Here is a 72,089-nt window from a genome sequence, read left to right on the forward strand (position 1 = left end):
CTTTCTTGCTCCTTTTCTTCTTCCTCTTCATAATCTATGTAGAATAATTTCTTCTCAGCACACTTATGACCTTTAGTGTATTTGCTATCACAACTGTAACAAAGCCCTTTTGCTCTTTTTTCTTCCAATTGTTGTGGTGTCAACCTTATAGGTTGTGGAAGACTAGGGGCAACAACACTTCCGTCTTTATAGTTGTGAGTGGTATGCTTCCTGGTTGCCATAATTTTGCTTTCCATTTTTCTTGCTAACCTGAATGCCTTCTCTAATGAATCCGGTTCCCAAAGGTGAACATCATGTTGGATATTATCCTTTAAAGACCCTATGAACACATCAATCCTATGCTCCTCTAGAATATCTTTTACCCTTATGTTCAATTTTTGGAACTCCTCAATGTGCTGCATTACTGAACCCTTTTGTTTGAGACTTATCAATTGGCTAAAAAAAGTGTTGCTTTTTGTATCTTCATAATGTGCTATCAATTCTTCCGTAAAAATTGCCCAAGTGATCAATTGTTTACGGGAGAAAAGCCATTGATACCATACAAACTGATTTGGTTCCAAATATACAGTTGCCATACGTACCTTTTGTGCGTTTTGCACATTATTGAGATCGAAGAATTGCTCCATCTGTAATATCCATGTAGCGGGATCCTTGCCATCAAACTTCCTCATATCGATTTTTGGAATATGGTGATTCTTCGATCCAACATTAGCGTCTATGGTATCATGATTAACATTTCTTTTGTTCTCATCATGAGTTTCCTTTACTACCTTTTCACCATTAATGACCCTTTCTTGTAGCAACTTCTTCAATTCTTCCATATCTGTCTTCAAATCTATCTTCAAATCTGCCATGTCTCTCCTCAAATCTATCTTCGAATCATCCATCTTAGCTTCCATGCCCTTTATCTTAGATTCCACGCCACTTATCTTAGCTTCTGTTAGCTTTTGTGAGCGTGACATTTGTTGCACTTGTTCTTGTAATTTTGATATATCATGTAGCATTTCTTCTTCTTCTTCTTCATGAGTCATGCTAGAGCTTTCAGGTTCCTTACTAGGTGTTTGCATTTTCTTTCCTCGGGGCATCAATTACCGATAATAATGCTTTACTATGCCCTTTGAATTCCGTTAAACCAAGCTTACACAAAAATTAAAAAAAAAAACTACACACATTTTTTCACTTTATAGAAGCCTGATATTGAATCTGATGTATCTCTGTAATTTCGGATCATCCCGTTCTGAAATTGCTACCTGTAGTAGCCTTCTGTGTCCTCTTTCCAATGCCACAAGTCTGAGCCAAATTGGATTCTCCAAGGAAGAGTTATGTGAAATCTCCCACAGTGACTTGCTTTTATACTGGTTCAGTAGAGCGAACTTGTACGACGTGCCACGAGTCACTGTTTCAACCTTTGAATCTAAAACACACACACAAGAAACTACAGTCCTTCCTATTTCTTTACCTTTTTACGAAATTTCAATCTGATCCTCAGAGAGAGAGTTATGACGATTTTTCCCAGGTCACCTGTTTTGAATGTAATTCACGAGTCTGCCAAAAGGCCAACTTCCTCAGATCATATCTCCGAAAATATCATGCGAAAAACTCTGAAATTTGGACCCACGGTTTAGCGCCAATTCTTCTCAAATGGGTTTTTTTTGTGACTTATAAAACGTCACAGAAGAAAAGTTATAGTGAAAATTCCACGATGACCTGTTTGGAGCAGCGAAACCCTAGAATCTAAAGCTCTGATACCAAATGTTATGAAACCAGCTCAAGGAAAGATAGAAAAGATAGATCAACACCTTAGAATTCAGCCTCTTCGAGGGGGCAACCTCCTTTACATTACATAAATGAAAAATTCTTGGATGATACAAATGACAAAACCTCATTTCTATATATAGGAGTCTAAGGAGTCACAATATAATCCAGCCGACCTAACAATAATAATATAAATCCACAAAAATAACAATAGAGGGATTCTATGGGGCACAGAAATAACAATATGGGGGCAATAGGGGCACAAAAATATAAATAAGGGGTATAACTACAATAGTAATGGGGTAATCACTAGTATTATAGGGACCCAACAGTCTCCAGTGAATGCTCTCAATGTATATCTAAAAACTGTAAAGTTGGTTAGTCCTTTTGTTGCTGGTGCAATAAAATTCTTGGAGATAATCAAAGAAATAGAGCATGAGATAACTATCCTGTGGCTAATTTGCGATGCAGTGTAAAATAGATGTGGAGAGGAAGCACCCATGCCTGAAAAATATAGAGAACTAAAATGCATTGAATTGATATCAACTTTAGTAGCTGGCATGGATGCAAAACTTACTGTAGAGGTCTCTTCAACACCCTCTGCAACTATAATATCCCTGACAGCTGCATCTCGACAGACCGATGGCCACCTCGTCTACATTCTTCTTGTGAATTCCCACACCTTGCAAGTTCGTGAAGGCCATGAAGGAATTTGAGTCGGAGGATACAACCAACTTCGTTATTCGAAGGGCCAACGAATTGCTTCCCAGTTAAAAAAATGTCGATTTCTATTTCATTGATTGCAAGACAGAGAATTGCTCAGGGTTGTTTAAAATCTTGAATATAAATCCCTCTGCAGTAGTGGTCGTTGCCAACAATATGCTAGATAGGATGGCCATAACTTCCTATAACAGGATGTTCAAGAAGGGCAGTGAAAAATCTTGTACTCTTCCAATAAGAAAAAACTTAAAGGTAACTAGAATCGGTACTTATAATCTATGTTCATCTCCAACACAAAAAGGCATGACTATAATTCCCGAAAGGAGATGTAGAGGCAATAAGAAGAGTAGATGAATTGTGCATGTAGACGGACAAACCAATGAATAACATGTATTCCAAGGGGGGAAACACAGAGACCAGCTAAACAGGCTATGGAAGTTGTAATTATGCCAATGATATCCATTATAGTAAAGCCATTCACTATATGGGGTTCCCCTCCCAAGCTATAAAACCATTATATGAGTAATTAGTAAAGTAAGATTTAAAATTTTCATATCTAAAGTAAAAATATCTACATTTATATATTTATTACACCAAAAGAGTAAGATTTAAAATTTTCATATCTAAAGTAAAAAGATTTACATTTATATATTTATTACACCAAAAGTGTCCCTATGATGGGTTTCGATGGGCAGATCCCCATCCAGCCAATAAAAGAGCCTCATTTTCGTCTTTCTTCATCCAACAATGTTTAACCACATGGGCTGAAAATCGCGAGGCGTTGGATCTGTCACTATTTTCGACCATGTGAGGCTTTGCTGGTAATGAATCTTCATCCCCTAAAGCCAGTTGTCCGTTGGATTCTTGAAGCTCCCCCACCTAACAATGACATTACTGCTCTGCAAAACCAGATTAATTTAAACATGTTTTTAAAGACATCGACATCGACGGTGATGTGTGGCAGAACTCATAAATACATAAGATTATTGTATGTGCATCACTTCATTGAAATGTTCGTATAAAGAAGATGGTATCATTCATAAGTTACTTTTATTGAACCTTGATTAACAGGTTGATATTTCTAAAGTGCATCACAAGAAGTTGGTAATCCGAGACCTTATGCGTATCTACCGGTACATTGCTGTAAATATTTTGCTAGGAAATATTATTTGATTGAGTTTTTGCATATCACCCCAAAAAAATATATTTAATTTTAAATATTTTTTCCAGATATTAGTCCAAAGATTTCAAAATTGAGTGGAAAAGCATGATTCAAAATAGTTAACGACTAGCCCGGCCATTAATCTTATTACTCTTATTTAGTTGTCAAAGTATCAATGGGATTTATTATATTATTTAAAGAAAGCTATATTACTTGGAATTATTTGTAAGAGTAAGTTTTCACTTTTGTCAAATATCTAAAGTCTTTGGTTCATTAACTTCTTTCTTTATGTCTTAGAACATAAATGGATTATAAATTTTAATTTTATAAATTTGATTACAAGTAAATTAATCAATTTATACAATTAAGAGTAATCACATCTCATTTAATGTGGCCACGAATTTTATTTAAAGGAGGGGAATATTTGAATGCATGCCAAAGATAATTGACAGGGATGTCAAGACTGCTAAGATCCTTGTGAACAACACTTTGAATGGAAAACTTGGTGATTTCGGTCTCTCAAAGATGATGGAGAATGATGGGGAGGTTACTTGTGTTACCTCTATGGTGAAAGGAACTCCAAGATACCTCGATCGACAGTCTATGTATATGTATGTTATACATGTAACTTGCGCTCTCTTTGTAGTGTTGTTGAAGCTGAATGGATTTAATTAATTAATGAATCTTGTGGATTTGTTTGTAAGGTGTTTTTGCACTCACCCATTGATGGAAATGAGTGATGTATATAATTTTGGAATAGTTCTAAAGAGGCGGCGTCGACCGAGGTGGAGGAATTGACTAGACAAGGTATTTTTGCACTCACCCGTTGATGGAAACGGGTGATGTATATAGTTTTAGAGTAGTTCTATGGAAGCATCGTCTACCAAGGTGGAGGAATTGACCAGACGACCAAAAGTGGTCAGAGTTCCGGCAAAAACATTTCAAGAAATATTGCAATAGTAGTGTTTGAATCATGTTTTTGATGGTGGAAATAGATTCAGCACCGTTAAAAACCTCTGCGGCACCGAAAATCTTGAAGTTTCACAGTGGTAACTTGGATTTACAAAAATCCCTGCTAGATTTTATCAAAATATTGTCGAAGTTTCCATGATTTTTAGGGGAAAAAAACAGTTTCGTTAGACTACTACGTTTTATGGACATTGTATGTGGGAGAACACCCATAAATGAAAATTTAACGGAATGAGAAGTTGAACCTCATTCATTGGGTAGGAAATGGAATAGAATGTTGTTATAATCCAATATTAACATTATAATACGATTTTCAAGTGCATTCGTCTTTAAGGGTTAGTTTTTACTCTAATTGAGATGTCTCTAGTTTTAGGCCATTACCTTATTTCTTTAAGAAAAATGAGTTCTTAACCAAACATAAATAGTTTTAAACTTTCTCTTATTTCATAGATCCCGTTTTCTTTTGTAAGCTTGGCAGTACCTATTCATTCATTCATTCCAAATCATCAAGCATGTTACAACCATAGGAAGCATTCGTCGACCTCAACTTGCCTAGCAGGAAACTAGGTTTGTTGACCACCAAACCGCATTATATGCCATCCAAAACTTAAACAATCTGAATCAGTCTACCAAAGCCTTATAATAATTTTAGTCTGGAAACAATATACATACCTTATAAATGTAAAAGGGAATGCTACCCGACATATACACCATAAAACAAAATCAGAAATGATATGAGAGAGAAACCTTCAACCATCTATTCATCTGATGACTCCACCGGAGTGGGGTATTTTTCACTTGAGCTTGGCAGTTCTGATTGAGGCAAACAAGGAATGTGGCACTCAATGCAGACAAGGTGAGCATTCTGTTATTAGAGTTAGAGTTGACCCAGTTGTAATTCCTTCTGAATCTCATTGGTACCAGGATCTGTGTTCGTCGAAATTTTTAGAGAGGACGCCATGGCTTTTTTAGCAATTCTTTTCATTAGCCATAAAAGGTGTACAGATTGTTTGTACAGAGAGAGGCGTCTGTGGGTATGACCAAGGTCGGGAATCAATCCACTCTAATCCCCCATTGGGAGCTCCATCTCCGCCTTCTGATTTAACTCTTCCTCCCAAGACGAGATCAATTGATTCACTTGGGCAGGAGTCCCCCCGTTATAAGCCTGGACTGTGCTTTACACGATCTGGGTATCTAATTTTCTACCACGTTGTCTTGAAGGCTTGCCTGAAGTCTAACCTATATCTTTTCCTTCACCGACTTGAGCTTTACAGCCATGACCTTCACGCCCAGAGGCACGAACACCTTGAGGAGACTTAACCATAGTGGAAGATAATAGACCACCCTTCGTCAACTCCGTCGGACCTACCCTCGCTCAAGACCCAACAAACTGCGCAGAGGCCAGAGGGAGAAGTGGCTTATGCAAACCTGGGGTAATATCATGACATAAAAGCATAAAGAAATCAAACTTATACTTAGGCCTAAGAGAAGGATCGAAGAGCGGGGGAAACACCTTTTTGCACTGCATCACACCAAGAATCGACAACTTGAACCAATATAAAGAGGAAAACATGAGACAACCAAGAGTGAGAGGCCCCCTTAAAGTTTTAAAATGACCCCCCTGCACTTCGTAGCCTAGAATTCACAAACCTAGCTTGGTAAAGATGCTTTTACCCTTCCCTTCCACAGGGTTATCCATTTTAACTTACACCCAAAATTTTGTAACTCACATGAAAGATTCAGAGTAATCAAAGTAATTAAAACCTAGAACCTATGAAACATTCTCATACTAGATAAGATAGTGTCATAAAATACAGAGATTGACATGACATGGTCTAGAAAACCATTATATACTGTCACAAAAACTTTCCAATTCACCAGTGTTCCTTTTCCCCTCCTTACGAAAGGCGCATAACTATGTCAGCCCCCAGCCGAGGGAATAGGATAAGGATAAGAACATAACAGACCAATTGCGCCATCTGCTTGTCGAGACCAACTGCCGAGGTTCCTCCTCGCACTCCAAACTTCTTGAACTAGAATACAGTTGTCTTAGACCTCCAAATATTACTATAGAGCCAGACTGAATACCAGAAAGATGGGTACATGTATTCCCCAATTCCCACCACTTTGATTATTAAAACTCTGCCATACCTCACGTCGGAGATCAGTTGGGGTCTGCGGCTGACTGTTGCTTTGAGGTGATAAATTGTGTGATTGCTACATGTATTAATATTTTCTTAATAGTGGATTAGGATAATATATTTTTACTAATTTTTTATCATAGTAATTTATTTTAATTAGGATAATATAATTTTACTATTAATGTCACCTTATGAGCTGTACAATTCCACATTGAAGGGAAATAACTTTCTAACCTCCAGACCTCATGAACCACTCTAGGCCTTGCAATCAAAAGGGGTTGTGTCAAGGGATATGTTTTATTATTTGGAAGGTGAGTGAGTGAAGGTGATAGTGATGTGGTTTGGGTGGTGCAAGTGTCTGACTTTCATTTAAGTGCCTACCATAGAGAGTGATCAGAGGGCCTAAATAAATTGTCAGCCAAAAGATGAAGCACATAGATAAACAATAATGAGGTACAAGCAAACACACACAAGGACTTACACAGGGGTTCTTGATTCTTGCTTCTGTGCATCATTTTGAAATGTGTTGTATGAAATATTTGTAAGTGGTGCAACCATGAATTTGTACTTATATATTTTTCTTTTCATAAGGGTGGCTATGAAAAAGACCATAAAATGCTTCTCCATTGATGGTCCATCATCATAATGGAAAACATTCCATGGGATCCATTACTATGAGCTAGTCACTACAGACATTGTCATACACACACATGATGGTGTTTCAAAAGCTCCTTTTATAAATAATTCCAAGCCTTCATCTCTAGCCAAGGGTTCAGTGTTCTTGGAGTATTTAATTGACCCCACACTTCCTATTACCTCTATTTTACTATTGGAGATTAAGGTTTTTATTGAACTATCATTGCCAAATCTAACACCCGCTTCATTTTCCAAATCGATTGGAATCAATGTAATATCATTATCTAAAATTATTTTCTCATCCTCTTTTGTGGAGGCATTTTTATTTATGTTGATGTTGAATAGTTTCTTTCTCTTTGCTACATTTCCATCTAAAGTTTTGTTGAAATAATCACCAAGTCAATGTAATACCATTAGCTACCCCTTCAGTTGGGCTTCATAATTCCCTCCAAATTTGTTTACAAGTTTTCCTTTGTTATCTTCAACATTTCGTGTTGTCTTAACCTCATAATTTTACATTTATACTATTTACTTCTTCATAATTGTATGAAATAAAGTGGGAGAAGGGAAGGGAACACCGAAGAGGAAGAGGTTAAATTTTGAGTATATGTAAATGTATTGAATGTAAAACTAACAATTCATTTTAAAACAAGTGTTGCAGGGAAGCTTAGTGCTTGCCACTCAAGTTAGAAATTACGGTCTAGCAAAAATTACATAACTTGCATTGGGCAATGCTAAATTAACATTGGTTAATATGAAAATAACATTCTTGGCACAAAATAGTCTGTGATTATCATATTCACTTGAAGGTCCTAAAACAAAGACAACATGTTAGAATATATGAGATAAAAGAACTAATCCATTCAACAACTTTATAATTGTACAATGCATGATATTATGATTCTCGCCATCTATTCAACATTTATTTCTCTGTATACAACATGAAATTACTATTTTGGAGAACATTAATGTATTCAGATAAATGAGTCAATTAGAATAAAACTTTTGGCTACTTACATTTATAGCATTATGATCATCTCCTAGTAAAAAAAACTCTAAATCCTTCTTCCACTAGCTACTATGGTTACTACATTCATAAACACATATATAATAAGCTTTGAAATCACTAAAATGCTTACTCATATGACTAAATTCTACAAACCGTTGGGTTTTGGAGAGATAAGGAACCTGAACGGTATGGAGTTGACCTCAATTATGAAAGGGGTGCCGAGAGAACCTACTATCTATTTCAGGAAGACATCAAAGTTGTGCTACTTTCAACCAAAGATATGAGCATATCGAAAATAGATTTTAAAATGCATATATTAAACACTTCACCAAAAACATTGATTTTCAATACCAAAATGTAACAACATTTAATACCAAAACCTCAATAACATTCATTTTCAATACCAAAACCTAACAAAAAAAAGAGAAAATTCCTAACAATGGAGAAGAGAAAATTGAGTTGTACATAACATTCACGCACAATTATAACATAATTCACATTCAAATATAATAAAATATTAAAAATTTGAAGGTCAAGAAAAATTTGTGATAGCATGTAGGAGTAGTATTTATTATCATTTAGAGTTTTTGATAACATGTAGGAGTAGTATTTATTATTATTTATTAAATTTCTTACTTTATAACTATTTATAACACATTTGGTCTTAGTTGTTAAATCTAATAGCTTTGATTTTAAAACATGTTGGATTAATCAATATGAAGTTCTCTCTACGCTGATTATAATATCAATCACTGTCACACTTCACATCAACTGACATCCTCAACTTTTGCAACTCAACACTGCCTTCTTGTTCACAAATACTCTAATTTGTAAACCATCAACAAAATTAAGAATTTGTTGTAGGTTCAGATAAAAGAGTAATTGTGGTAATATGTTCGTGGGTTTTCTCTAATTTTTTCGTTAAAACAGGTATAATATTAAAAAACTAATTTTATGTGAAAACATTGGAGAATAAAGTTAACCATTTAATTTCTAATGGCATACTATACTTCAAAAAATAATTTTCTTCGTAGTAAGAAGACGTAACCTAGGCATTGCCTTTCAAGGCCATAAAAGTAGAATGAAATCATGTGGGATATTTTGTAGTGGTCATTTTTATGCACAAATCCTATGCTTTACTACTATAAATTTCTTCTAGCAAACACATGAAAAGAAGCCAAAACGACTCGCTCTGACTTAACCTTTCTTTACAGTTGCAGACTTAATGATGTCCACAAATTTAGCCTTCAGTGAAACTCCTCCAACAAGAAATCCATCAAGATTAGGTTGTGCTTCTAATTCAACACAATTTCCAGCATTTACAGAGCCACAATAAATAATCCGAGTTGATGCTGATACTTTAGGACTAACATTTACCTTAAGTCAATTCCTTAATTCATAATGCACCTCCTGAGCCTCAGTTGGGGTTGCAATTTTCCCAGCTCTAAGTGTCCAAACATGCTCATATGCTAAGGATGTTGCTCTAGTCAACTGCCTTATCTGCTATTTTCTGTTTGTTCAGAAACAACATTCAATGTATCTCCAGTTTCCCACTATTCAAGAGTCTCTCCAACACAAGCTATTACCTACAAACCTTGAGAAAGTGCATAAGCCACTTTATCTGCAACAAACTCATTATCTTCTTTAAGTATAAGCCTTCTCTCTGAATGACCGAGTATAACCCATGGAATTTCCAAATTGATCAACATCTCTACACCGATCTCTCCAATGAAAGAACTTCCTTTCCTTACCCAACAATTTTGTGCAACAACTGTGAAATCAGAGCGTAGCAAGACCTTCACTATTGAAAGAAACACAAACAGAGGGCTCACAATAACCTCCACAACATCTTCAGATGGAACTTCTGCTTCATTGAGAGTACTAACAAGTTTTTTAACCTACTCCAAAGTACCATTGCATTTCTAGTTCCCTCCAATGAAAAACTTACAACCAATCGTGTCCTCGTTGTAGGTTTTAACCTCATACAAAAATTACCTACATACGAATTCTAAAAAAACATAAAATAAACAATGATAAGAGCATAAAACATAAAACAGATATACACAAAGATTTTCCCGTGGATCCCAAAACTGGGACTACCAGATTTATTTTTCATTATATTCCTTTCAATGTTACAATACATATATATACATGCGAAGAATCCATAAACCCCAATCCATTAACCCTAAATTAGAACATAATTGTAGTTTCCTTGACCGAATCTACAAAATACTATGGATAGAAAACCATCATGCCCAAAACCATGTGCAAAATCCATGCACAAAACCATAGGTAGGTTCACCCACCTAATATAGGGTCCGAAAAAAAAAGTTCCCTGGGCGCTGCCCCAGACCCCATGCAAGGGGGCTATTGCCCCCTTCCAAACCTCCCTGCTGCACCCAGTGCAACGTACAATGGGGCCTACCGCCCCCCACGTGCGGGGTAGTCATGGAAATAATATAACACACACCTAGCATTCTCCCATGTATTGTTTTCTTTCCACAGGAGACCTTAGTCATTCGTTCAGCCCTGCAACGCCCCTTGTTTCTCTACACCAACAGAATTTCTCAGTGCTCATAGACTTTGTCAATACATCTGCAATATTCTTCAAAGTGTCCACCTTTACCAGTAACACCTTTTTATCCTCAACCATATCCCTCACAAAGTGATATTAAACATCAATGTGCTTTCTCTTTGAATGATAAGCAGGGTTCTTTGCCAAGAAAATTGCACTTTGGTTTTCATAGTCTATCCTTATAGCTTGATGTACTAACTCCATACTTGAACACAATATTTGGAACCAAATTTCTTCCTTTCTTGCATGAGTGGATGTCATGTATTATGTCTCTGTAGTTGAAAGTGCCACTATAGACTCTCTTTTACTCATCCAACTGGCTGCACCTCCAAATAGGCTAAACACATACCCACTTGTAGATCTTCTCTGATCCAGATCACCAACACGGTTTGCATCAACAAAGCCATGAATGTCCAAAACTTTTTCCAATCCTTTTCTTCCTTGGTAGCACAAACCATAATCACTAGTGCCACACAAATACCTGAAAACCCGCTTCATTGTTGTCCAATGCTCCTTCCCTAGTTTTGAAATAAATCTGCTCAATACTCCCACTGCATGTGCAAGTTTTGGCATAGTATGGACCAATGCATACATCAGGCTATCAACTACACTTGCATATGGAATGCGAGATATGTCCTCTTCCTCTTCTTGTGTCTTGGGACACTGTTCAATAGATAACTTTACACCTACAAGAATAGAAACCTTCACTAGTTTACTATCCTGCATATTAAACCTCTGCGTCATTGTCTCGACATACTTCCTCTAGCTTAACCAGAGCTTCCTCTTTGCTTGATCTCATTTAGTTTCCATGAACAAAATATAGTTTGCAGCACCAAGATCTTTCATGTCAAATTTGGAGGATAATTGGGTCTTCAAATCCTTGATAATTTCTTTTTCATATCCAACCAGCAACATATCATCCACATAGAAGACTAGATAAATAAGATGGTCGCCAATTAATTAAAATACACAGAGTGATCTGCTTCTCTTCTGGTGAAGCCAAGTCCCCGTATAAATGTATCAAATTTCTGATATGACATCCTTGGTGATTGTTTCAACCCATACAGAGACATTTTTAACTTGCATACCAATTCTTTCTTACCCTTCACCGCAAAGCCTTCAGGATGCTTCATGTAGATCTCTTCTTCTAGATTCCCATGGAGAAATTTTGTCTTCACATCCATCTGTTCTACCTCAAGATCAAAAGCAAAAACAACAAATAAAAGTAATCTAATAGAAGCTACCTTGTCAACAAGAGAAAAAATATCACCAAAATCAATTCTCAACAATTGGGAATAACCTTTTCTATCAATTGAGCTTTGAATTTATCCACCTTTCCTTATGCATTCATCATCTTCTTAAACACCCATTTGCTGCCAATGGTTTTCCTTCGAGCCAACAACTCCACTAGATCCCAAGCCTCATTTTTGTGCAAAGATATTGTTTCATCAACCATGGCCTCTTTCCATAGTTTTCCATCCATTGAAACTACTGCTTCCCTCACAGTTCTTGGATCATCATTAATAATAGATAAAGAAAAATTTGAACAGAAAGTAGACGAACTATACCTTTCTCATTGTCTTCTTTCTCGAACTGATCTTCTCATAGCTGGAGTCTGTGGCTCTTCATCTTCTGATTCCTCTTCTGTTGTAGAGTCTGATTCTTCCTCCTTTAGCTCAAACTCTATCTTCTCAAGTTCCTTTGGTAGGATTTCATTTTTAATAAAATCTTTCACCTCTCTAAACACCACATCTTGGCTGTACACAACCTTCCTTGTTTCTAGGTTCCAAAGCTTATAACCTTTTAAACCATCCTTATACCTAATAAATATGCACCTTTTAGATTTACTATCCAACTTTGTTCTTTTCTCCTTTGGAACATGTACTTATGCATCACATCTAAATACTCTTAGATGTGAAAGAGAAGGTTTCTTACTAGTCCATACCTCTTGTGGAGTCTTATCCTCCAACGCTAATGAAGGTGATATGTTGACCAGGTAACATGCAGTCTCCCCCACCTCTTTCTAGAATACCTGTCCTAACCTGACACCACTCAGCATGATTCTTGCCTTTTCCATCAACGTCCTATTCATTCATTCTGCAACTCCATTTTTATGAGGTGTGTATGGAGTAGTCTTCTTCTGTGCTATAAAAAACTTCTTACATAACTATTCAAATTCCTTCTTTCAAACTCCACCGTTATCTGTCCTTAACACCTTTATCTTATTCTCTGTCTAGTTTTCCACAAGAGCCTTAAATTCTTTAAACCTATCAAAGACTTCAAATTTATTCCTGATGAAATATATCCATGTATTCCTTGAGAAGTCATTTATAAATGATACATAGTACATAGACTTACCCATTGATGGAACCAACACGGGTCCAAACACATCACTGTGCACAAGCTCTAATATTTGTTTCACCCTCTTAGCACCAGAGGGGAAAGATTTTGTCTCCCACATACACAACTTTCACAAAAGTCAAAATCCAGAGAGAAATTAGACATACCTTATACCATACCATTACCATGAAGTATTCGAAGGCCCTTCTCTCCAATATGTCCAAGCCTTTGATGCCATAAAATGTTCTTTTCTCCAGAGACCACTAGATTTTCAACACCACTTTCAGGAACCATAGAACTATTGGCACCCATCAATAATAGTGATACCTTGAAGCTTGTATAGAGTTCCAATCCGAACTCCCTGCATCAATACGGGTGCTCCCTAAATCATCTTTCTGGTATCTTTCTAAAACACTATTTTTACACCTACAACATCTAGCTTGCTTACAAAAATCAGATTTATGGCCAATGCAAGAATATGTAGAACACCCGGAAGTGTTCTAATCCTTCCACCTTGTAACTTCAACTTGACTTTTCCATGACCAACGATTCTATCCTTCCTATCATCACCTAAGAAGACATCACCACCATCATATTTCTCATACTCGTAAAACCACTCTCTATGGGGAGTGAAGTGAAATGATGCACTTGAGTCAATCAACCATGCCTCGTGATCTACATGTTTACTTGAAGAAGAAGCCAAGTACACATCCCCACCTACATATTAGTTGGTTTTCACGTTCGTAGAAGGAGAATCATCAGATCCCTTTCCTTTCTCAGGAGCTTTAGATTTACAGCCGCTTTTGAAGTGTTCTTGCTTTCCACATTTCCAGCACACCTTTACATGTTTTCCTGAAGATTTAGATCTTCCTCTAGATTTAGATCTCCCACTCGAGGTCTTATTTTTGTTTCTTTTCTGGGGCTGTCCTTGTACAGAAAAGGCATCACCATTCTAGCCCTCCATATTTTTCCATCTCATCTCCTTCGACAGTAAGGATGAGACTATTTCATAGAACTACAAGGCAGTTGCATTGCTACCTATTGCAACACACAAACTATCCCACAAATCTAGTAGAGAACACAACAAACTGATGCACTTATCTTCATATAAAATTTTAATATCAATAGATAATAATTGACTTACCACAATAGTGAAGGCATTCAGATGCTCTTTCACCGAGTCTCCATCTTTCATCCTTAGGTTATACAAATTTTTCCATAGGAACAATTTATTCACCAGAGACTTATATAGGTACAAAGTCCCTAACTTGTCCCGCAAAGCCTTCACTGAAGCTTCCCCTGATACATTCAGCAATATTGAATTAGAGACACACAATTGTATTGCGCTCTTTTCCTTCTGATCCAACCTCGCCCACTCTTTAGCTGACATTGTTGTTGGTTTAGTACCCAGATCTACCCTGATTCACTGATATTTATCCACTAGCAGATCCTTCATCATGAGTTTCCACAACTCAAAACTTTGACCATTAAATTTCTTGATCTCTATCTTTCCACGACTCGCCATCTTCTTTCACCATAAGAATCGATCCTGCAGATCTCCCACTGAACAGAGTCTACCATAGGCTCGCGAAAAACCCCTCAGTAGCCAAGGCATCCCCTTGAAGCTGAAACAACTCCGATACCAAATGTAGGTTTTAACCCCGTACAGAAATTACCCACATACGAATTCTAAGAAAACATAAAATAAACAATGGTGAGATCATAAAACATAAAACATATATACACAAAGATTTTCCTCTGGATCCAAAAACCGGGACTACCAGATTGATTTTTCATTATATTCCTTTCAATGTTACACTACATATATATGCATGTCTAAGCATCCATAAACCCCAATCCATTAACCCTTTATTAGAACATAATCGTAGTTCCCTTGACCGGATCTACAAAATACCATGGAAAAAAAAACCATCATGCCCAAAACCATGTGTGGAATCCATGCACAAAACTATAGGTAGGTCTGCCCACCTAATATAGTGTCCAAAAATAAATTCTTGGGGCATTGCCCTAGACCCCCCCTAGCATGTAGGCTAGTCATGGAAAGAATATAACACACACCCAACACTTACGAATCAATCAAGGAAACCTCTCCCCAAAACATAGAAAAAAATTACGTGAAAGATTCAAGTAGAGAATTTGTTCTTGGGTTGAACCATAAATAGAAATTTTATTGCTCTCTATTAGTTGAACTATTGACGTAAATGTTTTGTGTGAAAAATATATGATTTTATTAAAAAAAATTGCAAGAACTCTATATCAATTATGTCATGCCCATCACCTAGAGAAGATAAATAGTATGTGGTAATCATGCTTGTGGAATTTCCCAGCACTAACTTCATAGGTGTATCAATTCCTTCAAACAAAAACTCCTCATCTGATTGAAATCCCAAACAAGAATAATTGGTAAGAGAAAGTTGGAATTGCTGGTAAACTAAGAGGGTTGGAAACCACCATGGCTGCAAATTTTACCGAGCAAATTTGGCAGATATTGGTGAAGGGTATACGAGCCAATTCTTCCACATGTCATCACAATATACCTTACCAAAATAGTCTCCAAGAAGAGGCCCTTTGGTTTCTTTTTAGCCAATGTACGTATCACTATCTTAATTAACTAAAAAATGTCACTTGTGCCTCATAGAGTTAAACTTTTTTCTATAAAGGTTACGATTTTAATTTGACCAAATTAGTTCCTTCAACTATCAATCTCAGTCTTATGTCTGCCATAATATCATTTAAACGAAATTTTCTACCCTTAATTGTTCATTTGTATGAACTTTCCATGTTCTTGAAATGAATTCGAGTTAAATTCAGTATTGAATCATTGGCTCATCAATTGATCAACTTCCTAACCTAGGATTAACTTGAAGATTTAGTCCATCTTCATTCATATGTAGCCCGAATTAAGGATGATATCCCACTTCTATATCTTTAACAACTTCAAATTTGAAGAAACTAATGAGGACAAGCGCAACAATCTTCATTTGCATGTATGCAAAATCTTTACAAAGAAAAATGCAAGGTCTTCACTGCAAGCCAAAAGTAAAAATTATTCCCTTTGAAACATGGTTAAATTTATCTTTCACAATAAATTAATTTTAATGCATAGACCAGGCACACTTACATGAAATGCAGTGAATTTGAATGATGATTGAGGCTGAAAGATTCCATCCTTCGACTCTCTTTCAAGTTTAAACTCCTTAGTGTCGTTGCCCCAAAGATATGTCATTCTTCCCATATGAGAAGGAAGATAGCACATGATATCACCTCTCTTGATTTTGAATCCATTTGGAAGGATATCGTTAGAAATTGCATACTTCCCATTCTACAAAATGTTTTCAATTGTTGATAAACTATATTATTTGTTCTTTGAACTGAACTAAACTAAAATAACTAAAATGGTCTTTTATAGTCCAAAATTCATATTCAAACTTCTCTCTTTGCCATGAGAGAAAATAATTTGTGAAAACACAAAGAATCAACGTAAATATGCATATATTATATCCAATGATCTGTTCCATAGAATTAAAAATTGGAAGAGTAGATATCTTGTTGAGGAGAAACAAGATTAGCACCATACAATTACTCATGGAAAATAGACATTCGACATAATGTTTAGTGTACCTAAATGCCAACCAAAACATACAAGTGTCTTACCACAGGAACAATAGGGTATAAGTGCAGGGTCTCTGATAAAGCCACGTGAAGGTAGTGCATCTTATCCAATATTGTATATGTCAAGATTTCAGAAAACATAGTTAAAGATTCTTCCATGGACACACATTCATTAACCTTGATCAGGTTAGGAACTTCTTGAAGAACCTGTTTTTGAACATCTGGGATTTTGCAAAGCAAGTGAAAGAACCAACAAAGGGTAATTGCAATTGTGTCCCGCCCAACTACAATGAAATTTAGAACAATATCACACAGATACTTGGGAGATTCATTCTATGGAATCTTCTCAGTTGATGAACCAATTGGGTAAATTATTTAGAATATTTGGCCACATTTTAATGGCGACTGGAGGAGTGAAGTGATTCTATGACAAGTGGATTTCTTTCTTATGACACATATCCAAATAATTTTCTTTTAGAACATGTCATATGTTCCGTCACTCTTTGAAAAATGGAGAGCCAGCGAAGGTGGTGCTAAGTGTTGTGAACAATTCATTAGAGAGAAAGAAGTTTCTTTACACATCTAAAGTGATAAGCACATGACTGATCTCTCTCTACATCACTGGCCATAGCAGAGGGACTGGCTCTATAACTTGCAGAATTATTTTTATTATTCCTGGGCACTGACATTTCTGGTGGTGAGGGGTGGGAATGTAAGTTAAGAATTTATTTGTTTCCCATATTTGGTATTGATACCTATATAAGAATTCACAAGATATGGACTGAGAGTGGTTGTCATCTCGTGGAATACCATGCTGGCAAGATATTTACAAAATAGGCTTGTTGAGGTTGCCATGGAAGTTTTTTGGAAAATGCGAGTGGAATGTGTGGAATTGAATCAATTTGCATTCTTTAACACCATAAAATCATGCGCTACTATGGCAGGTTTGGAAGAGTGTAGGTAGGTTCATTTCCATATTGTTAAAACTGAGTTTGATTCTGATGTATTTGTAGGAAGCTTCCATTTCGATATGTCTGCAAATTGTGTAAAGCTAGGGCATGCAGGTGAAGTATTTGATAGGATAGCTGAACCAAATGTGGTGACTTGGACCACCATCATTTTTGGGTATGTGTAGAGTAATGGTTTCGAGGAGGCTCTGAAGCTTTATTTCCAGCTATCCTTTCATGGCATCAAACCTAATGAGTTTTTGTTCTCCAACACACTTAGTGCATGTGTCAGTCTTCTAGCCTTAGAACAGGGAATGCAGATCCATGCCCACATTGTGAAAACTAGATTTGAATAACAGAAATGTGTTGGGAATCTCTTATCGAAATGTATTCGAAGGGTGGGTTCCTGAAGGATGCCTAGTGAATACATGATTTGATGCCAGCAAAGGAAGTGGTATCATGGACTACCATTGTTGTAGGATATACATAGTATGGGGATGGAAGTGGAGCCCTTCAAGTTTTTGAACAAATGCAACAGGCGGGAGTAAAGCCAAATAACATTACCTTTGTTTGTGTATTATCTGTTTGTAGCCATGTTGGCTTAATGGATGAAGGTCTTCATTACTTCGATGCTATGTTTTGTGATCATGGCATAATGCCCACATGTGACAACTCTCCAATAGTGGAGATGTTGGTTCTGGTTCTGTTCGGACTACGGATCCAATCAAGAATCGATTGGGGATAAATGTACTTTTGATATACCACCTTTTTCCATAAACTGGTAGATGAGAGTAACTTCCAACCCATTTTTTCCACAAGATATTTTGCAAAACAGTTAAGATCCTTCATTCCCCATCCACCCCATCTTTTGGGTTTGGCTATTTGATCCCATTTGACCGAGGCAAAAGTCTTGCCTTCATGGTTTCCTCTCCATAAGAATCTATGATATATTTGTTGTATTCTATAGGTGATTCCTTTTGGAATTCAAGCTAGGGCCATCTAGTATATTGGTATGGCCACTAATAATGATTTGATGAGCAACAGTTTGGTTTCTCTTGATCACCAACGTTGCTGCCAAATGTTGATACGTCCCTCATTTTTTGCTATAAGCCTTGTCTAATCCATAATACAATAATTGTTAGGTTTTATTTTGTAGCCCAAATACTTGATTCCCTCCTCAAGGACCAGATGTTTGTATTGAAGGTGATGTAGTGCATATTCTCTTTCATTGAGTAAGCAATTTATGGTCATAATGGTAAACTTGATCTGATTAGGAATCATTTCGGTTGTTTTATTAAAGATGGATAGTATATGTTGGAAGTTTGAGGTGTCACTAATGGATCCATCAAGGAAGATGAGAAAATCATCAACAAATAAGAGATGAGTTATAAAAATAACATCAGTCATTTTAACCCCAATTAAATCTCCGCACAATCTAGCAGCGGATTTGAGTCTACTTAATCCTTCCATGATAAGGAGGAAAATCAGAGGTGATAAGGGGCATCCTTGTCTGAGTCCCCTCTCAGCATGAAAGAAGTTTGAGGCCACACTATTGATAAGTATTCTATAGGAAATAGTGGAGACATAACACATGACCTAGTTGACGAAAGAGTGAGGAAATCCATTATGGGTTAAGATGAGATACAGATAGGTCTAGTTGGCATGGTCAAAAGCTTTAGAGAGGTCAATTTTGAGAATGATGCTTGATTTTCTTGAGTTTAATGGTATGGAGGCCTTCTTGAGCTGTACATATGGCTTCATGAATCTTTCAGTGATTTAGAAAGGCAAATTGTTCCTCAGATATATGATGGTATAATATAGGTTGATACGATTGGCGATGAGTTTGGATATGATTTGGTAAATACAGTCACATAAGGAGATAGGTAGAAAATCGTCAAAGGAAATGGGATTATCGGATTAAGGTATAAGAGAAATGAAAGTGGAATTGAAACTCTCCTACATTCTTCTAGTCAGTCTGTAGTCTTCAATTGCCAATAAAAGACCCTTGCCAATTAATTGGAAGAAAGTTAGGTAGAATTTGATGGGCCAACCATCCAGACCCAGACTTTTGTCTTTTTTGAACCATTTCAGTACAACTTCTATTTTCCCCAGAGTCACAGGTTTGTTCAAGTTATCCAAGTCATCTTCATCCACAAACCGAGGAAGTGTTCTGGCTATCCTAAGCACCTCTGCAATAGTCGCTTCTCGAGGGGCTTTGAATAACTGACTAAAGTGTCTGATGCCCATGTCTGCAAGTTGATTAAAAGAAGTGGCCTCCCTTCCCGACACATCTTTTAATGACCAAATGGTGTTGGTGATCTTCCTTCCTCTCGCACATTGTTGGAAAAACTTGTGTTGTCATCCCCAACTTGGAGCCAGATGGCTCTACCTTTTAGTCTCCATCCTTCCTCCTTTTGGCTTAATAGTCTAATATTTTCTGCTTCCAACCTTGTTAGGTTGACTTTATGTTCCATGAAGCAAAAACCAGAGTTGTCCGAATGAACTAGAGCTGCAAGTTCAACTTCAATATTCGGCAATGTAGTTTCATCCCTTCTATTCTTTTCCTTGGCCCACTCTATTGTTGTGTGTTTGAGGCGAGATAGGTTATTAGCTATGATTTCAGCATGAGGGGTGTTGCTTTCCTGGCTGCAATGGGTCCATGTCTCTTTAAAATTTTTGTGTAACTCATCTTCCTTAAGAGAGACATAGTTGAATTTGAATGGGGATTTTGGATTACAAGAGGAGTTCGCAACTTCCAAGAAAATGGGGGAGTGATCTGATATACCTCCAAAGCCTACCCATTATCGGATCTTGTCGAATAGATCCACTAACTGTGCCTTAATGAGAAAATGATCGAGTCTTTTGGCGAGAGAAGCTTCCCCAGTTCTCTAATTTCACCAAATAGGTTGTATTCTAGACATATCAATGTTCAGGAAATTGAGGTGATCCAATAGTTGCTCAAAGAAATCCGTGAGGGGGTTAGTCTGAGCATGATTCCCCCATGATTCTCCATGGACCAGGGAGAAATTTAGATCTCCCCCTATGATAATATTATCAATATTCATGAGGGAAGATGACATCAAATTTTCCTAGAAGGCTTCATGGTTGTAGCAGGGGCCGTATATATTAATCATTCAAAGAGGGGTATCCAAATCAATAGAGATAATATCTTATCCCAAGACTCCTTCCCTCCCCCATAGATTTTCAATCTTCATAGTTCTGAAATGGGGCTCTTGTTACCAGGACCATTCAAATACCTTACAGTTCGACTAGGCTCTCGGAGAGGAGGTCTGGTTATTTAAGTCGACTATCAAGACTCTGTTTTTTTTAATTTATAGTGCTTCTCGTTTCCTATGATAGTGTTGCTCAAATTGGAATTATGAATGAATGAATTAATTCCAGTGATGGTTCTATTACTGTTAAATCTCTGAATGAATGTGGTTTTCATAGATTTATACATAGAGATTAATTTTCTTTAATAATTAATTTCATACAGTTAGTTTTTCATTTGAATGTGCAGTTTTCATTTCTGTTGGGCCTCTTTTCCCTTCTAGTTTTCCATTTAATCCTGACCTTCACAGTCTCGGCTATTGTCTCTAGCTCTTTTAGCTCAGCTGGTTGAAAAACAACTTAGCAAATATGGCAGGAAAACAAAGTTGCCAGACTCTGTTAACCCTTCGAATTGCAGCTTAGTTTAGTAAACACTATTAAACACTAACCCAGGGTATTGAGAAACCCTCTGATGACATACTGGGGACCAGGCCATAAAGTGTGGGAACTAGATTTAGTTTGATTAATCACGGTCGAAGTTCTGATCCAACATTACTTTCCCTTCACTAGTTATCCATATGCATGAATTTCCATTTTGTTTGCAATTATCAACTGCTCCAAAGGGAATGCATGCATTTCACTTATTATTCCTTTCCATGTTCACTTGGGTAATATCGTCTTGATTTTCTTAGGTTAACACACATGAGATTCTATAATTGTATATTAGGGAAAATAATCCCAACTCTTGCATGAAAATGTTGCTCCTTCTTTAGTGTTTTAATGAAAAATCTCTTATTGTTTTATAGTCTATATTTCCGAGTTTACTTTTTTTTAAACAAAATGTACATACAATGGTGACCCCATTATATAATTCTTTCATGCTTTACTAATTCAGTTCTTGACTGGATTATACAATCTGGGTACTTCTATATATATATTCTTAACGAGAAATATGGACAACTTTTTTTCTTTATTTCTTCTATTTTTCAGTTAGCAGCATTACTCTATAATGCAGAAACTCATTAATATAGTTTATATTAACTCATTAATACAGTAAAGTAAATTATAGTAATGTAAATGCATCAACTATACTAACCATAACCAGAAGTCTCTCCTCCCAACCTTGAGACTGGCAATGATGTCTATGTCTCCCCCTGAGATTCCACTCATCCAGATAGTATAGGTTCAATTCCCAAGTGATCTAGTCTCCAAACCTCAAGACCCTCGGTCCAGTTTAGAGTCCCAACTTGTAAGGATCTATTGAGGATTCCACTGGCCCAAGTCCAGCTCAAGAATATCCTTAGACAATAGTACACTGCTCACCTACAGAGCATCTTGTGTCAGGTATGTGTATCCTTTGCTCTCCCTTCGTCCCTCCGACTCCCTCTCTCATTTCACTTCCAAAAGAAAGAGAGAAAACCTTTTGTGGAACTACCCTTTTCTAGGGAGGAAAAATAGGCTCAACTAACCTAACTATCTGGAGAGTTTTTTTTTTTTTTTTTTTTTTTTTTTTTTTTTTTTTTTTTAGGCATATATAAAATTTTCTTTTAATACTCAGGGACTTAACCAAGTCTGAGTCGCTACATTTATTTGGTCTTCCACTTAGACCGAAATCAGTAACAAAGTTTTTAAAAGTAAATAATGTCAAAGTTAAAACATAAATTCATGAACAATATTATGGGTGTCACGTTCCCCCCCCCTCTCGGATGAAACATCGTCCCTAGTGTTTATTTCAAACTGCTTAAACAAGTTTAGATATCTTTACGCATAAATTCTTATCCTCCTAGGTAGCTTCATCTGGGCCAAAGTGCTTCCATTTCACTTTAACTTGGGTGATTTCTCACCTCCTTAGCATTGTTTTTCTCTCCTCTAGAATTCACAGAGGTTCTACCAACAGCTCTCCGTCAGGTTCGAACTACACTAAAAGATTGATGGTATCAATATAGATCACATTGGAAATGTTCTTATTTTGCAATTGAATTCATTATATGATTTACCTGCATATCCTGCAAACGAATCACATGTCTAGGGTCGTAGACGTATCCTTTTAATAATGAGACATGGAACACATCATGAATTATGATGTGCATGGGTAAGGCTAGTCAGTAACCTACTGGTCCAATCTGTTCCAAAATTTGGAAGGGTCCACAGTATGTGGGTTCCAATTTGGCGCAACTACCCCACCCCAATGTGCTTCTTTTAGGCTTAATTTGTAAATAGACATGGTCTCCCACTTGGAATTATCAGTAAGTCCTCTTCTTGTCTTCATAAATCTTTTGCCTGTCTTGGGCAGCTTTTAGGTTTTGATGCACCTTCTTAACTATCTGCTCCATTTCTGTGAGCATGTCAGGTCCTAATACCAACTTATCCTCGGGATTATTCCAGTTGGTAGGCACCCTGCACTTCCTCCCATATAATACCTCAAAGGGAATCATTCCCAGATATTCATGGTATCCATTATTATAAGCAAATTCAACTAAGTGGAGATACTCCTCCCACTTCATTGGTTGTTACATTACGTACATTATTAACATATCCTCTAGAATTTGATTCACCTGTTCAATCTATCCATTGATTTGGGGGTGATATGCAATGGTAAACTGAATTTGAGTCCCCAAGCTCATGAATAGAGCTTTCCAAAAAGGATAGGTAAATTTCACATCTTTGTCAGAGATCACCACTCGTGGTATACCATGAAGTTGAAATATCTCTTTCATAAAAATATCAGCAGTTTCAATTGTTCTATATGTGGATCTCACAGGTACGAAGTGAGTTGCCTTACTTAGTTTTTCCACTATGACCATGATGGATTTGTTCAATTTTCTAGTTTTGGGAAACCCTATTATAAAATCCAGTGTAATAGTATCCCATTTCCATTCTGGAATGGGGAGAGGGTGGAGCAATCCAGCAAGGTGTTAGTGTTCTGCCTTAACTTGCTGGAATTCCAAGCATTTTGCCAAATAGTCAGTGATGTCTCTTCTCATTCTTGGCCAGAAGAAAATCTTTTTAATTGCAGACAATAGTTTCTGATACCCGGGGTGAGCAGCATACGGGCTCCTGTGAAACTCATCTAACATAAATTGTTTAACATAAATCTAATTAGGAACATATATTTGCCCCTAAAGGTTAGAAATCCTTCACTATTTAAACTATAATCATATTGTCTTCCTAATTTTTGTACTTGATTAGCTTGCCGCCATAAAAACCTATAGTTAGGGTCATTGTGGGAAACTTCTTCCACTTTCTCTAAGAACTTCAATTCCACTCAATTGTACCAGACTTCATATACACAATTTAATTTACTACTCAACGCGTCAGCCACCCAATTCTCTTTTCCCTTAATTTGTTTCATATCGAAGTTGAATTCGCTCGGAAAAGTAGTCCATCTCACTTGACGAGCATTCAAATGCAGTTGGGTAAAAAAAATCGTTAAACGGCTATGATCAGTCATTAGCAAAAATTTATTACCCAAAAAAAAAATTTCGCCATACCTTCAACGTGTGCACCACAACGGTTAGTTCCAAATCATAAGTAGAGAATCGCTGCTCATGATCCTTCAGTTTGCAAGATTCGTAGGCTATGACTTTCCCATATTGCATCAGTACCCCCCTTATACCTTCCTGGCACGCATCTGTGCAAACAATGAACTCTTTTCCTGAGTCAGTTACATTTAAAATAAGAGCAGAAGTTAATACTTACTTCAGGCATTCAAAACTTTGTTGACACTCTGCCGTCCATTTGAAAACCCTTAATTTCCTTTCTAGGGAGGTAATTGGGTAAGCAGTTTTGGAGAATCCTTCAATAAATTGACGGTAGTATCCAACTAACCCCATGAAGGATCGAATATTAGCCACATTCCTAGGAATAGGCCACTCCATGATGGTTTTGATATTTTCGGGGTCAACTACAATTCCTTCTGCTGAAATGACATGGCCTAGGTATTGGATCTGAGTTTGGTAAAAGTCACACTTACTATATTTAGCATATAATTGATTTTCCCACAAAGTTTGCAACACAATTCTCAAATTCTTTTCATGGTCCTCCACACTTTTGGAGTATATGAGAATATCATCAATAAAAATTAAGACAAACTTGTCTAAATAAGGATGGAATATACCATTCATCAAGCTCATAAATGTGGCAGGGGCATTGGTAAGCCCAAAGGGTAATACTATGAATTCATAGTGTCCATACTGAGTTCTGAATGTTGTTTTGCAAATATCTTCTTCCTTAATTCGTATTTGATGATAGCCTGATCTTAAGTCAAATTTTGAAACAACCTTGGTCCCCTGAACTTGATCAAACATATCATCAATCCTTGGTAGTGGATATTTATTCTTAATAGTCAACTTATTCAATTGTCTATAATCAATGCACAACCATAGTGTACCATCCTTCTTGCGTACAAATAATACAAGGGCTCCCCAAGGTGACACACTTGGGCATATATATCCTTTGTCAAGGAGTTCTTGTAACTACATTTTAAGTTCTGTTAATTCAGGCACACTCATATGATATGGTGTTCTAGACACTGGGCTCGCACCTGGAATTAACTCTATGGTAAAATCAATGTTTCTCTTAGGCAGAAGCCTAGGTATTTCCTCTGGAAATACATCAGTGAATTCCTGTATTATGGGTATATTTCCAAGACCGGTTTTTTTTCCTTAGAATTTGTATAACCCACCTGGACTGCATAAATTTGGCAGCCTTTTCGAATGCACTTTCCTAGCTGATTAGTAGTGATAGGTCGTAATTTAACAACTCTCTTAATTCCTTGAATTTCTTGCCTTTCTCCTTTCTCTCCAAGGAAACTCACAATTTTCTCTTTGCAATCCACTATTGACCAATGTTTCTCTAGCCAGTCCATTCCAACCAGTATATCATATGCACCTAGAGGCAGAATATTCAAATCAACTACAATTTTCTACCCTGCTACCTCTAGGGAGCAATTTACCACCTTAGCAACAACCCTTCTCTTGGCCCCAGTAGCCAATTGCACCAGCCAAGGGTTTTTAAATTTTATTTTTGGTAAGTTACTTAGTTCTACCAATTTTGGGCTAATGTAGCTTAAGCTTGCACCTGGATCAATTAGAATGGAAACATAATGTTTAGATAGCTTACCTTCCAACTCTATCATCGTAGGTTGATATTCAGCCTGGCCATCGTCCAAGGCTGCATTAATCCATGGAATATTTTTGGCTACGTCCCCGACCATGGAGGCTTCTTGAAGGTTAGCGACCTGCTCAGTACGAGCACAATGAGGGAAATTTTTGAAATAATGAGGTTCCCCACAACCCCAACACTGCAAAGGGGGTTTCGACTGCTAACTAGTCTCTGGTCGACTTACCACCTCTGATTGTTTGTTTTCAACTTGCTACTCCGTTCTCTGTGGATTCCTCCCAACCACTTTTGTCTGTATTTTCCAATTCATATTCTTGACATTTGGGGATCTAGTCCCTCGAAAGTTCTGAAAATATCTTTGCCCCTTTTTATCCACCCCACCTTGTTACCTTATCCTTTTTGTTTCATCTGTTGGTAACAAATTCAGGCCTTCTAAATGGCTTCATCCATAGTTTTTGGGTAATCAAACTCTAGTTTTTCCTTCATAAACATAGGCAAGTTGTTGATAAAATGTTGTATCTTGGCTTTTTCCTCCCTAAGGTATGGGACATACCTTAGCAGGGACGTAAATTTAGTGATAAACTCATCAATAGTCAGCGGGCCCAACCTTAAATCATGAAACTCTCTTGCCTTCTCATCGTAGAAGCATTCAGTTAAATATTTGTCCTTGAAGTACTTTTGGAACTCATTCCATGTGACCTCCTGATCATCAATTCCTCGAACAGCTTTGACCTCCTCCCACCACAGAGTAGCTTTTCCCTGTAGTTGGAAAATGGCCAATTGAGCCTTCATGTTATTATCATACTCATATACTTGAAAATATTTGTTCATGTTAATTAGCCACGCCTCAGCAGCCTCTTCAACCTCTCTATCATACACCGAAGGTCTTATGTTCTTAGATTCGCCTTGCAGTTCTATTTTCTTCTTCTTGGGACCTCTACCAAGGGAGGAATTATCTTACCTTCTTTCCTCATTGTTACGTCTCCCTTCTATTTCCTCATGGTATTCCTCATGACTAATTGTCTCTATGCGGTCCCCATTTCCTACACTGGGTTTGGGTACCTGATGATTTTGTCGATATGATAGACTTTTTAGAATCCTCTCTTGTTCCTATCGGAGTCTTTCATTGTTAGCTCTAAGGTTGTTCATTTCCTTTCGCAGCTGCTGCGCTATCTCCAACAATGTTGCATTTGCTTATCAAGACTCTTCTCCCAACTGCACCCACATTTTTGGGTTGGTTTCTATATATGATACACGACCCCATCCTCGCGGTTCAGTTTTGCTCCACATCTTGTTTGTTTTTTTGTTTTTTGTTTTTGTTTTTGTACACAGTAACAATGTTGATAATCAGTTTACCCTGTTTTGCCACAGTGTTGAGCACTAGGCTTTGATACCACTTGTAACACGCAAATACCATGTCAATTACATTAAAAAAAAATGTAACAGCAGTTAATTAATTGATAGTGGTTAATTTTTTTTTTAGTGTAATTGACATGGTATTTGCATGTTACACAGTGGTTCCAGAAGAGATTGTTCATGCATACCTCCTTATTCTCCTTCTTACGAGAGTCTAGTGCGAACCCATGGTGGTTATCATTCATGTTTTGAAAAATAAAGATAAATATCTTGCATCGGGGAATAAATGACTATCACTGAAGATGGGATCTTAGTTGCAAGGCTGACTTGCAGAGGTAGAAACACATGTCATTTGGTTGTTCTTCTTGACTATTATTAACTAGGCACACCTTGACTATTATTAACTACGCATACCTTCTAGTACGCCTCTTACCTTTACTTGCATGTTTATTTACCTTTCATGATTATACATGCACTATGATCTGATATGTGAATATAGATATAATGACGTTGAGAGAAGCTCAGTACTTTTGTGTATAAGGAGAACTCACACTATTTTTTTTAGTAAAGAAAATATATTACTACATGTAGATAAAGATTCTTATCATATTACTACATGTAGATAAAGATTGTTATTATATATTTGCAGCATTAAAAGATAAGTAACCTTGCTTGTCTTTATATAACATTGCATATGCAGTTTATGTAAGAAAAGATAGGATGACTATTTTTTAACTTAAAAAGGGATTTCGTACTAATCCAAACAAATCCAAGTTGTTTTCTTGGAAGTGAATATATATTAAAGAGGGTAATTTGTGAAATATTTTCATGGGTGGTAAAAAATAAAAGAGAAAAGTTAATTAGATAATTTTTCTTGGAAGGTGGGATTTTCTTTTGAATTGTGTAGTTTTAATAAGTACCTTACGTGTTTATAAGACATAAGTCTTTGTTGAATAAAAGATAAGTAACTATGACCTTTTGGTTAATTAGAATAAATAAATCTTGTGATGTTCTTGAAAAGAACATAATGGTTTTGTTCTTAGTCATGGTACGATATTTCCATAGTGTTGGCAAATATTATTTATTTAATAAATCCATGGAGAAGATTCCCATACAATGGTTTTGTGCCTAGTCATGGTACGATATTTCCATAGTGTTGGTAAAGATTATTTATTTAATAAATCCACGGAAAAGATTCCCATACAATGGTTTTGTGCTTAGTCATGGTACTATATTTCCATAGCATTGGTAAGGATTATCTATTTAATAAATCCATGGAATAGATTCTCATGGATTCTCATGCATTAGACTAATGCATATCTTTGTGCATACAACAAATTTTCTAGATAGCTCTATCTTGGGAAATATGCTTTTCGAAAAGGGACTTGCATTTGCATACATGATAATGATGTCTATTGTATTGGAAGATTACTTAGATACATGCACAAAGAAGAAGCTAAGGGGCTAGCTCCCTTTGATTTTTTTTATCTAATTACATGCACGAAAAACAAAGATAAGTTGCTAGTATCCTTTAAGTGAAATGCACATAGAAGAAGCTAAAGGGATAGCTCTCCTTGAATAAGTTTTTATCTAGTTACATGCATGAAAAACAAAGATAAGTTGCTAGTATCCTTTAAGTGAAATGGATAGTTACAGTGGTTTCCTTTGCATATGAATATGTGTTGGTGTGAGAATGATCATAGTAACATGGTAATTATTTGGACATGCCTGATAATTATTTGTATATACATGCACAATGTTGTTAGAAGAAGCATATTGTGATCTTATATGCACATCTCATGTATGCACATGAATTAATGTTAAAAGATTGCTTATAAAGACTGAGTATGATTGATTAATACTTTATCTAATCATGTTACCAAAGCTTGTTGATGACAAATACTTTATCTAATCATGTTACTAAATCTTGTTGATGACAACAATGACAGGAAATGATGGTGATTTGTGAAAACGACAAATTATGTTTAACATTGTGGCACATAAGAACTAATTATCCATGCTTATGAGTACGAGCTATAGGATGGCCCATTGATGGAAAAATCACGCCACAAGGATATAGAAAGTGGTGATTTGTGGGTAAATGGTTACATAATGATTGTAATAGCTTTTAACTAGGTATGTTGTATTTTAATGATATTTCATTGTAATATTTTATATAACAATGGATAAGGGATGGACTCCCTTATAATCCATTGAGTGACCTGTGAACACCCTCATGAGCGTTTAGTAATAAAATTAAACATTTGTTGGTTTTCACCCTAAGGGGTTTCTAGGGTATATCAGTGTTTAATGATGTGATTGATTATTGTGTCAGTTTGATGATGTTGATTCCTTGCCTGATGTGATGTTCATAATTTCAAGTATGTGATTAAGTAATTTGGTTAAGGGAATCATGAAATGGATGCAAGGTTCATCATACAATTTATGTTAATATACTATAATAGTGGTTGCTAATGGTTACACAACTTATTATTCCTCTACTGAAAGTTACTCTACGTACTGATGAACATTCTATCTAATGGTTAATGAGGATCTGGAATATTGATTTAGATAATTACTTGTGGGTAATTTGTGTAAAATTTTTCTAACACCGTGCATTTTCATGTGAGGTCACTAGGGGATATTACATAAATATATACACCTTATTGCACTATAATTTACAATATTATATTGATATTTGATTTTTCATAGGCAACGGTTATTCATTATTGTTTGCTCCTAGGTATGAAACGCTTCCTCAAAAAAGGTGTATGTCTCCCAACTTTGATATAATAAAGTAAATATATGCATCTAACCAAGTCTTCCTGGTAATATTACATTAAAAGTTAATACTATTGATAGAATACAAAATGTTATCTAATGGAAAGTGGTATTAATAATAACTTATTTATTTTTTATTTGAAAAAGAATTTTCTCATAATTATGGTATAATAAAGTCATTACTAATTGCTCCAAAAGGTGCACAGAAAGGAGGATAAGATTGCTAAATTAAAAAAATTGTACTTTGATTTTCATAATCAATTAAATAATAATTGGTATACTACATTTAAGTTTTTAGTGGTTTTTTAATTTATTTATAACCATATTTGTTTAAAAGGTTGTTGTCTTTATTGCTCAGTGGAGCATAATGCATCTAGCTTGTTCAATTTTTTTAGTTATTTAATTATTGTATAATTAATTTTTCCCACTATTAATATCTTACATATTAGGTAAAAAAGATATATTTTCAAAAATTACATGGTCATTGCAACTTAGTGTCTAGACCAAACATGATGCATTTAATCATTACCAAACTTGCAAACACATGACTATATAATTTTTATCTATATTATCTCATTTATAGCTTGAGCACAGATTGAATATTGAAGTTAAAAACAATATTCTAACTACATTAATTTTAGTTTATTTAACTGGCTCAAATCCCTATGAACATAACATATCTATATTGTGGGGTAATTGTGCAATTGTCTCAAAGGGACATGAAGCATAACGACGAGTTGAAATGAACACCATAGCTATCAAACAATACACACTAACCAAGGCTTATAATATCATCCTCACTTAACAAACTACCAATCTCAATTTATTATGAAGCATGATAATCTTAGCTTATCACTGAATCGAAATTGAGAATATAAAGACTTAGAGAAACAATGAAAGAACAATTCTACTATAACATGCCTGATAAAGAATTATCACCATAATAATGGCAAAAGGTTGCTTCAATTTCTTTAACTGGTAAATACAAAAGTAAAAGTAGACAGTATCATCATATCTTGTATTGTAGTTTTAGCTAGCCCAGAAAGATGAGAACCAAAAGAAACACATTTTTATCCATATGGAGTGTAGCTACATGCAATCAAATTTAGTAATTTGCTCATTCATATTATAAATAAGAAAATGTAGCCCTCAAATTGATAGAAAATGGGAAATGGTAATGAAAAATACCTATTTATGCATTCCAAAGGGCCTCAATATTATTAAGAATCATTTCATAAGTCATTTTCGTAATGAATATTATGAGCTCACACCCACAAAAATGTTTCTTACATTAAATTTTCCATTTCTAGGTCGTATAAGTTGTTGGGAATTTCACCTTGTCTTGGATGTTGTATTTTGTTGGACCTTGCATGCTAGGAATTCAACTTGCAACTCGACCATAGCCCAACAGACTAAGGATTATTCCATGTATCATTAATGTTGACTTAACAATGAAATTGATTCATTTGATTTGACATTGCAACTAGCATGCATAAAGAGAAATGTGATTTGATGCAAATATTGGTAAACTCCTTAATCTGAATGCATCCACAAGAGGTTCATTATACATTCAAAGGAGAACAACCTCTCATTTATTAACCCCTTGTATTAAAACATGACAAAGAAGGATGGAGATCACCTTTTTCTTTTCAAGAAGAAAAAACCTACATCTTTTATTAGAAAAAACAAAAGACAATATAGATGCACAGGACTGAAATTCCATTATGGCAAGAGCATAGAAAAAGACCACAAGAGAAGCACACGTGCATAAATAGAGCAAAAGATTGTGCACCAAACAAGAATCAAAGCACCATGAACTTCAAAGGAAGCAAAAGAAAATGGAACCAATCCCTAATGAAAACTGAGAAGGTCCTGCATCAAAATGTCAGGGGACTGTGCTAAAACATTAAGATAAAAAGAGAGTAAGACTAGAAAAGAGCACCAAAACTTTAAGAAAGATAAAGTACAGTCCTCAAGATTGGAAGACCGCAAACACACAGAACAAAGCAACTCTAGAATGAAGGGCCAGGGAAAGGTAAATGTCAATTTGGCCCGATCGCAGAAGATCTTCCAATTCGAATTCTTGGAAATGAATCAAACCCAAGGGTGCATCGCATCTAAGCTTTGATAGGGAATCAAATTCAAAGTTTTGTTTGTGAAATATATGCGAAAAGGAGATTTGACGGAAGTACTATATCAGGGTCTTGATTCGCTGATGCTAATTGAGGAGATCTAGAGTCTGAAAGATGCAACAGTTGTTGACCCAGTCGATGATGACTTTAGAGTCCCTAAAGATGTCGATGTCCAATAATCCAATCCAAGAGGCACAAAAGAGAGAGCCCCATAATGCCAAGAGTTCCACCCTGGTGTTCAATTCCTTACCATTGTACCAAAAGAAACTATAATGAATCTCTTGATTCAGATATATTACCATCCCATAACCACAAGTCTCGAAAGAATTGGCTCCATCGAGGAAGCCAACAGGAAATAGAGACCAAAGTTCTATGAAAATCCGAGAGGAGGCAGTAGAAATGGAGGATTTAATGAAAAATTCCTTAAAGAAGGCCACAATCGAGGAACTTATCCTAAAGACCATAGGGTAAAAGGAGTCAAAGATGAGAGCATTGAAAGCTTGCTAGATACCTAAGATGAGAAGAAAGGGGAGAGTCTTGAGACTAGAGTGTATAGAGACCCAATGATGAAGGCAATAAAAAATGTGAGGCCAATATGGAACAAGATTGGATCCAAGAAGCCTTAAGACTTCAAAACTAATCTAGAAAAAGGGTAGTGGAGAAAGAGGTGAGTGATCTCTTCATCATGATCCATGTAAAGAGAACAATAGCCTAGGCCCAAGAAACCCCTCTTAGATAAATTATCCCAGGTAAAAATCCTTTTTTGGGCCACCAACCAAAGGAAACATTTTAGCTTCAAAGGAACATGCCAGTGCCATGATGATGAGCCTCATCATTGAGTAATTATATGGGCCTTAATTCACCTCCTAGCTTAGTCAAACCAACTGTTCTGACAACTTTTTGCATACTTTTGATTATATTTTGTTTATGAGATGAGTAGAGTTGGATATTTTGCTTTGTGGTCTAATGTGCATGTAATGCAGGAATAAAGGATAAAAGCAAGGAAAATGTAGGGATAAAAGATAAAGGCAACGAACTATGGTAAATACCTTGGTAAAAACTCGAATGGGACAAGGGAGAGGAATTACAGGAGGTAAATCCTCCTCATTTAGTGCCCCTCCATTTGAATATCCCTCCATCAGCTGAAAGTATAAACAACCCCCCTCTAGAAGTAAGCCAAGCAAGTGAAGGTGCAAACAACCAAATCAGGAGTACTAGAAGGCACCCAAGCAAGTGAGAGTGCAAAAGAAGCCAAATCATGTGTACTAGAAGGCATCCAAGCAAGTGAAAGTATGAGTTTATCTTGAGTTGGGAGACAATCCTCCCTACTAGAAGGCAGTCGAGCTAGTGAAAGGGAAAGCACAAGTTTATCATTGAATTAGGAGCTATGCCTCCCTAATTTTGAAGGAAGTCATTGGATACTTCAAATGTATAAGTAGAGAGGCTTAAGACCTCAGTATTTTTAGTTACCAAGAGTTAGCAAGAATTGAGACTTCTCACTGTAGAACTGTACTTTGTTTTCAAGCTGCAAGTCTTGTAACAGTTTTTGATTTATAATGAAGATCAGTTTTGTTTTGAGCCAACACTAAGTTAACTCAGAGGGCTGAAGCTCTTGGGTTAGGGCCCAAATCTAGTAGCCAAAGCTCCTCTTTATTGTATTGTTATGCTAGCATAGATTCCTATTTTCTATTCATTTGCTTAATTAGATGCATTTTCATTACAACAGTAGTACAGATTCATGGTTTCCTGTTCATTTTCTTAATTATTTCATTTCCATTATAGCACTATCATAGCTTCATGTTTTATTTGTTTATTTTCTTAAGTAGTTACATTTGCATCACCACAATATAGAGTAGATGATTCATGGTTTAACTGGTTATTTGTTTAAGTAGTTGCATTTCCATTACAGAGGTTTATTGTTTAACTGTTCATTTGCTTAAATAGTTGCAGTCGCATTACAGTAGTGTAAAGTAGATCATTTATGCTTTCATTCAATTAGCAAGTTAGCAAAGAGAAGATTCATAAGGTTTTCCACAGGTGTATCAGCCTCACCTCCTCCCTCTGGGACCATGATGTGAGGAAGAAACCCTACAGCAACCCCAAAAACACAGAGTTTTAGTTTTGCATGGAGTTTGTTGTTTGATGCAGTTACATGGTTCATTTCATGGTCATTCATTCATTTCCTGGTCATCTGTTCCTTCACCCTCTATCTAAGACCTCACTCATACGCCCATTCTCCTTCAACATGAAACGCTTGAGCAGAAGCTGTTAATTCATGTTGTAATCAGTTTTACCTGTAGATTGCCTTACACAGAAAAACCCGACCAATCACTACCCAATTCATTTTCAATGCTAACTTTATGCACTTTAAATCCCCACCGTCGATTTGCCTTGTCTGATCCAATGGCTATCGCACACCTACTCACCAACTAGCTTGGTCAAATCTCCATCATTGATCTGCCTCGCCAGATCCAACGGCTATCACGTGATATCGCATGGATTCCTGTCCAATCGTTATCTAACCGAGGGCATGCAATAAGAGTGGTTTCCCCGTGCTACGTGTCGCCTGGGGAGGCTAATCATGTAAAATTTTAGAAAACAGCTTACAACTTTGAGCGCACGCGAAATAAAACTTGCCGCCTTATAAACCCGCTCCCTCATTTCCGCATGTTCCTTTATGCGCTCCAATCTCCACTGTTGATCTGTCTCCTGATCTGATGGCCATCACATCACCTGCTCACCAAATAGCTTGGCCCATCTCCACCATTGATCTACCTAGCCAGATTCGATGCTATCGCGCCATATCGCGCGGATTTCTATCCAACCGTTATCTTCTCGAGAGCATGTGACAAAAGTGGTTTTCTTGTGCTACGTTTCACTTGGTAAGGCTAATCGCGTGAAATTTCAAAATATAGCGTATGATTTTTAGGGCACGCGAAATACAGTTTACCACCTCCACAAACCTGCTACCATTTCCGTACATTTCTTTTGCCCACGATATAATCTCCATCGTCCATCTTCCAATTAGTCATGTCCTTCCATCTCTTGACTTAGCCTCCGCGATATAATCTCAGTTGTCCATGATCTAGGTGGCTCCAGAGACACACACAGGACAAAGAGGACTCAGGAAGGGTAAAAAATCAAAGCATTTGGATTATGTTTGAACAAGGTTCCTGTTAAAGATCTCATCATCATGATCGCGGTGGTGTGAACGGTTCATCAATACAAGTCTAGATGAAGGAGATAGAGGCAGTCAAAGTTGGGTTGACTTTTTGATGACTGGGCAGGCTTAACAAACACACAATTTGGCCTTTTCCGACAGACAAAATCCAGCTAACTCCGGAAAAATTCCAGGCGAAATTGTAACCTATTTAATTTGACTCCTTCGGCCAAATTTTGAAAATTTCGAAAATGTACCATTATTATTAAAAATTATAAAAAAATATATAAAAATGGAGGTGGTGGGCCACCACCCCCACCACCCCATGCCTCTCCACTCTCCATATCAATAACATAACATAACACATTGCCATTTTATGTGAGGCTGGCGGGGATCGAACCTGCCTGGCCCACGTTGGCCGAACCCCACTGGGTAGCCACATGTGATACGTACCACCTACCTATGCCAAATAAATGTGCCAACCCATGAACCCTATTATAATGCAACCTCTGCCAAAAAACTTTAATGTGCACTCCAAAACTACTAACTGCACACTATTTGAAAAATATTGTTACTTGTTAATTTTGGTTCCACAGGGATTCATACTCGGAACCACCTCCAACAAAGTGCGCCAGATTTAGCCACTGGCCCAATGAATTTTTCTTTTTAACTTCCACCTCGAATTTTACATAAACCTTCATGGAGGAGCAGAGGAGGGGGCACGAAAACTGAGAGGAGTGCAGATGTAATTCGAGGCATGAAGGAACTAGGAGCGGGCACAGATTTCGAGACAGAGGAGGCAGAATATTCTTTGATGCCCAAAGATTCTCCGAGGAGGTAAAAATTATTTTTGTCGGAACATAGTCAAGTTTACAGTCATTTTTAATGGTTTTCACAGGGATCCCAATGGTGAGGTCAGATTCACCTTTTGAGTTGCAGATTTCTAGTCCACCTAGGGAGAAAAATCTTTGAGGAATCTAGGGGGAATCTAAAAGATTCCTTGAGCCCCAGATTCTAATTTCTCAGAATTCAAAAATTGGATAGTCGATTTTGCACTATTCGACGCCACAAATCTGATGGAGCATTCATATTTCTCATTTGGTCATTCTATTCTTCAACCACTTTTCTAAGTGGGATGAAAGTGTCAGCATTCATGTGTGAGCAGCCATTTCCATGCAATTGATGCCATGAGATTGATGGTCTGAGCAGCATCAGCAGTTTGACATCCACTTCTTTAGATGGCCCCTGGTTGTGAGGTATATGCAGTGTGTTCATGTAGTTCTTTGCTATGCATTTTGCTACACAGATCCTTGTTTGATCTTGATGTGGGATATTGTTTATTACTTGTTTTCATGATTCCTACTTGATGTGGCGCGGAATCATTTATGTGATGTACTTGTTGTCATGATTCGTCATGTTATGTTTTAAGATCCCTTTGTTGTATGTTGCTGGGATACTCATGTTGCCATCATGCATGTTTGCATTGAGATCCATTTTATGTCATGTTGGCGGGATGCTCATTGTGCATGAGTTTGTATCATACTGATAGGAGTTCTTTTGACTGAGAGTTCCTATAATGGAACATCTCTTGGAGCCACTCCTACATGAGGGAATTTTCCTTGTATGATAGTGACATCATCTCTATATACATCACCACTATTGATAGCACTTAATGCAGCGGCCTACACCATCTTGACATCGGGGCCTGGAGACGTAGTCCCTCCTGGATGAACTCTGTTATCAATGGCTTATGATTTCATGTGTTGATGATTGACATGTTCCTCTTCTTTACAGAAAGCAGATGTATTCACTTATGTTCTTTTAAAAATTCAATTTAACACATCACGAAAGTAAAAGGTCTCGGAACGGTCCTTTGTCACACCCAGACCTGGATCAAGTGGTATCAGAGCGGTCTTTGCGTGTATGTGAATTGCAGTGTGAACAATGGAATGTGCAGTGATAGAGGATGAAAAAGCGATGTATGAGACCATGCTCAAAATTTCCAAACGAGTGGAAATAATGCACGAAACTCTACAGAAAGAGATAGAGGAAAAGGAGTGGTTGCAGCTTCAGTTGCAAGCCACAGAAGAGGCCCTGGAAGAACTGAAGCATAAAAACAAGAATCTTCAAACACTAAACATTAAATTGAAGATGCATGTACATGAAGAGAAAGAGGAAAAACAAAGTTTGCTACGACAATTGCAAGCAAAGGACGAGGCCTTGGAAAAGTTGCAGCATGACCCATGTGAGGTAAAATGTAATTATCTGAATTCATGTATGTTTCCTGATGACGATTTCGTTGTTTTCGAAAATCATACCATAGGAATTGGCTCCAAAATGTTGAAGAAAATGGGGTATGAAACCCCATCAAAGTAGAGGAATTACTGTGTCGAATAGGACTTGGGTGTGTCAGAAGGGAAGTTGGGGAATGCACCATGACAGCTAGCGAACCACCAACAACAGATGATGAGAAAACCTCATCAGTTCTTTCCAAATCGATAGAGGAGGTAAAACATGATGATTTCCTTTCAGTTTCGTCATCACATAGTCTAATTTCTGTTGGAAATTTGGAGATCCCAATTACAGGGAAAAACATGAGGCTCCTTACAAGGACAAGGCACAAGGAGGAAGAAAAGCTTGGTGTTAATAACCAAGGCATAGCTCAACCATTGGAGGTTGTGCAGAGACCTCAATTTGCAAGGTTGAGATACATCGAAGGAGACTGCTCGAAGGTGTCAGATTCTTCCAAGACATTGTCAAAATCGTCAAGGAAAGAGAATGATGGGAAAACATCTCGATCATCCCATGGCAGTTCCCATTGCAGGGAGAGATCTGAGGCAAGTTCTCATTGCCATACGTACACCAGAAACAACAAGGAAAGGTATAACCACTCTCGACATTGAATTTTCCTTTCAATTATAATCATGTTTTTAAAGATGAACGTAAAACATGGCATCGATAAACATGTACCTTTTGTCGATTACATAACCATACATTTTGTAAGTGTTGGAAAAGCATGGCATAACACAAAAGAATGAGGCATGAAAGACCCTCTCAACAACATGTAAAGAAACAGGTTAAACATATTTGGAGGAAGAAGACCTATTGCAGTCATTGCGACAGAAGTGGCTATCAAAGAGCCACTTGTTGGAGGCTCCATCCAGAGCAACACCTTAAAGACAAAGTGTCGGTGCATGAACCAAGTGAAACAATGGTTCGACAAGCAAAGCCACCACAAGGAGGCAACCCATTCACAGTGATAAGTGAAAAATGGTTTTTAGATATGTTATCTTGTCATGGTCGTGCTTTTGTAAATCATTTGTTGCATTTTAAAATGTAAAAGTGAGGATGTGTTTTCCATCACTTATTAAGCAACAATGATGTCTGGTCTTATTTCGTGTTGCATGATAAACTGTGAAAGTGATGTGGTGTTTCCATCACTTGTAAAAGAAAATAGTGTTTGGCCTTATCTTTGTAAATCATGTGTTGCAGTGATGATGTGTTTTCCATCACTTTTTGAAGCAACAATGACATGTTGGCCTTGTTTTCGTAGCTGGGGTATTGCATCCATCTTGTTCTAAACTTGACCAACGAGTAGGTGTTATAAATTCGTGGCAAGTATGGGATGCTTGGGTCATTAGTTGGTCATGAAAGTCAAGCATGTAATTTGAAAAACAATGTACTACAGGTTGCGAGGTTGCAGGTGTTGGTTCATCACTTAAGGCTCCGATGAACAAAGGTGAAGGAGATTGAAGCGAGACATTTCAGGGCACCTGTGATGTAGACAAGGTATAGAGAAGTTGCAGATTATTTTTCATTCTTTTGGAGGACCAAAAGCTCCTCAGTGGGGAGTATTGATCCAGGTAGATCCAGAGACACACAAGACAAAGAGGACTTAAGAAGGGTCAAAAATCAAAGTTTTTGGATTATGCTCAAACCAGGTTCATGTTAAAGATGTCATCGTCATGATCATGGTGGTGTGAATGGTTCATCAATATGAGTCCGGATGAAGGAGATAGAGGCAGTCAAAGTTGGGTTGACTTTTTGATCACAGGGCAAGCTTAACAAAGACACAATTTGGCCATTTTCGACAGACGGAATCTGGCCAACTCCGGCTAGATTCTGGGTGAAATTGTTGCCTGTTTAATTTGACTCCTTCAGCCAAATTTTGAAATTTTCAAAAATGTAACATTATTATTTAAAATTATAAAAAGAAATATAAAAAAAGGAGGTAGTAGGCAAACACCCCCACCACCCCACGCCTCTCCACTCTCCATATCAATAACGTAACATAACACATTTCCATTTTATGTGAGGCCGGTGGGGATAGAACCCCCCTGGCCCATGTGGGCCAGCCCCCACTGGGCGGCCCCATGTGATACATACCACCTCCCTATGCCAAATAAATGCGCCAACCCATGAACCCTCATATAATGCAACCTCCGCCCAAAAAATTTAATGCGCACTCTAAAAATACTAACCGCACACTATTTAAAAAATATTGTTACATATTAATTTTGGATTCGCGGGGATTCGAACTCGGAACCACCTCCAACAAAGTGCGCCAGATTTAGCCACTGGCCCAACGAGTTTTTCTTTGTAACTTCCGTCTCGAATTTTACATAAACCTTCATGGAGGAGCAGAGAAGGGGGCACAAAAACCAAGAGGAGTGCAGACGTAGTTCGAGGCATGAAGGAACCAGGAGCGGGTATGGATTTCGAGGCAGAGGAGGCAAAATATTCTTTGATGCCCAAAGATTCTCTAGGGAGGTAAAAATTATTTTTGTCAGAACATAGTCAATTTTACAGTGGTTTTTCATGGTTTTCTACAGGGATCACAATGGCGAGGTCAGATTTTCCTTTTGAGTTGGAGATTTGCAGTCCATCCATGGAGCAGAATCTTTGAGGAATCTAAGGGGAATCTAAAAGATTCCTTGAGACCTAGATTCTCAATTTCTCATAATTCAAAGATTGGATAGTCAATTTTGCACTATTCGATGCCACAAATCTGATGGTGCATTCAGATTTCTCATTTTCTCATTCTATTCTTCAGCAAATTTTCTAAGTGGGATGCAGGTGTCAACATTCTTGTGCGAGTAGCCATTTCCATGTGATTGATGCCATGAGATCAATGGTATGAGCAGCTTCAGCAGTTTGACATCGACTTCTTCAGATGGCTCCTGATTGTGAGGTATATGCAGTGTGTTCATGTACTTCTTTGCTATGCATTGTGTTGCATAGATCACTGTTTGATGTTGATGTGGGATATTATTTATTACTTGTTTTCATGATTCCTGCTTGATGTGACACAGAATCATCTATGTGATGTACTTGTTGTCATAATTCATCATGTTATGTTTTGAGATCCCTTTGTTGTATGTTTTTGGGATACTCATGTTATCGTCATGCATGTTTGCATTGAGATCCATTTTATGTCATGTTGGTGGGATGCTCATCGTGCATGAGTTTGTATCATATTGATAGGAGTCATTTTGACTGAGAGTTCTTGTAGTGGAAAATCTCTTGGAGCCACTCATGCGTGAGGGAATTTTCCTTGTATGATAGCGACATCATCTCTATGTACATCACCACTATTGTCAACACTTAATGTAGCGGCCTACACCATCTTGACACTGGGGCCTGGAGACATAGTCCCTCCTGGACGAACTCCTTTATCAATGGCTTATGTTTTCATGTGTTGATGATTGACATGTTCCTCTTCTTTACAGATGTATTCACTTATGTTCTTTTAAAAATGAAATTTAACACATCACGAATGTAAAAGGTCTTGGAAGGGTCCTTCATCACACCCGGACCTGGATCACTCAATCCTGTTAGTTAACCCTGTTCGCCCATCTACCTATGCACCTTCCTGCAATCGAATCTTAGTCGTTCGTTTTCCTTTCACCCGACTGATCCAACGGTTCTTATGCATTGTCTCTCCCTTACATCCTCTTTTGACCACTTTTGATCTCCAACTACTCTTCTGCTTAAACACAGACTTAGCTTAGTTTCCTTTGCTTACCCCTTGGTCTAGTTTTGATGCCTTTTACTTCTGTAACTTAGATAGTAGCATTAGATTAGTGTTGTTTTAGCAATTCTGCTTCACATAGCTGTTTAGATGGTTAGTTAGGGTCTGGTGTGAGTTAGAATTACAAGTTGTTTTCTTCATTACTGCAGTAGAGTAACTCTCCCTTAGAATAGATTTGCTCTTCTTCCATCAAAATCAAGCTTCTTCTAACCCTATAGAAGTCTGGCTTGGAACCCCTAGGGTCCCTTGCCAAATGAGCAATGACAACAGGCAGTACCTTCACTTCTACTTGTGCATATAGCACTGTCACCTCCAATTCTGTATGAGCCACAGGTTGATAAGTAAAGTTGGTAGCCCTGGGAGTTGCAGCATTCTTGCTGCAATACCTAGGCTCATCACTTTTTGGCGCTGTTGTCAGGGAGCTGTTAGAGTAGGATGTGAATTACTGCTCCTTCTTCTATTTCTACTCTCTAACTTTCTTTTCTTCTACTTCTAGTCTTAAATTTTCTTCCATTAGTTTATTTCTGCAAAAGTAATCTAGTTTCTTTCTTTCATTTGTCATTGATCTACTTTCTGTTCCATTCTGCAATCAGCAATTTCAATTCAACAAGTAGTTTCCTTTTTGTTAGTAGTTTTTAATTCAATTAATCAATTTCCTTCTGCAAGTAGTTTTCTTTCTGTCAGAAGTCTTTAAATTCAATTAGCAATTTCATTCTACAAGTAGTTTCTATTCTGATAGTAGTTTTTCATTTAATCAGCAATTTCCTTTCTACAGAGTACTTTCCAGCTGTAAATAAAATCTTACAAAAACCAACCCAAAAAAATTTCCTTTCATGCCTTGTAGGAATAGGGATAATTCAGGAAAATTCTTGCCAAATACCCCCACTACATCTAACAGTCAACCTTCTCTCTTCTTTAATGACTGTGAATTGGAAGAACCTTTAGGTGAGAAACTTGACATATTTGAAGAACCTATAGGGGAAGAAGAAGAGGAAGAACCCATTCCTACTGAACCAATGGCTGAAAACCAAGATGACACAGGAGATAGAGCGAGAATTGAGGGTGCCATCCTTGTTAGGGAAACCAATGAGGACACTAAAATGAAGAATATAAGCCCTCTGCTTTACCTCATTTCCTTGGCTTGACCACATAGGACCCTAACACTTTCCTATTTGAGTTTGTTGTTATATGTCGAACCTATGACTATACAGAGGATGAGCAAAAGTTAAAACAGTTTCCATCTACCCTCAAGGATGTAGCATTGTGCTAGTTCATGGGTTTACCTGGAGATAGCATCATAACTTGGGCTCAAATGCAGCTGGCCTTTAACAAAAAATATAGGGACTATTGTAGGTCAAAGGACACTAAAGAAAAGATTTTTAGGATGACCATAGGCCATGATGAATCCTTAGAAAACTACGAAGAAAGATTCCAGCTCAGTTACAAAAGGGAAAGGTGCACACTTGACCCTGAGTCACTGAAGTTGGTCCTGCTTAGAGGAGTAAGGGAGGATATCCTAGATACCTTGCATTTGTTCACAGGAGGAGATATCTACCAACTACCCTATGAGGATATCAATACTGTCTTTAGAAACCATTCTAGAGCAACCAGGAAAAAGGGTAGGAGTAGTCAACTTATGGCCAGTACATCATCTTCCAACTCATGCATCAAGGGTGAAATTGGAAATATGTTGGAGGACTTCAAAAGTGAGATGCTGCAAACCCTTTCCTTGCAATTGGATACCATGAATATCAAAAGGAAGCAAGAGGAAGAAAAGAGAGCCTTGGCCATATTTTGTCCTAGATGCACCAAGAGGCATCCTAGGAATGAATTCCCATTGAACTGTATTGAGATTTGCTCAGTCTGTGAAGAAAACCACTCCATAACAAATGCCCTTCTTTACCTAGACTCAAATTTGTATATCAAGGAGCTGAAGGGGTCACTGAGCAACTTTGCTACATCAACCAAAGGAGACCTCCTGGGCCTATACATTACTAGTAGGGTATGCAAGGATCATCCCATCCATATTACAAACCCAACCAAACTACAATTATACATTTTTGGGGACCCCCTGCTCATCCTTCCTGGTCTACACTGCCTCCTTGGTCGTATGCACCTGAATATCATTCCCAGCTGGCCAACCAGTCATTTCAACCTTACATTCAGTCACAACATCAATGGAATACCCCACCCCAGGGGTGGAGGCCCCAATTGAACAATGTTCCAGCCCTATTGCCTCCACCACCTACCCAACCACAACTCTTGCACTCTGCTCCACCTAAGAAACCCCAAATGCATGCCCAGCCAAATCCAAACCCAAACAATAGGCAGGCTCAAAAAGGATATAGTGGAGAGACATCATACCCATCCTATGTTGTAGAAATCCAGGAGATCAACCTAAGAACTGGGAGAATTATCCCAAATAACCAACCTACCTCTCCACATAGGGAGGTTGAGGAAGAAAGAGAGGAAAGAAACCTTAAAGAAAATCCAACCTTTCTTGAAAGATTAGCCCAACCACTCCAGCCTACCCTAGAAGAAATTGAACTTCTGGGAGAATTGAAGAATCTATATCTAAATATCCCCCTTCTCCAGGCAATCAAAGATGTTCCTATCTACAATAAGTTGATTAAGGAGAAGTGCTTCAAGCATCCAAGAAGAAGAAAAAGGGATGCCCCTACCATTAATGTCATTGGGTAGTTATCTGACTTAATTTGGGGTAGGTAATATGTCCAAAATACTTAGACCCTGGAAGCCCTGTAGTAGATGTGCACATTAATGGCACCATTGCCCCACACACTCTGATTGATCTTGGGGCTGCCATTAATGTGATGACCAAGGACACCATGCTCAAGCTTAACCTCCAAGGGTCATTAAGGAAGACCACAACAGTTTTACAACTTGCAGACTGTTCCACAGTCACCCCTGAGGGAATTGAGGATGATGTGACGGTCTCCATTAACTCCTGAGAGTACCCTGCAGATTTCCTAGTTCTCCAGCCTAAGGCTAAGCTTACTGGTTACTCTCTGATCCTTGGGAGGCCATGTTTGGCCATAGCTGATGCCTACATTAGCTGCAGAGAAGGGAATATGACCATCAAGAATGGGCATATGTCCAAACAGTTAGTCTTATACCCTCCTGCTCAACCCTCCCTAGAACATGATTTACCTTTATGGTTGGAGGGGGAGGAAGAAAATGAGCTTTATTCTACCCAACTTTACACTTTGGAAGTAATCATAGGAGGACGACAACAAGAGAAGGATGACTTAATTGAACACCTGCTCCAAAGTCCAACTTCTAGTTCATTACCATTAGAAGAAGTAAAGGAAACACTGAATAATCATCAAATTGACTTATTCTTGGCCAATTCCAACCCACTCCGAGTCAAAACCATGGAATTTGGCCCAGAGAAAACTTTGAAAATCAACCCATCTCTATCTTCTCATGAAGAGGAAAAGCTATGCAATATGTTGAAAGAAAACCTAGAAGCCTTCACTTGGAGCTACAAGGAAATGAAGGGAATAAACCCCTCAATGTGTACTCACCACATATACATCAAGGAAGGTTGCAAACCAGTCAAGCAACCACAAAGGAGAATGAATCCAGCTCTTAAAGACATAGTCAAAGAAGAACTGCGAAAATTGTTAGATGCGAGTTCATTTACCCTATCTCTGACAGTGAGTGGGTCTCTCCTTTAGTGTTACTTCCCAAGAAGAATGGTAAGTGGAGGATTTGTGTCAATTATAGGGAGTTGAACAAAGCCACAAAGAAGGATCATTTTCCCCTACCCTTCATTAAGCAAGTGCTAGATGGCCTAGCAGGAAAGAAGTTCTTTTCTTTCCTAGATGGATTCAGTGGGTACAACCAAATCCAAATCTGCCTAGAAGACCAGGATAAAACCACATTCACCTGTCCTTGGGGTACTTTTTCCTATACGGTCCTTCCTTTTTGCTTATGCAATGCTCCTGCCACTTTCTAGAGAGTAGTCTTGAGTATTTTTGCTGAATTAGTACATGATGTTGTAGAGATCTATATGGGTGATTTTACACCTTATGGTTGTGATTTTCAGGAATCCCTAACTAACGTAGGAAAATTATTACGTAAATGCATTGAAATGAACCTGTCTCTCAGTCCAGAAAAATGTGAGTTCTTAATGACTGAAGGGACTGTGCTAGGTCATTGCATATCTCAACGAGGACTGTAGGTGGACCCATACAAAATAGCCATCATTCAAAGGGTCCCACCTCCACAAAACAAGAGAGATTTTAGGAGTTTCTTAGGGTTAGCTAGATACTATAGAAGGTTCATAAAGGACTTCAACAAGTTGGCCTCCCCTTTGTTTGGGTTGTTGGCCAAAGATTCTGAATTGATATGGTCAAATTGGGCCCTCCCTTTTCATATTCATGCTGATGCCTCACAAAAAGCAATAGGAGCATCCTTAGGTCAGGTAGAGGAGAAATTTCCCTACGCCATCTATTCTACCAGTAAAAACCTGTCAAAGGCCGAGTTAAATTATATTGTGACTGAAAAAGAACTCCTAGCTGTTATGCATTAATTAAACAAGTTTAGGCATTACATTACAAGCTATCATACATTTGTGCATACTGATCATGTTGCAATTAAATATTTAATGAACAAACTAGATGTAAATGCTAGAATCATAAGACGGTTACTTTTATTACAACAGTTTGATCTAACTATTGTTGATAATCTTGGTAAGGAGAATGTTGTTGTTGACTTTCTATCTAGGATGAATCTGCTTGCAGGTGAAGAAGGAATGGTGGATGATCAGTTACCAGATGAGAATTTGTTTGCTATTTCAGTGCTCTCCCCATGGTTTGCTGATATACCAAACTATTTGGTATCAACACAGTTCCCACCAAACCTACCTTCCAGAGAAAAGAGCAAGATAATCAGGAAAAGTGCCCCCTTCACTTGGATTATGGGCAATATGTTCAAACTTGGCCCAGATCAGATCTTGAGAAGGTGTGTCAGGGAAGAGGAAGTTTTTGAAATCCTTCTAACCTATCATGATGGGCCTTGTGGAGGTCACTTTGCAGCAAAGAGGACAACATTCAAAGTGCTACAAGCGGGCCATTACTGCCATACTCTTCATCAGGATGTGAAAAAGTACATAAGTCAGTGTGATCAGTGCCAGAGGATGGGAAAGCCTACTCCAAGAGATGAAATGCCCCTACAACCTCAAGTGACTTTCAAGCCATTTGAAAAGTGGGGCATGGACTTCATTGGGCCTATCAATACTTGTTCAAAGAAAAAACAACACATTATTGTGTACAATGATTACTTGACTAAGTGGGATGAATTCAAGGCAATTAAGGTAACAACAGAAGAGAAGGTGGCTGAGTTCCTAAGGGAGAATATATTCTACAAATATTTGTACCCTAGAGAGCTAGTCACAGATCAAGGCAGCCAGCTTACCTCCAGTGTGATTGAAGAACTACTCAAGCATCACAAAATCAAGCATAGGACCTCCACTCCTTATCATCCACAAAATAATGGGAAAGTGGAGGTGACCAATAGAGCACCGGAGAACATCCTAACCCAGGTAGTGAACAACAACAGAAAGGATTGGGCAGAAAGACTAGTTGAGGCCACCTGGGCCTATAATATGACATGGAAGACCACCATTGGATTTACAGCTTATGAGCTGGTCTATGAGAAAAAGGCTTTCCTTTCCATTGAATTTGAATATAATACATTGAGGATGGTAGCTCAACTAGATTTGGATCTTAGTCATGCACAGAAAGAAAGATTGTTCCATTTGAATGGCTTGGATGAATTTAGAATGCAGGCCCTCCTCCATACAGAGATAGTTCAGCTTCAGAGGAAAATTTGGCATGACAAGCATATTAAGGAGAAGCAATTTCAAGGAGACTGGGCATTGTTGTATGACTCCAGGTATAAATACTTCAAGGGAAAGCTTAGGACAAGATGGTTCAGACCTTATGTGGTGGAAAGATGCCATGACAATGCTTCAGTGCATATCAGAACTATAGATGAAGAAGCCATTCCATTACTAGTTAATGGAAATAGATTGAAAATGTACAAGAGGCCTTTATCTAAACAAGAGTTCACTGGCAGTATCAATAATACAGTGATGATCGTGGAGCAAGTTTCAACTCCTCCCTAATCAAGTCACTGAAAAAGAAAGAAAATAGAATAAGGATTTAGGTGAAAACCTCCATGAGGCGCCTAAGTCCCATCTTTGGGTTGAAAACCTTCATGAGGCAGCCCAAGGATGAGAAAAATGGAAAGAAAAAGAAGATCCCTGGGTGAAAACCATCCCTGAGGCGCTCAGGGCAAATATCTAGGGTGAAAACTTCTCTGAGGCAGCCTAGGTATTTTATATATATATATATATATATATATATATATATATATATATATATATATATATAGATAGATAGATAGATAGATATATATATATATATTATAATAATAATAATAAGAGAAAAAAAAAACATAATTGTTATTTGTAGGAGGATGAGAAAGACAATCAGGAGCAAAGAGAAGATCCAAAGGGAGCCCTGACTCACATGTGTTCATCCCCTCCACTCCTTACCATGCATCCCTCCATAAATTCCATTGTTTTTCACTTCATTGCTCCAATTCAAGTGAAAATTGTGTTTTCTACAGGAGCCCCTAATTGGTAGATTGGTTAGATCCCAAAAATTCATTCTAGACATGATATAACCCCTCACCTCATCCATTACCATCATCCCTGCATCCACACACACTCCTACTCCCTCTGTCCATTCAATAGCATCAGATCTGTAGTCACAGACACCATCAGCAAACAACAGAGGAGGAATAAAGATGACCATACAGCAGCAGTAGCAACATCAGATCTGCAATCAAGAAACCATCAACAGACAACAGAGGAGGAAGAATAATCACCATCAACAGCACCTCTGATCTTTGACAACTCCATCCTGGCATTAAGGCCATAGGTAAGTATCCTACTCACTCACTCATACGCATCATTTGATCAAAAGTTGTAAAGGTTAAGAGCTAGTTGGTTTGTAAGTAAAAAGGTGGCCAGTTTCCTCTAGAAAGCTAGTGGATTACATACATAGGAAACTTTGTTTTTTTTTTCAAAGAATTTGCTTATTTCCTCCTCAAGCCTCACAAGCAAGATTCTCATCAAGTATATCTCATGTGAGGGTAGATACAGTGTTGTTTATGGCTACCATTTTAGAGAGCTTGAAGAATTAATATTTGGGGTAGAAACACCAGTTCACTAAAGACTCAACATACCCTATTTTCTGATGCAATCACTCTTGGACTCCAGCAGCAAAGAAAAGATAGGAAATTCCCAATAGTTAGTTCACCATGGGTTGACCAGAATCCTCATTGAGGATGCCCTCCAAAACCTCAAGATCCCTATAACATGGTTAGTCTTCCGAGACTTACCAGCGAAGGATAACATCAAAACCATCATCTATGATGTTAGTCCTTATGTCAGTAAGGATGATGCAAAACAAGAAGAAGAAGATAAAGAGCTAGATGGGGATGAGATGGATGAAGAAGGAAATAATACATAGGATGATGTTGAAATAGAAGAGAAAGAAGGCATTGAAACAGAGTAGGAGACGAAGCAAGAAATTGATAGAGATGAGAAAGAAAAAATAGAGAGGAAGAAGGCACTGAAACAGAAGGGGAAGAGAAAATGGGGGAGTCACCTAGGATGTCTCCAGAGGTCCTTGAGTAGAAGGCAGCAGCTACCATCACTACTCTCAGCACACCAGTTAAGCAAAAAAGGAAAAAAATGAGGCAAACCCCTCTATATTTCATAACAATAAAGAGCAGCAAGAAACAAAAGAGCTAAGTGGCACCAGGGACAAAGAAGCAGCTGAAAAATCAAATCCCATGGCCCTAATCAGCACCCATAATCTAATTGTGAATAATCCTCAGCTGGCACCTTGATGTCTTGCTGCTCAAGGGAAAGCAATTTCACATTTTGAGGACATGTTTAGGCTGCCAAGAAATGATAATATACATGCCTGCATAAGGAGATGGAAAACATTGCCACATAGCTTGAATATCAGAGAATATCAATGGGAAGAAGTATAAAGGAAGGCAAGCTTCTATAAACAAGATGTAGAGACCACAACAAAAGCATGAGATGTTACAGAGGCTACCAAGGCCACTAAGTTGCTCAGAGGATGAACAACACTTTTAGTAGGGGTGATGATGAGCGTCATCATTGAGTAATTATATGGGCCTTAATTGACCTTAATTCACCTCCTAGCTTAGTCAAACTAGCTATTCTCACAACTTATTGCATAATTTTGATTATATTTTGTTTATGAGATGAGTAGAGTTGGATATTTTGCTTTGTGGTTTAATGTGCATGTAATGCAAGAATAAAGGATAAAAGCAAGGAAAATGCAGGATAAAAGAGAAAAGGAAAGAACTATGGCAAACACCTTGGTAAAAACTTGAATGTGACAAGGGAGAGGAATTACAAGAGGTAAATCCTGTTCATTTACTGCCCCTCCATTCGAATATCCCTCCATTCGCTGCAAGTACAAACATCCCCCTTTCTAGAAGGCAGCCAAGCAAGTGAAGGTGCAAACAACCAAATCAGGAGTACTAGAAGGCAACCAAGCAAGTGAGAGTGCAAAACAAGCCAAATAATGTGTACTAGAAGGCAACCAAGCAAGTCAAAGTATGAGTTTATCTTGAGTTGGGAGCCAAGCCTCCCTACTAGAAGGCAGCCGAGCTAGTTAAAGGGAAGGCACAAGTTTATCATTGAATTGGGAGTTGCGCCTCCTTAATTTTGAAGGAAGTCATTGGAGAATTCAGATGTATAAGTAGAGAGGCTTAGGACCTTAGTTCTTTTTAGTTACCAAGAGTTAGCAAGAATTCAGACTTCTCACTGTAGAACTCTACTTTGTTTTCAAGCTGCAAGTCTTGTAACAATTTTTGATTTATAATGAAGATGAGTTTTGTTTTGAGCCAACACTGATTTAACTCAGAGGGCTGAAGGTCTTGGGTTAGGGCCTAACCCTAGCAACCAAAAATCCTCTTTATTGTATTGTTATGCTAGCATAGATTCCCGTTTTCTGTTCATTTTCTTAATTAGATGCATTTTCATTACAGCAGTAGTACAAATTCATGGTTTCCTATTCATTTTCTTAAGTAGTTCATTTCCATTACAACACTAGCATAGCTTCATGGTTTAGTTGTTTATTTGCTTAAGTAGTTGCATTTTCAACACCACAGTATAGAGTAGATGATTCATGGTTTAACTAGTTATCTGTTTAAGTAGCTACATTTCCATTGCAAAGGTTTATTGTTTAATTATTCATTTGCTTAAATAGTTTTAGTTGCATTAAGGTAGTGTAGAGTAGATAATTTATGCTTTCATTCAATTAGCAGGTTAGCAAAGAGAAGATTCATAAGGTTGTCCACAGGTGTCTTAGCCTCACCTTCTCCCTCCGAGACCATGACGTGAGGAAGAAACCCTGCAACAACCCCAAAAATACAGAGTTTCAGTTTTGCATGGATATTGTTATGTGATGCAGTTACATGGTTCATTTCATGGTCATTCATTCATTTCCTGGTCATTTGTTCCTTCACCCTCTGTTTAAGAACTCACTCATATGCCCATTCTCCTTGAGCATGAAATGCTTGAGCGGAAGCTATTAATTCATGTTGTAATCATTTTTTACCTATAGATTGCCTTACACAACAAAACTTGACCAATCACTACCAAATTCATTGTCAACGCTAACCTTATGCACTTTAAATCCCCACCATCGATCTTCCTTGTCTGATCCGACAGCTATCATGCACCCGCTCACCAACTAGCTCAGTCAAATCTCCTCCGTTGATCTGCCTCGCCAGATCAAACGACTATCGTGTGGATTTTTGTCTTATCGTTATACGCCCGAGGGCACGTGATAAGAGTGGTTTCCTCGTGCTACATGTCGCTCGGTGAGGCTAATCGTGTAAAATTTTAGAAAGAAGCTTACATCTTTGAGGGCACGTGAAATACAGCATACCGCCTTCTAAACCCGCTCCGTCACTTCTACACGTTCCTTTATGCACTCCAATCTCCACCATCGATCTGTCTCGTGATCTAATGGCCATCGCATCACTCACTCACCAACTAGCTTGCCCAGCTCGACTGTTGATCTACCTAGCCAGATCCGACAGTTATCGTGCCATATCGCATGAATTTCTATCCAACAATTATCCACCAGAGAGCACACGAGAAAATTGGTTTTCTCGTGCTACGTGTCACTCGGTAAGGCTAATCGCGTGAAATTTCAAAAAAATAGCGTATGGTTTTGAGTGCACGCAAAATACAGCTTACCACCTCCGCAAACCCGTTACCATTTTCACACATTGCTTTTTCTCATGATCTAATGTTCGTTGTCCATATGCCGATTAATCCTATCCGTCCATCTCTTGACTTAGCCTCTACGATATAATCTCAACCATCCATCCTATTAGTTAACCCTGTTCGCCCATCTACCTACGTACCCTCCTGCGATCCGATCTCAGCCGTTCGTTTTCCTTTCACTCGACTGATCCAACGGTTCTTATGCGTTGTCACTCCCTTATGTTCTCTTTTGATCAATTTTGATCTCCAACTTCTCTTCTGCTTAAACACAGACTTAGCTTAGTTTCCTTTGCTTACCCCTTAGTCTAGTTTTGATGCTTTTTACTTCTGCAACTTAGATAGTAGCATTATATTAGTGTTGTTTTAGCAATTCTGCTTCACATAGCTATTTAGATGGTTAGTTAGGGTCTAGTGTGAGTTAGCATTACAAGTTGTTTTCTTCATTATTGCAGTAGAGTAGCTCTCCCTTAGAATATATTTGCTCTTCTTCCATCAAAATAAAGCTTCTTCTGACCCTATAAAAGTCTCGCTTGGAACCCCTGGGGTCCCTTTCCAGATGAGCAGTGACAACATGCAGTACCTTCAATTCTACTTGTCCATATAGCATTGTCACCTCCAAGTTTGTACGAACCCCAGGTTGATAATTAAAGTTGGTAGCCCTGGGAGTTACAACGTTCTTGCTGCAATACCTAGGCTCATCACATGACTTGGGAATCCACAAAAGAGTTGGATCCAACACCACATGCAAATCGATAATGTTGTAGGCATATTTGACAAATATTTGACCTTTGTGAAGGTGTCAATTCCAATATGATATATCCTCTTATTGCGAAAAAGAGATCCTAGCTAATTGGAGATTAAGGATGTACTCTATCCATTCTGAGGAGAGGTCAGCTGAATATTCAACATTTGAGCATGCATCCAAGGTGTTGTAGAGGAATTTACATCAAGAGATATTGCTATATCTCTAAGCACCTGAATGTTCACACCATGAAGAAAAGAAATCAGTTGGAAAGAAAAGAGACAGAACTTTCCATACCTAAAATGGTATCAAGACCAATTTTCGTTATGGAGCCATTGCCAATGTTCCAGGACAGATTAGCAAGGAACCCATGTTTGGAAAGAAGTAGACTTCTCTAATATTGGGAAATCCTACTAGACATAGGAGCATCATCTGGAATCCACCCCGCGAGATCCTTGGTTCTAAGATGTTTAGGTTTGATGATTCTCCCCCAGAGACCTTCGCCATTGACAAACATGTATAGATTCTTGAGGAGAAGGCCTAGATTGAAGTATTCCATGCTTTTGACCCTAGCCCCCAACAATGACAGGCTAAGAAAGCATATCCAGCCTAACAAGATGGAATTTCTTTTTATTTCATCTGGATCCAACCCAAAGGAAGTGGGAAAAGATGTTATTAATCTTGTGTATGATGCCCTTGGGGATTTTAAAAATGTGCATACAATAAGTTGAAATGCTCTGCAAGACTGAATTAAGTAAAATGAGCCTTCCACCTAAGGGAATCCATTTATGGGACCAAGAAGAGAGTTGCTTCTCCAGTTTTTTAATCACCCAATTCTAGTCATCGATCACATATCCAATTGGTTTCAGGGAAAAACCCAGGTAGTTGAAACCTCCCTCTAATGGGATGGTTTTAACACCAAACAAATTACCAATTTGTAGCATTCTTTCCCCATAAAGAACTAGAGAAATCAAAACAAATTTTTCTTTATTCATATACAGCAATGAAACCCGTCCAAAATCAAGAAGAATCTCATGGAAATTCATCCATTCTCTAATACATGACATCCAAAAGCCAGGAAGTTGTCTACAAACATTAGGTGTGAAAAAGAGATGTTTTCTGTAATTGTGTAACCATGAATTTTACTTGGTAGTCTCGCTACAAGGATGCTTTTGCTTAATCTGTCAATGACCAATAGGAATGGGAGGGGAGAGAGGGTGTAGCCTTGTCTAAGGCCCCTTGATGTAGAGAAGAAATTAGTGGGACTTCCTTGATCAAGAGAGAAAAGTTAGCCGAAGAGATGGAGGCTTTTATCCAGTTAAGAATGATCTGACTAATGCCAATTTTTGAAAGAATCATCTATAACAATTCCCAATCAACACAACCAAAGGCTTTGGAAAGATCGATATTCAACAAACATGCATCAATATCTCAAGTTTTAATGGAGTGAATACATTATTGTGCAATCTTGACTGCACCATGAATCTAACGCTTCTCAAGGAAGCCAAATTGTTCGGGAGAGATGTATTTGGACGAAAATGGTTTTATCTGAATTGCAATTGTTTTGGAGATGATCTTGTAAATCGTATTGTAGAGTAATATAGGATGATCGTCCAAGAAGGAAGATGGATCCCTTTCCTTTGGGATTAAAGTTATAAAATTTTCATTCGTAGCTCCAGAGACCCTACCAAATCTCCTAAATGACTCAACTAAATTAGTAACCTCATCGACCATAATTTCCTAGAAATGATGAAATTCGATGGTCCAACCATTTGGACCAAGGCTCTTTCCCCTAGCCAACTCTTTAAGGGTCATTAGGATTTCATCTTTGTTAATTGGTCGATCCAAATGAAAGAGTATTCGAATCAATCATCTGAGGATATAAGGAAACAAATTCCAGGAATTTTTTAGAAGATGTAGCTTTAGAAGCACTCAGAGATGATTCTAAATGTTTGAATTCTTATTTCTGAATATTGTTTTGACTATAGAGGACTTCTCCAACTTCATTTTTTATTTTCTAGATCGAGTTTTTCATATGGTTCCTGATGGTTTGACTATGAGAATATCTAGTGTTTTTGTCCTCTTCATCAATCTCCATATGGCGGCTCTTATGTTGCCATTCGTCAACTTGACATAGGATAATTTTCATTTTTTTATGTCCAAATTTGTTAATAAAAGTCTGGAAGCCTAAAAAAAGTAATTAGTTGATTGTGGGTCTTCCAGAGCTTTTATTTGGGAATCAATTTATGTAATTTCCATGTTCCTTTTTTTTTATTTCTTTCCCAAACCCGAACTACCCGTTTTAGCTTTTTCAATTTATAACAGAGGTTGTCCATGGCCAAATTTCAAAGTATCAAGGTGATTTTTGTCCAAAAAACCTAGACCATTAAGGTGAAATATGTGTCTTTCAACCAAAAGTGGTTGTACTTGAAGGGAGAAGGCTTCTCTTTTGAAATGTCTGACCGAACTAAAAAGATAGGAAAGTGGTTTGAAATTTGCGAGGGGAGAATCCATGAACTTAAGTTGATGAGCCGATTAGCTAGACATATCTTCACAAAGAAGCGGTATAATCTTTTTGAAATGTCATTATCTCCCCATCTCCCATTCTTCCATGTCAGCCCAATAATGGTTGGCTTAGAATTTGAAAGAGAGTTTCGAAAAAATAGGTCCTTGAATAATGTTGCAAGTGAATCTGGAGTGCTCTGTTTGCCTCAAACCTCCGAGTTCTCCTGAGTGAGATTAAAATCTCTTGCCAGTATTATGGATTTCAAGTCTAAGATGCCACTATTTTCAAATTGAGCCTAGTATTCCTTCCTATTTCAGTATGGGCCATAAACATTGATTATCCAAATTATGGAAGGTGACCCTTTATGGAAACTTGATAAAAGAATACCCATTGTAGTCTTATAAGCCTTAAAGTGGCAAGTTTCAAGATTCCATTTTGTAGTTGAACCTCCAGACAAGCCAGAGGCACTAATAGCACATACATGCCAATTGGTACAAAGATGTAGTAAATATTCCCAAGATTTTTCCTTACTGAGCATGGTCTCCTGAAGCAAGATGATGTCTGGATAATGTATATGAAGAATGATTTTAAGAGCTCTCCTTTTTTGGATTGAGCCTGGGCCCCGGATATTAAGAGAAATTATGATCATTCTAGAGATGGAAACATAAGAAACATCGCTTTAAGGCCCTAGGACGTTGTTATATCCACATCAAGATGCCCAACCTTGATATAAGAGGAAATTGTAACACCCTCCTCCTAGATCTAGCCAAGTAACCAGCCAACCAGGGTAAACATGTGATGAGAGGCTATTATGATGGGATTCAACCTCCTATGTGACCTTAAGGAAGTGGAATCGATAGAAACAAAACATACAAACCTTCCACAGAAGTAACAGGGCTCCCAGGAACCATCCCAACCTAACCATCCTCTGGGTCCCACTGAGTTTTTAGACCAATTAACCCCCAGATGCTCCCATGATATGGGCATGATTGCACCCAGAAGGCTTTGGATGCTCCCACAGGATGGTATGCCAACATCCAAGGACTATTTTTCTTAGTGTTGTGCCAGCATCGCCGGGATTTGAGCCACCTTTCTAAGCCTAGAGCCTAGGTCACTGTCCAGAATTAAATGACACCTTCAGAATAGAAATTTAACAAGGGAATGATCATACAAATGTAATTACTTGAACAAGCCTTTGATTAGACTCCTACTAACCATAATAGGAATTTCGTCAAACATATCACAAATATGTAATCTACATGTGTAAACAACGTATTTAAGCATAGGGGTCTCATACTTATCAGAGAATCTCTAAGAAGCATTGTTCCCTTATTTCATTAGCTACATTATCATATTTTAGGTCATAGATACATTGTTCATTCATTTACAAGTCAAAACATAAGGAAAGCCATACATCATCATTTCCATAATACATGCTTATAACCAGCATAATAACGACAAAAATATCAACGATACATCAACCATTAAGTCCAAATATAAACAAGTACATTTATGCATAATATATCAAGGAGATAACCTCTTATTAATGAATGCAAAATCCAACCCGAGATGGGACTAGCATGTTCCACCCGACCATAGAATGGTTGAGCCAATTCTCTCTTTAGTCATTCACCCCCGTGCTATATTCCAAGCATGGATGTGGGACTCAAACAAAAAGAACCAACCAGGGCATCTGGAGGCTAAACCACCTCACCCTCATTAATAGAAACTAGACTTTAATGTAATCCATCCTGGATCACTAGGCCAACACAATAAACATGTAATAACAAGCTTTACCGTGATCTCCACCATATCACTAGGCAAAAAAAAGAATGGATGCCACCATATTTACCCACTTACACCATGAAGAACTTTCTTGTCTCTTAGTCTCTCAGGCTTTACCACAATCCATAATCCAATCTAGCGATCACTAGGCCCTAAATAGAGACACCACACTTTGTTTTACTGTATATCCTGTCATTCATTGACAATGATTCATAGGCCTAATAAGGGGAAATGCCTCTAGCATTTACTGTATATCCCGTCATTCAACGGTTGAGGATTCCTAGGCCCACTGAGGCAACACAAATTCGACTTTACCACAACCCATGGTCCGGTTCAGGGGTCACTAAGCCATGTTTTCTATCATTCATACATCCACCTCACTTAGTTTCGAATCCATCTGGAAATCTAGCTCAACCAAAACATGAGAACCCCATCACATCATGGCTATCCATAAATGACAAGGTTAGGTTGAAAACACTGTCACACCTAGAAAAACCCATGCTATAACAACAAAATAACCACATTGAATACCATGCATATCAAATCTAGCAAGGAAAACACACATGCAAAATGATACTTGCAAAGAATCTTGTTGTAGTTGTTTGATCATGCTCTTCCTTGCTTTCTCCTTCCTTCCTCTTGCCTTCTTTGCCTTTCTTGATCCAATGCGAAAGTGCTCCAAGAAAACTCTAAGTGTCCAAGAGTGAGAGAGAGAGAGAGAGAGAGAGAGAGAGAGAGAGAGACAGAGAGAGAGAGAATAATTAGAGAGCTCTAAAACTAAACTGAGAAAATGCTACAAATTGATCCTCATAAGCCTTTTTATCAATTAAGCCTCTATTTTCTTCATTTTCCATTATTTTCCTTCATTTTCCTCCTCACATGCAACCTGGGGCCTTTCACCTTCATTTTCTCATAATTTCCATTGTTTTACATAAATAAATGTGCCAAAATGTCATTTTGCATTTCCAAAGCCTTAGCCATTTCCTTAGTCATAATAAACCAAATGAACACCCACACTAAGATTTTTTGCCCAACATTGAGCTTGGGATAAGTGTCCCATCAACCATGGTTGTTATTTTTCCTTTATTAACTTTTATTACATGGAATTTTTACGAGGGTTGTTATAGAAACGAGAGGAGGTAGTCGCTTCCCCATCTGAGGATCATTAAATTGATCCATGAGATTAGAGGGTACCATAGTATAGTTCACTATTTTTTTTGTATTTGGTTCATTTTTGTTTCCTGATAGTAACATTTTTCCAATTCGGAGGCTTGGGATCAACAAAGAAGGATTGTTTAATTATTAAGTGTTCCATGCCACTCTCGGAGTCCTATGCTAAAGCTTCCAGTTCATAGTCCTCAACAAAAGGAGAAAAGGTTTGATCAAATGGACCTCCTCTTCAAGAGACTTAAGTACTCTAGATTTCTGAGTGGTACTCTTGTGGGAGTCTATCTTTTATGAGAGTTGGGAGATAACATTAGTTAATGATTTAATTGAGGGGTTGTGGCAACTAGGAGTTTGGTTAGGATGAGACTCTTAAAGGCTATTAATAAATGCAAAATCCAACCTGAGATGGGACTAACACGTTCCACCCGACCATAGAATGGCTGAGCCAATTCTCTCTTTAGCGATTCCCCCTCGTGCCATATTCCAAGCATGAATGTGGGACTCAAGCCAAAAGAACCAACTAGGGCATTCAGAGGCTAAACCACCTCACCCTCATCAATAGAAACTAGACTTTACCATAATCCATCCCGGATCACTAAGCCAACACAATAAACATGTAATAATGAGCTTTACCATTATCTCCACCATATCACTAGGCCAAAACAAACATGGATGCCACCATATTTCTCCACCTACACCGTGAGAAATTTTCTTGTCTCTTAGTCTCTCAAGCTTTACCGCAATCCACAGTCCAATCCAGGGATCACTATGCCCTAAATAGGGACACCACCCTCTATTTTACCGTATATCCTATCATTCACCGATAATGATTCCTAGGCCTAATCAAGGGAAGAACCTCTAGGCTTTACTGTATATCCCGTCGTTCAATGGTTGAGGATTCCTGGGCCCACCGAGGCAACACAAATTTGACTTTACCGCAACCCACGGTCCAGTTCAGGGGTCACTACACCATGTGTTCTATCATTCAGAGATCCACCTCACTCAGTTTTGAATCCATCTAGAAATCTAGCTCAACCAAAACATGAGAACCCCATCACACCATGGCTATCCAGAAATGGCAAGGTTGGATCGAAAGCATTGTCACACCTGGAAAAACCCATGCCATAACAACAAAAGAACCACATGGAATACCATGCATGCCAAATCTAGCAAGGAAAACACAAATGCTAATCGATACCTGCAAAGAATCCTGTTGTAGTTGTTTGATCATGCTCTACTTATCTTTCTCCTTCCTTCCTCTTTCCTTCTTTTTCTTTCTTGATCCAATGCAAAAGTGCTCCAAGAAAACTCTGAGCGTCCAAGAGTGAGAGAGAGAGAGAGAGAATAATTAGAGAGCTCTAAAACTGAACTGAGAAAATGCTACAAATTGATCCTCATAAGCCTTTTTATCAATTAAACCTTTTTTTTCTTCATTTTCCTCCTCACATGCAGCCTGGGGCCTTTCACCTTCCTTTTCTCCTAATTTCTATTGTTTTACATAAATAAATGTGCCAAAAATGCCATTTTGCATTTCCAAAGCCTTAGCCATTTCCTTAGTCATAATAGACCAAATGAACACCCACACTAAGATGTTTTACCCAAAATTGAGCTTGGAATAAGTGTCCCATCAACCGTGGTTATTATTTTTCCTTTATTAACTTTTATTACATGGAATTTTAACTAGGGTTGTTATAGAAACGAGAGGATGTAGTGGCTTCCCCAACTGAGGATCATTAAATTGATCCATGAGATTAGAGAGTACCATAGTACAATTCAATATTTTTTTGTATTTGGTTCATTTTTTTCTTGAAAGTAACATTTTTCCAATTCGGAGGCTTGGGATCAGCAAAGAAGGATTGTTTAATTATTAAGGGTTCCAGGCTGCTCTGAGAGTCATGTGCTAAAGCTTCCAGCTCATAGTCCTCAGCAAAAGGAGAAAAGGTTCGATCAGATGGAGCTTCAACTTTGATAGGAGAGTTATAGTATTGAATAGAGGCTTCCTCTTCAGGAGACTTAAGTACTCTAGATTTTTGAGTGGTACTCTTGTGGGAGTCTATCTTTTATGAGAGTGGGGAGATAACATTGGCTAATGATTTAATTGAGGGGTTGTGGCAACTAGGAGTTTGTTTAGGATGAGCTTCTAAGATCAAGGGAGAGATTAAGGGAGTGCTCTTAGAATGATACCTCTTTGTTGGCCTGGTGCGAGGAGTAATTTTTGGCATGAATAGAAATAGTCAAGGAGAAAGGGGAAAGGGAGAGGTTACCAACATCAAATTGCACCTTTGAGTGTTGTTCTCTGGCATCTTCCTATTTCCTGCGACCCTTTCTGCCCCAACATAAGAAATATGGACATTGTGCCAGAGGATGCCATGTTTTATGCCAGCAGAGGCAATGAAAAGGGACTCTCCAGTAGTCTATGACCTATCTCCAAGAGAAAGGGCCCCAAAATAAGTTGACTTTTGCTGGAAGTCCCCTTGATAGGTTTCATTCAATCAGAAACCATGCAGTTTTCTTGTCAAGCCCACCCATACTGCCCTCATCCAAAAAATACAAGGTTCCAATTTTATTTGCAATTATGGAAATCACCTCTTTGGTCCAAAGATCTATGGGTAGGCGAGGGAGCTTAACCCATAGAATGTTTCTAAGTTGTTTGTCTTTTGTAGGGTCAACGCTGAATCTCCATCTTTGTGAGGATAGGAATCCTCTTCCCATAACCCATGGAGATTTGTAGATGAGATCTGCATCTTCAGGGTGTGTAAAATGATATACAAACCATCCGTTATGGAGCATGCTGATCTGGGACCAATATTTTAGTATCGGGGTCCATTTTTTCTCAACGCAAAGCTTCATTTGTTGTCCTGTCATGCGACTATAAACCCATCTATCCACAAAAGCTTTTACTTTCAAAATTTCTACTTCATCCCAATATCCCTTCGCTCCCGGCACAATTTTTTGTATTTGCTCCATTGGATTAATAATCTTATTTTATTTTAGGGGATTTTGGACACCACCTGAGATCTCAGGGTCCCTGTTTTCTCTACTATCTTGTGTGTAGTCCTGTGTGCCATATGACTTGTTGAAATCAAAGAGGTGGTCCTTATGTGGGACATTTCTCGAAATAGGTAGAGCCCGCGAATGGTGTTCTATTTCAGCTGCGATAGTAATATCTGAGCTTCTCAATGTCAATAATCTCCTCAAGAGTTGTGGAGGGATCCATAGAGACAGTCGACGAAGTACCAACAACCTGATCATGGCACCACATCTTTCCGTCTACCAGATCACCAATCGCCAATCTGCTAAGCTAGCAAACTACCAGATTACCAGGTCCACAACCTCCACTATTGATGTCTTATCCAACTTCAATATAAACCATTCATAAACACCGCCCAACCAATCGCCATCAAATTTTGGAATGCATTAAGTGTCATGGGAGAGCACCGTATATTATGTCAGTCACCAGCTTAGCTGGCAGTCTAATAAACACCACCTAATTCTTCCCTCCACAAATTTGAAAATGTTCACGCTGCTGACCATGCAGAGGGCCCCGCTTGCGATATGAGATGCTTCTGGAAAATACTGGCCATTGACACCACCAGTGACCACCGCTGATTAGATATAAAGATTCTAAACAGCGTTCAAAATTGAACACGTCAGAGCCCTTCGAAGGGTCTCTGGCACGTCAGAGAAGTAAGGAGAATTTTTTACACGTCAAAAGAAATTTAAAATATGATTTTTGTCATTTAAAAAAAAATGGAATAATATCTTAAAATTTTGTAAGAAGGGCTGTTAAATTTTCAACATTTTTTTAAATTTCATTTTTTCTGAAATTAAAATTTTAAGAATGTTGAATTTGTGAATTTCCTTTCATGTTAAAACTTAAATTCCATTTGAGAAACTCCCATTTCAAAAACAACAATTTCTTTTTGGGTTGTTTTTTCTATTTGTGCATATGATGCAAGTTCTTATTACTTATTATGTCAAAATTACCTTTTTATACCCTTACATTTGGCAGTTTCTAAGTTGCTGTCATTTAAAAAACAACAGTTTCTTTTTGAGTTGTTTTTTCTAATTGTGCATATGATCCAAGTTTTTATTAATTATTATTTAACAATTACCCTTTGATACCATTTCATTTGGTAGTTTCAATTGAGAGCCACTAGATGTCAATATGGGTCATGTATTGGGTCTGCAATTTTATTGGGTTGTGCCTAAGGCTGCCCAAAGCAAGGTTTGACAACGATTTAAGCTGGAGAGAATCATAGATTCATGATTCAGCAAACACCTATCAAGCAAGGTTTAAGCACAATTTATGCTTGGAGAGGAGCGCATTCCACAGGCTTCCTAACGTACTGTATTTTATTTGTTTGCGGATTCCCAATTCCTGGTATGTTGTCATATTCCCAATTTCTGAATGAGTTACTTGTATCAGTGTTAGTAAATGTGCTAGTGACTTGGAGGCAAGATACTAGTAATCAGAGAACAGATTTATCTTTGTTCATAATAATTCTAGATGCCACCCCAAATCTGGAAAGTATGTTACAGAATGCTTGTAGTTTGCTTAACTTATTTTTCTAGAAAACAACAAGTCATCCACAAACATGAGATGTGAAATACCAGTGGTTTTTATTACCCCGCATCTAGCAATTAGTCCATTTTCTCTAGGCAACATCATATAGTCATCAAAATTAGCCTTAGATCTCAACAGCATTATACACAACACCTTGTTAGATTAAGCTAATGATCTGAACCCTCAAATACCCATAAGAAATATTTGAGTGTGGTGTTATGGCCTATAGCCTAACACATAGTTTTCCTATAGCAGCATAAACATTACTCTTGATCTTCCAATGATATCCCAACAGGTTGATCCACTGCTTCTTTTAACTCGGCGTCCTTACAAGAAGGAACCATCCTCACACAGTTGCAAGAGGGAGGCTCAAACCGTCCCTTAACTTATTCCAGTTTCATTCTGTATGATGGCTACTTTGCTGCGGCTAGATGACAACAAATAGAAGCCCTTCTAAACTGCATATTTAGGGTCCTTATTACAGTGTATGGGTTCACTACTGATCAACTCTCCTTCGTTGCGAATAGGGCTTCATCATAACTGCGGATTAGGGCATCATCAAACAATAGATTAGTAGGATTCGTTAGGGCTCCTTTGATAGCGTGTAAGTGTCACCCTTAATTGTGGATTACATCAACCTTGAGGACTGCGGCTAGGGCAGCTTATATAGACTCCTCTTTGACTGTGTCTAGGGCTGGTTAAGGCCTCCTCTTCCCAGCGTATAATGATCCTCTTCTTGCTACGTAGATAGGTCTCCTTTTGCTGCATGTAGAAGGGAGAATAATGAGGAGTATCAATTTTGCAGCCAAGTATAGGGACTGAATAATTTGAGATGTGCAAATATTGGAAGTCTCAGCTTTCCAAAAGAGTTTTAATAGACAATAGAATAGTGAGCTGGTCAAATTTGAAGTTCATAAGCTAGAATTACACTGATACTTCCTCTATAAGCTAGAATTTATTTTTAATTTTATAAATGTGACCTTCCATATACTTTTAATATAAGTATTTTTGTTTCTTCGTATTTTTATTTTTATTTCAATTTCATTAAAATATAATTATCTCTATATGTTTATTTTTTGTACTCATATGCAATTTCCCAACTATGATTTTGTCCCTATAGTTGGTTCAATTGTGGCTGAGTTCAAGGCCTGCGCAATATGATCTTATGTGGTTACATTTCTCAATCACATGTGTAACAGTAATTCATTTACTAATGCAACCTTTGACGTAGTGGTATCTTTTTGTTTGTGAAAAAATAAAAAGAAATTTGAAAATAATTTATTATTCAATTGAATTGCTTTTTTTTTTATGCTTTTCATTATAGAAGTGCGACCTAGATGTGTGCCCTTCTAAATGAAATTAAGACCTGCCCTTCAAATTTGATCACTGATTCTAAATAGAGCAGCAAGTTAGACCTAAGGAGATATTCCTTTATGATTTATCTAGGCAATAAACTCTATTGCAACTCTTTGGAGGGATGGGACGTTTCTATGGATGATGGTCATACATGCAATGGCAAAGATTACGGGGTATCTTGATTTTCTGGCAGCTACTTTTTTCCTTGCGACGCCCGTTTTCATCTCCTGATGTCTGACAATAAACAGGAGTCGCTGCCAATGTCCTGCCAGAACGACTCACATTGAGTGATACACCTACGGCATATGACACAGTCCTTTATTTTATGTTTGAAATTTAAAATCTGTGCGCACCAAACAAAAGCACTCAATCGGTCATTTTAAAATCGTTTTTAAGCTGATCTCTTAAATCTGGCAAACAATTTCGTTATTTTCAAATGTTTTGGGCTAATTTTTTCACAATTTGAAATAAACGTCAGGAAAATAATTATATTTTCTTTGCAATGGATCCTCTCTTGAGTTGTGCAATAGCTGTTTGGCGTGTCAGATGAAATGGAGAAGTTCCTCAAGGACATCAAGATATCTCGTTGCACTTAAATTTCCTTCCAGATTAACAAAATATGCCTTTCTTTTCTTCTGTTTTGGCCATTTGCTAAGGGTTTTTTGTGATGTGTGTTGTTGTTTCCTGCGAAGGTTCAAGCGGAAGTGAAATACGTTCGATATTCTTGATGGTCTTTTTTTTGTACAGTTTTGTAAAAATTTCTGGGTCTCAAAACTGGGAGAAGTACAGTCTCTTCTCATAGCCATTTATGTCGCTCTCCTGATCTCGGTCTTTCTGATAAGGATTGTTAGGCACTAGTCTTGTTGGTATAGAATTGTCATACAACAATATGAATAAGGACTAGGCATCTTGCCGTAACAGTCTCTTACAGTTTTTGTATCTAGACCTTTATATATCCTCTATGATGTTTTTTTTCTTTCTGAAAAAAAAAAAATACGTTCGCATGGAGCGCAGGGTGGGGAAGGAAATTCACCTTGTCCACTGACTCTAAGCTTGAGGCCATATCTGTCGTCTGTCAGGATGGAGTGTTGACCGTAACCGTTCCTAAGCTTCCCCTCCCAAGCTGAAGAAACCGAAGACAATTGAAGTTAAAATTGCACAATTCCTTCGTTGTGTATGCAGAGTTCAAAATTTTTGGTAAAATTTGTAGAATTTCGTTGTCCGTGCTTTAGTTTGATTTTTGCATATTTTTTCTTTCAGAATTGATAAATATCTGAGCTTCCTGTTATAGCAGAATACGGCTCTACATCCCTTAAAGAGTATTCGGGAATATCTGAGCTTGCTATTACAACAGAATACGGCTCTGCATCCCTTAAAGAGTATTCTGATTGTGAGTGTGTTTCTGGTTATCTCAATATAAATTCTGTATTTGACAAGCTTTTATGGACTTTGCCCATGGTGTAATTTGTGGAAATTGTGCCTTGTGGAATTTAAATCTAAACCTCTTTAGTATGTATTTAAAAATAAATGTATATTTTAAGAAACATTTTTCGAGTACTCTAATAGTGTGTTTTCCTCGTTATCTCATTATAATTTATGTATTTGAAAATATTTTATGGACGTTGCCCATGGTGTCATTTGTGAAATTTAAATTTAAATCTAAACCTCTTCCATATGAATTTAAAAATAAATGTATATTTTAAGCAACATTTTTCGAGTCTAATTTGATCAATTTGGCAATAAATTAAATGGTTTCTTCCAAACTAATTAGTTCTGATTATTCTTTAAAAATGGATTTATTATATGTAAATACTAAAATATAAAAAAATGTGAGAGCTGATAAGGTTGTATCTATGTGGTATAGTGTGATTTTAAAAACTTTTTTATATCATATTGTCATATTTTTTTAATATATTTTTCTATATTTATGTTTTTATTATATTATTTTTAATAGTAATCTCATGTTATTGTATATTTTTTAATTTCATTCTCTTCATAAATGTAATATAATAAAATTCACATTTCCTCATTTTTTAAAATTGTACAAAATATTTTAATTATAATTAATAATTCATATATATATAACAATAAAATATCGAAGCATACCTATTTTCTAAGTAGAAAACATTATATCCAGCCAAATAAAAAGAGATACATGTTTTTTAATAAAAGAGAATATTTTTAGAGTATTTCGAGATGTAATTTTATGTTGTTTTCCATAATATTTTTTTGAGTCAATTTCCACTATTTTTTGCATCATTGTGGCTTTCAAATATATGCATATTAGTTTTCCATTTCATTGTTGAAATCAATGAAACTTTATTATTTTTCTTTCCAACATCACTAAAATAAATGAGATATAAGCTTTCAAATTCTTAATAGAATTTGGAAGCTATTAAACTTTAGTTGGAATTGATAATTTCACATCCCAATACTGGTAAGATTTCACGCTTACAATTACTAATGCTATAGTAATAAATCCTATAAATCCCAAATTCCTTAATTCTTTGTATTTTATAGTTACACTTCCTTGTACATTAACATTTTTCATATTGGCAATTCTAAATGTAATAAACATTTACAATGTTTAAGGGTTTGAGAACAACAAATAGAATAAGATTATGATAATGTAATTATTAAGTTTAATGTATGTGGGAGCTTGGTAGGGGCCTCATAGAAATTAGTTGACTAGATTGAGTAGCTAAGGTTCAATGTCATAGAGTAATTCAACCAAAGATGTTTTCAATGAGGTAGTTTAGTTGGTCAATTGATTGTTCAGGTCAACGAACAAGAAGTTACAAGTCACAACTACCTTCATTTATAATCATATATTTGAGTTGTTTGATTGACAAAGTTCAAGTGCATTTTGGGTTTTTGAGGGTGTTGAATCCATTTATGTATTCAAAAATACATTTTAAACAAGATAAAAATATGTGATTTTTTAGGATGTTGAATCCATTAATGCATTTAAAAACATATTTTAAACAAAAAGAAATTCGAGTCTCACCTAAAATTGTAATTCCATTTCTTGGAAACAGGTCATTTTGTATATTAATTAGACCATGCCTATATTACTAAAGAATACTTGTTGTTAACTCCATAATTACTCTCTTTTTTATTTTCGTTCATATATGTATGGATGTATATTCTATATTTTATCTTGTGGTTGAATTGTTGCATTATTGGTAACAAATTTTACCATATAATTGCCTAAATTACCACAATATATTTTACATTGTTTAGTTAATCTTCATGGAGATAAATAATCATTTTGAAATGCATTATCACTTAAATTAATGCAACTAATTAACATTGCTAAAATTAATGTAATTGAGGAATATCATTTTCTTGGAATGTTCAATGAATGATGACACTAGGATATATTGTAAAGGGCTTAGGGCTTGCATTTAATGCATGATTGTATTATTATTGAAATCAATATTTGTGAACTAATCATTTTAAGTTAAATTATTGTCAAAATGAATTAAACATTTATTTTAGATTCTACAATCGCTTTAAGTTGTTTTCTTAAATACAACCATATCCTCAAATATTAACTGCCCCAATGAAGAACTTTGACTAAAAGTTAATATTGGTGAATACAATTTTACCCAAAATTTTCTTACAAGATGTTATATTGTTTAATTTACACAGTACCATAGCTATGGTTGACAAAAGGTAGATATACAATTGTCTACTAACAAGTACAATTTTAATTATTTGTTATTACAAAAAAAACTAAACCATATAGATGAGTTATTATGTTTAGGGAAGAGACTAATAGTAACATGATCAGTCCCTTACAACATGACTAAATTTTAGTTTTATTTCTATTAGCTATTAATTGGTTGATTTGATTCATTATCGTGTAATATATTTACTCATTAATTTATAATATATTTACTAATTTGATGAGTTGTTAATAATTATCCTTTTTTTGGTAGGTAAGCACTCACAGGGGATCTGAACCAGTGACCTATCGCAAGGAGTGCCTTAACAGTGCACCCATTCACCATCAAACCAAGCCCCGTGGGCAAGCTGTTAATTATTATCAATATGTAGTATATTTGCTAGTTCATATTTGTTCTTTTTTAATGGTTTCAAATTCAATTTTTTTTTAAAGATGAATAATTTATTAAATGACATGAATTTGTGTAATTTCATTGTATAATATTGAGCTTAATCCAATTTCAATGAAACTTTCTAAAATTATATGTTTAAATATTAAATAAAAACACCATATATGTGAAATGGATGGTATTAAATTATATGCATGTAAATGTGCATTAAACAATAGTATACACAAGTACAAACACATGATATGTGTGTGTGGGGTGGGGGTGGAGTTGGAAGCCAACTACAATATTAGGTTAACAAATAAATTTTTAGTACATGATAAGCAATTCCTTCGTATACAATAAATGGATATGCTATAATGACTCATTTGTAGTGGCATTCACCAGACCATGAACAAGCATTCATTGTTCAGGGAAAAGTTCATGTAGCATATGTTGAAGTGATTCCAATCCATATTCTATAGGACATAATCTATAGATTTTACACCAATACCCTCCAAAACTATTCAAATTATTACAAGTCTATATGGAGCTTTTAGGATCAAGTTTCTTAAGCAATGAACCATACCCATATTGATATTATTCAAGATGAATTACTTTTAACATCTGCCACATTATATGTCTTTCTTGTCCCTAGAGGCCCCCATACCAAAGTGAAGGTATAGTGCTCCCATTGTTTATCAGACCCAACTCTACTTGTACTAGCAATAATATGCACAATACCCCCTTTAATCACTGCTAATTGTGGACTATAAAATGTCTTATGATGGTGTCAAGCAAAATTTTCTATAAAATTTTTGGCATTGTTGAATATTGTTCCTCATACTTTGGAAAGTGCTTCAACCAAGGATATAAACTTATTTTTTGCATTTGAAATGTGACAATGAGGATACATGAGAATTAGGACAACTAAGAAAGAAAATAATATTTTTAATGATTATTCATCTAAAATTATTACATAGATATTAAGACACCGAAAAAACATGCATAGCCACATATTACCTTTGTGTTATGGCAAGGAATATAAGGACTATCTAGCAGTAAAACTAGTTCTTCTAAGGTTTCAATAGAATACAATAATCATTTTTTTGCCATGCATCAAATAAAACATTCTCATAATGGTATTACTTCATCTCTTGTTATATATAATAAAAACATTACTTATTAAAATTGTTTATGGCAAAAAGAAATTTCATCAAGCTAATAACATTTAGTTTACTAATAACAAATAACACATTTAAAAATCATATAGAAATTGTGGATTCAAAAAGACTATTATAATCGTTTGTATCAATAACATAGAAGTGAACAAAATCTCTATCAAGATCGCAAGTATCAATTGGTCAACATTTGCAAACAATAACATCTACTCCACAAGCTAGGTTTCCCTTAGCTTCAAGATCACGTGCATCCTTGAACTAATCCTCTTAAAGTTTCATATTTGTAACACCCCTCCATTGTATGTAAAATTTTTTTAACCTAAGCTAAGAAAAGTTAGGTATGATGTGTAAAAAGAAAAGTAAATACTTTATTATAAAAATAAAATAATCTAATCACTTGGAAAAGCGAGACACCAAGATATGAGATTCTTGACAATTCCCATTGGTGTACGGAAATGGATAATTATTTCATGATAAGACTTCTAGATCCAATTCTAGATAAGCTTAATGGATTGGAGATAAATATCCATTAAGCTACTTAGCTCGATAAAGACACTAAGTTAAGAAAAACATAAAAGCCTTGCGGGAGAGAAAGGAAAGCTTTCATGAGGAAAAGGCTCGTGGGAGAGAAAGACGAGCTTTTATTAAAAAAGCCTAGGAAAATAGATAAAATGATCCATAAAAGTAGGATGTCGCTAATGGAAACCATATCATGAAAGAGGGTACTAAATACCCATTAAAGATATAAACAAGGGTAGTTGATCTATGGCAAGAAATATCAGCTCAAGGGTGAACTGGAAGAAGACAGTTCTAGGTTGGGTGGCAGTGCTCGATTTTCCAAGTGACATTCTTTCAGATAATCTAGTTTGCATGGGATGTTCTGTATGTTGTCTCCTTACCCTTTATGTTGTCAATTCATTTAGCATATGAGATAATTTTCTTTAGTTGTCCTTGCTATGAGATGATTGAATAAATTGCATGTGACCATTATACATGAGTAGGATTGCCTATGTTAACTGCATTTATGAGATGATTATATATGAATACATGTGACAATTATTGTACATAAATGTAATCCAAGTTAAATTTAGTGAAGGAACATAATATGTGGCTTTTATGCAATAATTTTTATGTTGTCACATCTTTAAACTTATGTGCTATCTTGGTTTTTAAGATGGTGAATAATTATGCATGAGATACTATATATATAAAATTAAGTTCTAAGGCTTGAAAATGTATAACTTATGGTTCAGGTTATCTATGCTATGCATTATGCATTATCGAGTGAATTTCATCTACCAAGGCTCGTATAGCATAAGATATATGTCAGTATTCTTTCAACTATGCTTCTAGGATTATGACAATGATATATGGCAATGCTAGCAATAGTGTATTTATGCTAACAATTCCATTAATACTTGTATGAAGTCATCAAAGTACTGAAATTATGAATGCATAATCTCATCATGTTGAATGCCCATGATTGATTCTTCCCTCCGAGTAGTAATGTATGCACAAGAAATGTTGAAGGGTTTATTTGTGTTGTAGTAAATAAGTCTATTAATGGAACCTAAAGGTCCACATCATAGATTAACACTACTACACCAAGGGCACTTTTGAGACATTTTTTAAAGACAAAAGAAATCTTTTGACTCAAAAACTCATTTTTTATTTTAGTTATTTTACATTAAAAATTAATACCAATTGATTTGTCTTAAATATAGACTTTAAGACAAAAATAGGCTGAGACAAAAATATTTTAAGACAAAACTTTATATTTAAGACAAAAATAGTTTAGGACAAAAATATTTTAAGACAAAAGTAGTTTGAGACAAAAATATTTTAAGACAAAACTTTAGATTTAAGACAAAAATAATTTAAGACAAAAATATTTTGAGACAAAACTTTATATTTAAGACAAAAGTAGTTTGAGACAAAAATTTAAAGACAAAACTTTATATTTAAGACAAAAATAGTTTAAGACAAAATTATTTTAAGACAAAACTTTATATTTAAGACAAAAGTAGTTTGAGACAAAAATTTAAAGATAAAACTTTATATTTAAGACAAAAAAAATTTAAGACAAAATTATTTTTAGACAAAACTTTATATTTAAGACAAAATCATTTTGAGACAAAAATATTTTAAGACAAATCTTTATGTTTAATACAATGACCACTTTAGATCAAACCTATGTTTAATATGATATTTCATTTCGAATGAAAATGGAGGGCAGCGCTGAGTTTCAGGGTGATCTGCGCGCGCATTCTAAACTAGAGCTCTTGTGCCCCTGCTTCCTCGGCCCCTGCGGCCCTCCGCAGGCCCCCTGCTTGGCAGGCCCTACTTCTGGGCTCTCAATCCTTCCTGGCATCCCCCCGATCGGGCTCTGCCTCCCTCCTCCAGCCAGTGCTGCTGCTGGCACAATGTCCGCGTCTAGGTATTGCGATCACAGAGGAGCGTAGCCGCTGCCATGAGTGCGCCTGGGGGTGGGGAGCCTCTCCCACCCCACCAATCTCTTTAGAAGAAGCATTCAGAAGATTGCTCTCGCAGAAAGGGAAGAAACATTTGATTCCAGAAGTCTCAAAATTAATCAAAAAATTAGAGGAAATTCCTGAGA

General features: G+C 37.0%; 1 pseudogene; it reads right to left on the reverse strand.

Moving 5' to 3' along the window:
* Positions 1–9,589: 9,589 nt before the first annotated feature.
* Positions 9,590–27,252, reverse strand: LOC149188349 (triosephosphate isomerase, cytosolic-like; annotated as a pseudogene).
* Between the last annotated feature and the right edge of the window lie 44,837 nt (positions 27,253–72,089).

This window comes from Pinus tabuliformis, chromosome 3_1 (genome assembly GCF_031772625.1).
Source record: "Pinus tabuliformis cultivar Carrire ecotype Pingquan chromosome 3_1, CPIR1, whole genome shotgun sequence".
In the NCBI taxonomy this organism is placed as follows: Eukaryota; Viridiplantae; Streptophyta; class Pinopsida; order Pinales; family Pinaceae; genus Pinus; species Pinus tabuliformis.